Raw genomic sequence first — 72,089 nt, forward strand, 5'->3', positions numbered from 1 at the left:
TAAGAAATAACAAAGATAAAAAAGGAAATGCTTTTTTCACAGAGGATTAAATTAATCCCATGTAACTTGAACTGTTAATTTTTTCAACAGGGGTATTGATGGAATTTCCACTGTTCATTCAACAGATGATTACAAAAAATTGTATTGCTGAGTTCTATTTCCAGGAAAAAAATATAGTAAAGTGAATTAAGATAAAAGCTGATGGATAGACTGGAGAGTTTAGACAAGGAGTCTGAATGATATGAAGCATTCCAACTTGTAAGAAAAGAATAAAAAACTTATGCAGCTAATCTAATAGGAAGTGTTTCAGGAGTAGTTTCTATGTCCATGCAAATAGCTTCAGAACCATATGTATTTCCCAAAGAAAGCAAAGAACTGCAAACAGCCACAAATGGTTGACTATAAATTACTCACCGCTACTAGACTTGTTATGTGGACTGCTTACATATTCAGTGGTTCATGTCCTAACTACGTAATGAGTTAGCTTTCTTTATTGTTTACTACTTGTCACCATTCCAATTTTCCCTTTTCTTGTGACGGTCTGAAGTTTTGGAACAGGCTTTAAATAGGGCTTATTAGGGCTTATTCAGAATTATATTTTAAAACAGTCCAAACATACTAGATCTACCAATAAAATAAGATGCATTTTCTCTTGCATCAGATAAGGTTGCTTCAGTTTATACTTTGTTCCATAGCACTCTTCAGCCACAGCATTTTCATTCATTTTCTGACTTGCAGAATATAAGCTGGAGACACTCAAATGTGGTCTTTTTCAAATTTCCTCATGGTCTCTGTAAGGAAATTAGACATATCTGGGAAATTCTCCTAACATTATTAACAAATCAAATAAATTAAATATAGTTAAACCAAACTGTGAGAAGATATTAATCCATTCGCAACGTGTGTGTCTCAAACTGTGAAACAGAAGGTCCTATTTAGCACCTTGATTAGATAATGATAATTTTTATAATGTCTGTATTGTATAGTTGAAAAGTACTGAATATTTTATATTGAATATTGAAAGAGTAATTTTCTTGAGATTAGTAATAATCATAGTTTACTTGTTCATTCCTTTCGAGAAGCCAAACAGTGTACACTTTCAAAAGCATAAAAAAGTTGCCAAAAGAGATAAACCATCTTTAAATCAGAAAGCAGATTTTTTATTTTCTCTTTATCTTATAAAACAGCATTGCACATTTCTAAAATATTTATGCTTGCTTCTATACTACCCATGGAGCATGAGGAAACAATCGCAAGATGTGTGTTTCTCTTGGGAAAACAGTTAAATAAGAGAAAAAGATCAAGTTCTAGCTTGCAGCTAGATGAATAAAAATGAAAATTTAGATAGAAAAAACAGTGGTGGCATAGTGGCTCTAGGTAAATGTATTCACTGATTATCCATTAGCTACATGAGAAAAGTGTGGTATTCAAATATAATTGGAAAATTGAAAAAGTAGTGTATATAACAGTATAATGACTCCAACCATCAGTAGACTTTTGGGATGAGGGAAGGGAAGGATGCTATTAACTACCAGCTTCCATCAATGGCTTCACTCACTCCTGGATTGTAAACCAGCATTTTTATTCTGGATAGAATTCCGTGTGATAGTAGCTGGACCATTAGCTCCTTTCCCATAAATTGGAGTCAAGCTAGATTCTCAGAAGAATCTAAAAAGGCCTGAGAATGACACCAAGAGAAGAACAAACTGGAAGCTTCCAAAGTAAGAGATGGGGTGTCAAGAAAACTGACAACTACCATGCTTAGATATTTGACTAAATCTGTCCTGAATGTGGCTAAAGAGAAGGTACAAAACTTGCTGGGCAAGTCCTAAGCTAATTGTAAGAAGATTGAAAGATTCCTGCCACCCAAAACCAGCTACTTTCATCTATGCAACCTTTCCAACCTAGTGCTGATGTTAGATTGTACCATTTTTTACATAGTCTGTAAGTCTTAGTTAGATTGCATCTTAGTTTTGGCAACTCCATGGATGTCACTTTCTCCAATTCTCTTGTAATTTCCTCAGCTTCATTCTTGAGACCATTTTCAATTGAGACAATTTTCAATTCAGGGATTTTATAAATTATTGCAGGTAGAACAGTGTAACTGCTGCCAAACATAGTACAGGTTTCCAGGGACTTTTCCCTTATTTTAGTGTTTAAACAGTGGATTGGAATGTGACTGGAATATGTGGGGTGGAAGGCAAGAGAAGTGGGGGTTTGTTGTGGTTTAGAATAAGAACACTGCTTGGAGTGAATAATCTGATTGTCTGCTCGTCTGGGTTTGGTTCTCGTCAAAGCACAGTATTTGATGGCAGGAACAGGATTCCTTCTGTGTGAGGTGCTCTAGCAGCAGAACAAACGTGTTCCACACAGCAGTGGACATTCAGTCTACAGAAGCAGATGAGAGGTTGATGTAAAGATTATAGTGTGGATTTTGCAAATAACAGGGATACAAAAAACCAACATTTCAGCCAACAGAAGCACTCCTGATGCCTTGCACAATGGATTTATATAAACGAGTCATAAGACATAAGCACTCCTTGGCAGAGCATAAGTCCATAATGCACTCAAAACAGTTCTGATCTCCTGTGACATTGAGTACATTTACCTTGCCAAGGGGAATGGTCTCGAACACAGGACTTCTGATTGTTCACAAACTTTAGCTGCTAATTTATGTCCTACTTCTAGATTTGACGAATACAAGTAGCCCCACAGAGACAGCTCTGCTGTGTAGGGAGCCAGCCTTAGACAGTGTCACTGTGAGAAAACTGCTGCCAAATAGCCTCTGGGCAAAGACTCAATCCTGGTCTTCTTTTATTTAGCAGAATAGAAAGAGTTCTAGAGATCTTGGGTAAGAAGTGAGTTTCATGGCTAGTCCACGAAAGACTGCTACTCCCTTGTGCTATCAAGTCTATTTATAGGCCTTTGCACAAAAATTTTTTTTCTCACCTTAAATATTATTTATGAAGATGAGTTTAAAGACCTGAGTGGGGCAAACAGCAAGAAATGCTTCCCATTGCCATTCTTAAAAAGAGCATCCACAAAGATTCTTGCAGTCTTTTTCCTGTCTACAAAACACATTCTATTTTCCCAGAAAGAAAGGTGTGAGTCATATTTAACACTTCCAACTTATAAAAAACAATATATTGGTTTTTAGTAACCTCTTCTGCATGGAACAGCTTAGAAAAATCAGTCCTTTGGAAAACACACACACCCCTAACTCTGTATTACAAATAAACTTATGATGTACCCATCCTCTTTTGATTATTTTTTTATCTAGAAGATCATTTTGCCACTTGTACAGAAATGTTTTCTCTCTGCCCTCTTCTAGCAAACTGGTTGAGACATGGCTGGCCCTTCTTTAAACCCCTTAGAGACTGTCTGTTTCATGTTTGTAGAAAGAAGGGAGATGAGGTGAAGAAAACTTAGTTATAGACAAGTGCTAGCAAATGCACATAGTCCTTATTGGTTAGAAACATGTGCTGTGACTGGATAAATATCAAATGAGGTTTTACCTCGAGAGCAACCTGCTTTTAGAGCATAGCTGGAGACAGTCAGAAAATGCCATATGTTACCAAACAAGAATTATGCGGGAGATAGGGTTGGAAATGTACTGATCCTACGTGTATGTCTTCGGCTGTGGGAATGCTCATGAGAGCATTTTCTGGTACACTGAAATGTTTTAACCATCTAGAGGCAGTATCTGAATATTGTTTTAAGATTATGTAGGGTAAAAAAATCACCTTTAACTATAAAACACAGAGGAAAGGATGGAATAAAAATAGCAGACAACCCAATCTATAGCTAAAGAATATACTGTATTCTGTCAGAGACAACAAAGAAGGTCAGAAAAAAAAAATATAAGGACATCTGCCCACAAAAACAACACAAGCATGGAGAAACAATGAAGCAATATACTTGGGGAGAAAAACTAACAAGACAAGGGAAAACAAATAAAGAAAAGAGCAAAATAAAAATGAAAAAAAAATACGGGGAAAGAGGAAAGGAGAAGAGAAGAGAAAAGAAGAGAAGAGAAGAGAAGAGAAGGAAAAGAAAAGAAAAAAGAAAAGAAAAGAAAATAAAAGAAAAGAAAAGAAAAGAAAAGAAAAGAAAAGGAAAAGAAAAGAAAAGAAAAGCCTAACATTATCTTTGCTGACTTGTTTTTGGCACAAAGACGCCAATGGTAAAATAATTGAATAATGTCCTGGACTCCTAAGGGTGCCAAAAGCTGATGATCGGACACCAGGAAAAGGTGTAAAAAAAGAAAGATAGACACGATAGAGATCATAAGAGAATCAGACATGACTAAAGGAGCTATTAGAACTGCTTTGCTATATGCATTAGACATTTTTCTTTTATCACAGTGAAGAAAATAAGAAATAAGGTCTTAAATCAATAATTCATATGTCATAGCTGGAGCAAGACCATATTTCTCAACTAAGCAGGTAACACCCTCTCATTCAGGGGAAGTCTTTTACAATTCTTAGGTAGAACAATGGTAGTATTACCACCACACACCTATTAAATGCTTTCTACATCACCTTTCCTTGCAGGTGTGTCTTTACTGGCTGCTTTACCATAGCACTATCACTGCTCCTTTTTATGAAGTAGTAACAGTCAAGAATGGGACTCTGGCATGACTAAAATTAATAAGTAAAACATAAAAATAACAGCAGGGAGATTAATTTTGATGCTGTCATTGAATTTTCAGCATAATACAGAAATGTTGTAGAATTACAGGACTGAATTTGTAATGATTCTGAAATAATTCAAAATTTGATGGAGACCCATTACACTATCTTTGTATTGCATTGCATTGCATTCCCTATGGGCATTTGTGCACCACAATTTTGGTTAAAGGAAATAGAGTTTAAGTAGAAATTTTTGCCAATTCTCTCAGAAACATTCTACAGAAAGAAAAGACTACAGTATAGTTTTTAATGTCCCACTTTCAATATAGCCAGGATATGCAATGATTGAGCTCATAGGTAGAACACAGCCTCTTATACTCGCTTTCAAACAGTAAAATGTCTTCCCTGGGGAATAATCCTCCTTTACTTCTCTGCAGTGCTGCTTTTACGTCTTATTATTATTACTCTACCATTTCTTCAGACTTAGTAACTAAATGTTATTTAAATAAATAGCACAAGGAAAAGAAAAATTCTTGCAGATAAATTGGAATACTGGTGCTTTATTTTCTTCCTGTAGCAGACTACCCCTTTTAGCAAGATTTCTACCTCATTTCCCAGAGTCTGGAATGATTGGTCTCTCAAATTCAGTGCATTGAAACAGGTAGAATAATCCTCTGCTTGAGGATTCTGTATATGAATCTGTATGTTCGTATATACTTACAGATTCATGTGTGTCTCTGTCTATGTGTATATGCATATGTTTATGTATTCCTATCTCGTCTGATCCTTTCTCCTCATGACAAGATGACTAGTTCTATATTTCCCAACTGGATAAAAAGGATCAGGAGAGGCAGATATATGGAGACAGGCTTCTGCTCCCCCATCATCCTGCAGACTGGATAATCTAGGCTACATGACATATCATGGAGTCTATGAGATAGCAGATAGTGATATGCCACCACAAATACAAGCCAATCAATGCCAGCTAGGGGATGCGAGCATCTTCAATTTCCATTTACGGCCTAGAAAGATAAACATTTTTGACAGATTGTTCCTGCACACCCTTATTTTCTAGGAAAAAAAGCTCATTGCTTTTTTTTAAAAATGAACACATTACTAAAGAAAAACAGAAGAACATGAAGTATTTCAAAGTTTCATTTATACTGATAGTCATATATAAAAGTCATATAAACCTGCACTGAAGTTCTGTGTATCAAGAAGAGTTGGTTCTATGTACTGTATGGGTTATATTCCAGTTTACGGAGAATAAACTTTTAAGGCATATTTAACTTATGTGAACTTAAAACAAAGAAACAAATAAAACCCAAGCCACTGACTTGTGGCTACGTGACTTATGTCTCTTCCACAACCCTTCTTCTGCTGTTGTCAGCAGTTTCTGTAACATCTTAGGCTGATTTGAATATACAAGCTACCTGTATCCAAGCAGAGATATTACCTGCTCTAACTAGTACAAGACTCTGATTAATCAGTGCATATTTTGTTTCAGTTCACTAGTGAAGCCTTCTTTTTACTAATGAGTCTTAGACATGATGAATACAAATTAGGTAAAAGTTTTCCAATCAAACTTTAAGCAAAAATACATGCTGAATAATTAGGGAAAAAACAGGTTAATCACTGAAACATTCAAGCTTCTTGTATGGAACATAAAACATACATGAAGATTTAGTTATGGTATTTAATACTTCTGACTTGAAGAAAATTTTTCACTGCTTGAAGAATTTTGCTGAGTTGAAAGACTGTCTCTCCATGCTGCACATTGAAATTGTTTTTCAAATAAATTTTAAGTAGAACTGAAACCAAAGGGCTTATAAGTCAGTCAGAACAGACTCTAGTCGATTTTCATCTTGCAGTACAATTTTTTTTTTTTTTTTCCCCCAGGATTTCCTATGGCATTTAGATTCTTGCTGTGCTCTTTTGTCTTTTTCTCATTGTGAAAATGATGAAGCTGTCTTAACTCTTAAAAAAAAACAAATAATGGGCACATATGACATATTTATTCATTTAGCTTAACTTTCAGCTTCTTATCTAACCAAATTAGAAAGACAAACTATTAGCTTCTTTCCTAAAAATCACTTTCTGAAGGAATGTACCCCTCTCCTTTCATCAGACTAAAAAGTTAGGTTGCTAGCTTAACCATGTAACCTGTATGCTAGGACCTAGTGTGAAAATTTGCATAGAGCGAACACTTCTCAGTCATAACTGATCTCTTTGTAATAGGTCTTTCTCCAGGTAGAACACGAATTTAAGAAAAGGAGGGGATACCTAAGAATGAGACAGCACCACTCACAAAGTGTTATGCTCTAGTCTTAAAAACTGAACTGAACTGATTTGACAGTTCATTTTGGACCTCTATTTATTTACATCCTCATAACCTTTGACTCTGCTTCGTTTCCTGAAGGTAAGTCTCTTCGTGGAAGGAATTTCTATGAGAGTAAACACACAGAGGGATGATTTGTATCCTTCATATGAATTAATGAATCTCTGATCTTCATGTGGAATTTCAGATTTGCATTTGTGGGAGCTGAGTAAGATGACTCCCTATGATTGTGATTTCGCTTGTCTTTCTCCTCAAGAGGGGCACTTGCTGAAGTCAACATTCCCATTGAAAGTATGTGAAAAAAATTTTGAACATTTTACTTAGCTAAAATATGTGTAATAGCCAAAAATAGCTTGTAGCATTTATATGGCTGTGTCCAGCTGCTACATATTTAAAGCAACCTTGAAATTATCTGAAATTATTCTTATTCTAGGAAGTGCAAGTGAAATATGAATACAATAGAAATGACAATGTAATTGAATAATATTACTAGTTGTTCTTTTCTTATTATACATCTAGACAGAAAAATGCTGCTTTTAAAAATACACCATGGCTTTTATTCTTTGTGAAGAAAATCATTGCTATCCTGAATTTATAGGATCACCAATCACATTCAGAAGTGATTTTTTTTTTAAAGGCTGAAAAATGACTAAGAATGACTAAATTATAGCAAAGGATTTTTAATTTTAAGAAGATGTTACTGTTGCTTGATGCAAAAAAAAATCTTTTTGAACCAATACTATTAACAATTTCTTTGTTTAATAACACTATTTTGATTCTTAGAATAATTTCTAATCAATTGAAGTTCTCTTGCAGGATTTCAAATTGCAAAAAAAAAAAATTCAAAAAACATTTATTAACATTCATGAAGTTATGACTCAAACAAATTAACTGAAATTAATTGTATATTATTTTATCAAAAGTTGTAGTGAGTTATCACAAGGTTGAAAGAAAAGTGGTGAAATAAAATCTACCTATAAGGTCCTTCCTTTTCTCTGGAATGTTGTTAATGTATAATCCTCTTCTCTGGGTCAACTTTTTAGTCTTCTGATAACCAAAATACCTTGGTTTTCTAGACATTTAAAGATTGATCAGGTATATTTAAAAAAATATAATGAGCAGTTGGTTAGGAAATGTCTTGTAGAAAAGAAGCATATACTTAAAGATTTCTGCATTTCTGTAAAAATAATTACCTTTCTTCATATCAGTTCTTAAATTAAAATACTCATCCCTGTGGAATTCTTGGAATATTTTTTGGATAAGTAAAAAAATATAAACATTATTAATAAAGAAAAAATTCTTTAATGATAGAATTGTTGTTTTTAATAAGATTTTAAAGAAAATAAATAGTACAATTCTGTACAGTTTATTTGACCTCTGTGATACCTTGCCCTGTGTCTCACTGAGTACTTTTCCCCATTACTGTACCAATTTATTACTGCTTTTAGTTGTACTGATAGAAGAAAATTTGAATTAAATCCTATTCTACATTGTTAACCAATAACACTTGTTGAACTCAAATGTTGAAACATTTTTCTTCATTTTATGCTGACACTGGCTGACCAAATAAACGTAACTTGTTTTCTATTACTCAGTTTCTTCTTTTTTTTTTTTTTTAATAATAATTTTGTGATTTTTCCAGGGTCACAAGTAACAACATGCAAAAATCCTCGTAAAATAATGCTGAAGAAAATATTTGAAAGATTAGACAAAGTCAACAGGTAGATTTTGAATTTTTTTTTACTATTTGTGGGTTGCATATAGTATCAAAATTGAAAGAAATAAATTACATGAAAAACATTTTATTTGTTATGCCTTATTAATTTTAAAATTTTTCTTATGTATTGAAAATATTTTTTTCCATATGTATATATACAGACTGAAAATATGTTATCAAATAATTACTGGTTAGTTCCTAGGCTAATTACTGTCATCAGTACTGAATTTTTAAAATTATCTTTGAATACTCATTAAATGACCTTGTAAAATAGTTTTAAAAATTATCTCTTAAATAGTTATCCATGTTCGTTTCTATAGGGGGAAAAAAATAAAATTTTGATCTTTCATTTCAAAGCCAAACATCTCTAGATCATTTATGGGTTTTGAAGTTATGTCCAACTGATTAAAAAAAAAAAGCAACAAAACAACACAACAACAAAAAAGAAGCTCAGTATACTCCTGTAAGAATAGTACTTAATAAGTAAAGTAAGAGTTGCAACAGAATAATTACGCCCAGGTTTCCTAAATTGCATGTTTGATAGTTCCCCCAGCATGGTTTCAAGAACTGTTCTCTCTCTTGAACTCAATCTCTTTGTTTGCAAAGCGACAGGATCAGATTCGTAACCAAGAATCCCATGGGCTTCTTGGCAACCTCTACTGTTTTGAGCAGTTTGTGTCTGTTTTATCTAACAGCAAAAAGGGTATGGGTAAAATAGCAACTTAATTTGAATCATGTCCAATATATGAGAGTTGAAAATTTATCAAGAAATATATTTTATTTGAAGAAATATAGACTAAAAATGTATATATGTGTGTGAATGCATATATATTTAAATACAATGCTTGTCTTAGATGTTCACATAAAGAAAATATTACACATATTTATGTGTTTATAATTTGTGTCACTGTAGCACATTAGCATTTTGAAGTTCCATCATGATTAGATATACTTTGGGTGAAATTAAAAAGAAGGATACTTTAAAATAAATTGCTAATTATGTATCTTGGTTTTTTTGTTTGTCTTTTTTTGGTTTTAAATTTAAACTTATGTTCACATTCTCAAATGCATTGGAAGCTGTAGCAACTACAAATGTAAAAAAAAAAAATCCATAGATTTAATGTACAAGCATTAGTTTTCTTCTTAGGAAATGTGTTTTTTTTCTAGTCTGTGATGAAATTAAGTGCCACAGAATAGCAGAAGAGTTGAGGTTGGAAGGAACTTTGGGATGCCATCTGGTCCAACCACACTGCTCAAGGATTGTCACCTAGAGCCAGTAATCCAGGACAGTGTACACGTGGGTTTTGAAAATCTCCAAGTATGGAGACTTTCTGAAACCTGTGCCAGAGCTTGGTAATCTTCATTGTAAAAAAAAAAAAAAAAAAACAAACAAAAAAACCCCAAAACTTTATGTTTAGATAGAACCCCTTGTATTTAACTTTTTGACTGTTGCCTCTAGCCCTGTCACTGAACAAGACTGAAAAAGGCCTGACTGCCTTCTCTTTTCACCTTCCCTTTAAGTATTTATACACATTAATAAATTCCCCCCTCCAAAGCGCTCTCCTCTGCAGGGCAAACTGTCACACATCTCTTAGCCTCTCCTCATAGGAGCAGTGCTCATTCATCTCACTGTCTTGTCATCCATCCCATACACCACCATTTTTTATATGATGATCTCATGGAAGACAGTGTCAAAGACATCATTGAATTCCAGGCAGACAATATCCTCTGCTCTCCCTCATGTATGAGGACACTCATGCCCCTACCAGTAGAAACATCCATGCCAGGGTTAGACACTAGCTAAAAAATCTGGGCACTGCAAGGGCTCTTGATCTTCATAATCCAGAAGGGAATATGGAAAATGACACTTAGCACAGTTTCTGAAAAATAGGCAGGATACTCACAATCAAAATAGATTTTTTTTCATGCTGCTTCCACTTTTAAAAATGAAAGATGAAATAATACGTCACACTTCTGTAGATATTTGTGTGTTTTGACCATCCTGTTGTGCTTTACTGAAATTGAACTATTTACATATTACTCTCCGACTATGTAGAACAAAATTAACTTTCACAGTTTATGAAGAGCTATTAAATGGTTGCTAGACATCTTTATCTTAACATTATTAATGAGGAAGTAGAGACACCTTTTGCTGAAAATCAAAAATTTCCCATTATGTTTTCCTAATGTTCATTTATCCAGTTAGAGTAAAATGAGTCCCTCAAAAAATTACTCCCTGCAAAAAATGTATCTATAAGAGGAAAAGCATACTCACACTAGGTTTTCTTGTCTGTATGCAATAATCAGATGTTTGCAGAGGCCCAAACCTTGTCTTGTCAATGTGCAGACAAATCAGTTCTTTTTATGTCCAACTACTGGAAAAGCAGTTATGTTTTAAGGACTTATTTTGGGACAACTGGCTAGTTTATTACACATGCAAACATTTATACATATATTTATTATATAAACACATTTTATCTAAAGCAATGATGAGAATTTTACTAAAATCAGATTTTATAATCTAACTGAAACCATGCAGAACACATGAGTATCTAGTGGAATTTAATTTATTAAATTATTATATTTAATTTATTAATCTAGTGGAATGTATTAATTAAATTTATTAATTAAATAAAGTAAAGTATTTAATTCAATATTAAGTGAAATTTAATTAACACTGTAATTTGACTGTAACTTTTTAATTATTTAATTTTTTTGTTAAGAACATTATTTACAAGAGATATTTACATATTATTTACAAGAGAATCATACAAAATTATCTGAGCGGTACTAGTATTAAAATAGAATCAAAGTATTGCTACATAATCCAAGTAAGAACTTTTTAATATTTCATAGAAATGTTAAATTGACCTACTCTAACTTTTAGACAAGCAGCAGTCACAGAATAACAGTTGGTAGAGTACAAAGGAAAAGGTGAACATGCCCTACTTATCTAAATCCTAATCACCCAAATTTAACGAAAAGCAGAAGAAGAAAAAGATAGCAAGAACCTTATTCATACACACACACACACACACATATGTGCATATGTATTTGAAGTTTGGAGTATTTTAATGTTCATTATTATCTTCAAGGGAAGTGTACTTATTTACCTTGTCCTGCTGTGTGCTATGCTATGCTATCCTCTCCTATCCTCTCCTATCCTATCCTATCCTATCCTCATCAATAGGCTGTAGGAATTAAGACAACTTTGTGTTCCTTTCAAGCACTTCCCCATATATTGATTACCATCACGACTGATCTCAATTTTGTTGAGACATTGACCCAACAATGGGTAAAATTCATTAATATTGTTTCCTGCTCATCTATAGGTATGAATGTCTCTTTTCATACTGTACCAAAAGACACATATTTGGGTAGGTGGAAATTATTTTGTATTGAAAGAGTGTAACTGTTAGAAGGAAAAAAATTTCCGTGCAGTCTTGCAACTGTAAGTTTCTTTTGTTTTTGGTAAAAATTTGTGAAAGGAAAAAAAGAGGTTGATAAAAACCTCCAGCTCTGAAATAAAAGACAGTATTAAGCTGAAGGAAGTTTCTGGAGTACAGCATAAGGAAGTAGAGACAGGAGTATATCAGGATCAATGCCACTGAATCATGGACCTTGAAGAAAACACTGGAGAAGATCAAGGAAATAAGCCATAGCTTCTCAATGGCAGTGGAAAGAGAGCTAGACTACTAAAATCCCAAATATAATTTATTCCATAACTGAGAACAAAAGAGCAGACTCCTTATTCAAGGAAAGAATCAGCTTTGTTAAAAATAGCAGGTGCAGTTGTTTATTTTATTCTGTTTCACTGAGTAGATCTGATTATAAAGTTACTTTGTCTTAGTTGGTATTCCAATAACATGGTTTCAGAGATACAAAGTTCCTTGATATTTAAAGCAATTTATGTCTCCGCCAGGACCAGCTGTTCTAATCAATAGGTTAATAGGTGCCATAGAATGAAATCATGTGCAACCATCTGAAAAATCATTCTTTAGTCCCAAGAATGTACAAACAATTTTCATAGTCATATTGTCATTTTCCCAGTGTTACTTACCATGGTTAAAAATAAAATTTACATAATTAGAAAAAAAAAGTAAAGTCAGGGTGAAACCTCATGTATATAAATGTATAAATCTACACATCTTATTCATGTAAGATTGTGTAGATTTTTTTTAAAGTCCTGATATTTATTAGGCTACACTTTTATATTGGGGTGAGGGGGGAAAGTAGGATCTGCAGAAGAATGGACATACAATAATTCTATGTCTTTCTAATGCAAAAGGCAATGTGGTGTTTGGCCATGCAGTTAAATTGTCATAATTAAACACCTGATGCTACAAGTTTCTCTTTGCTTGTTTGAGGTTTTTTTTTTTCATTGCCTTCTATTTTAAAAAAGTTAAATTCTATTTTAGAGATGCGTATTTTAATGTAACAGTTGCTTTTCTTCTTTTTAATGACCTACAGACAACTGAATTTATCTCTACATTTATAAGAAACACTTTGTAGTATTTCTATTACTTTTAAGAAAAAAGAAAAGAAGTTGAGGAGTGATGAAGATTAATATCTTACAGTGGCATGCAGAATTCAGCTAGAAAAACTACTTATCAATGTTAATTGACCTCTGTAAACCTGGCGTGCCCTGAATCCACTGACTTTCAGTGTAATGGCCACATTCTGATACCACTTTCACCACCTAACACAAGTCCTCATTAATACTACTATGCCAGTAAAGCCCATAAATTCCTTATAAATTTATCGGTTTCTTTTTTAAAATAATTTCTCAAATTTTTAGATCTTCACTCTGTCTATAGACTATCCAAAGTCTATCCAGTAAGTTTCCAACTAATTCTGTAGTAAACAGTTTTCCACCAGCTAAGTTCTTTCCTATGTTTTCCCACATCTGCAAGACAAATATTTAATTTTATTATATAGTCTTTTTCTCTTTCTTGGACTCTAAGATACCTGTACCGTAGACAACTAGCTCTGTTTCTGCAAATAAAATGAAGTGACTGAAGCATTGATTCTGTTGTGAAGATGAATACTGCATTTAATAGCATGTATTCTACATCTAATATTATAAAAAGCTGGAAAAACAGTAGTGAATCATAAAGGTTACTGATGGAGAGACATATTAAATTACCTCATTCATACAAAAAATGAGCTGGTTTAATTTCTACCGCACTATACTTAATTTCTTTTCTCTCCATAGATTTTCTCTTGCTTGTGGAGAGTTACATCTTAGCAGAAAGTGATGAATAGTGAAAAGTTTTAATTCTTATTCATATATACATGTCTGAAAGAGAAAGACTATGCAGTTTATCTTTAGTAGAGGTTTCTAACTCTGCTGTGCAATCAGCATATAATGACATGAGGGAATTCACAGATTTTTAAATAAATTTGGAAGCCAATTTAGATAGGCATTAGGAAGTACTCTCGGCTGTAGTTATACCGTTATTCAGAGAAGAATGCAACATTTATTGGGTAGGAAAGAAACTAAGCAAAAGGAAGCTTGATTTTGTAGTCTAGTGCCAGAGAGACTGCCTCAGGATGGAAAAGTACTTTTGTCTGGTATGTTCTTCTACTTTTCCATACGAATTTTATTCAGTAACTTTTAAATGCAAATACAAAAGTGTCCTTGAGGAGTAGGAGGACTCCCTTAACTGAAAATCTAGCACGTACAGTACTAAAGAGTTGTTAAAATACATGTACAACACCAAAAGGTGTCACAAATGTTCCACTGAAGCAAAATCACAGGGTATAGCAGCCTGCTGTCAAGGTAGTGGCTACAACTCTCTCTGCTACTTGACCTCAGGAACCAGAATCATTAACCACGTTTAGATGTGTACATTTAACTATTTCTCATCATCCATCTAGTGCAGAGGAATATATGTATGTGATCTTGTCAGTGCCTGGGGTTGCTTTTATGATTTGGTGCTGAGGCTGGGATGACTGTTACACTTCTGTACATTTAATTCAAGTAATGCATCTCCTGCTGCTAAGACTGCGCTTTTAAAGATCCTTGGCTAACTTGCACAAAGGTGTCGACTCAAATGTTAGTGCTGGGGAAAAAAAAAAAAAATAGGCTGTAGGACAACATAGACACAAAATAAATAGATACAAGATGTCTGTGAATAAATTTAGATTACATAGAGTTAATGTCAATCAGAGAAATGAGATTCTGAAAATCTCTCTGTAAGAAACAGGATAAAAAGTACAAAAATTGAAGAAAGCTCAGTGAATTACTTTAAAGTATTATATGCCCTGATTTTGTGCAGCAACAAAAGTCTGTACCAAATGAGTATAAGGTCCTTTATAACTTACATACAATAGTGCCTTGCATACTTCTTTTTTAAATATTTAACAAGAAAGAAAATGTACAGAGCTGTATGACATACAGAACAATTTCACAACTCATTGATTGGAACAGTCTTGCACTTTGTCCTTCTGAGATTCAAAATGCAGATAGAAGAGCTCAAATTTAAAATAAAATGGCCTTATTAATATGAATAATTCTATATTCAGAAGTCCTCCTGAGGATTATTAAAAGAAAATAGGAACATCATTATAAACCATGTTAAAATGGAGATGGTAGATGATGGATTAAAGAGAGGAGAGAGGTCAGAAGTGAAAAGTGACAACTCTGAGTCATTTACATTAAAATAGTTGGAACCTGTGTATAGAGAAAATTATGCAAAAATATCACATTAGGAGAGAAAAGTAGAGGGTCACAAACTGGAAGGGAATCAAGTGAGAGAAATGTTATGTGACTTAAAGTACAAAAGCTCTACCTCTGTGAAACTATGAGCCCAGACCTGTTACTTATAGAGGCAGGTTTTCTTTTGCATCTTCTTTTATCTGCCTGTGTATCTTAAGTTACAGGTACTTTTTCTTCAAGGAAATATTCTCTACTCTGACATACAATTTTTTTTGGTCTTTGACTGTCATCCATGGTGTGATAGACAAAAAGTGTTGCCAACTGAACCAATGTGATCTTATTTGCAAAAGGAAGTGCTAGAGATTGGAAGAGGGATGGTAGTGAGAGTAATTTTTAGAACAGTAAGACTAGGTCTATTTGTTAATTATGCAAAACTCATACAATTATCAAAAAAAAAAGAGACAAAGATATTAGATAATGAAAAGTTGGAGAAAAGTTTTGAAAGTGAGATTTTTACATGCTTGAAAAGCACTGCACACAAAACAATGTTCAAGTACATTATTCACTGCAAATGGATTCAATAGGAGAGTTTGTAAGATAATGCATCCATAAAACATGTCATCCATTACATAATTACAACTATTAAGGGAAATGCATTTAGGTGGGTAGGAATGCCAGCATTTAAATGACTGTAAAATTAGATTGAGTAAAAAATAAAGGAAACCTTACAAGCAAGCCTAATATCAAATTTCCCTTTGGGTAAAAGTAAATATGAGAGACAGTCAAATTTCAGAAATGCTCCAGTTCAAAAAAGCTTAGGGAAAAATTCATCATAGATAAAGTTTAACACTCAACAAAAGCTGATATTTTCAACATATATAAAATGTATTTGCACCACCTAACAAACCAGTTATTCTAATATAACTAACCTCAATTACAGTAGTGGCACAATGTATATTAAAAAAAAAAAAAAAAAAAAAAAAGTGGAACCTATAGAAAAACAAATATAAGCTGCATTGTCTTTGTGCAAGATGCTTTTGGGGGAAGGGAGACTGTGGTTGTGGTGATGTCTGTGTGTGCTACAGGGGTGGCCTCTGTGAGAAGAAGACAGATACATTACTGACCAAGGACAAGCCCATCAGGTACAGTAGCAACGCCTCTGGGATGATGGATGTCAGAAGTCAGGGTACAACAGCAATAGCAACCAGAGATGAGAGTGAGAATATATGAAAGGAACAGATCTGGAAACTCCAAGATCAGTGAAACATGAGGGAGAGGAAGAGCTCCATGCACCAGAGTAAGGATTCCTTTGCAGCCAATGGTGAAGACCACGGCAAAGCAGCTGTCCCCCTGCAGATCATGAAAGTCCATAGTGGATCAAAGATCCAGCTTCAGTCTGTGGAGGACCCCACCATGAAGCAAATTCATGACCAAAGGTAACTCTGATCACATGGAATGTTTGTGCTGGAGCAGGTTTGTTGGTGGCAGGACCTGTGACCCTGCAGGAGACCCATGATGGAGCAGTCTGTTCCTGAAGAACTGCACCCCATGGAAAGGGACCTGGAGAAGTTCATACAGAATTGCAGCCCAGTGGAAGGACTCACACTGGAGAAGTTCATGGAGGACTGTCTTCCAGCATGGGAGAGATCCCACCTGGAGCAGCCCAGAAGTGTGAGGAGTCCTTCCCCTGAAGAGGAAGGAACAGTAAAGATGTATGATGAACTGACTGCAGTGCCCAATCCTCCTGCACCACTACATGGGAGGACATAGTGAAAATTGGGAGTGATGTTTAGCCTGTGAAGAAGGAAGGAGTGCAGGGAAGTTGTTTTTTATGACTTTTATTTCTCTATCCTACTTTGGTAATAAATTAAACTAATTTCCCAGGTTGAGGTTGGTTTGACCATGACAGTAATCAGTGAGTGATTTCTTCCTGTCCTTATCTCAAGCCATTAATATTTTGTTCTTTTTCTTCTCCCCTGTCCAGCTGAGGATGACAAGTGATAGAACAGGTTTGGTGAGCACCTAGCATCCAGCCAGCGTCACCCCACCACATAAACACAAACCTTAATGTGCAGTTGTGTATCTCTTCTCATCTAGTATATGAATCCCAAAGGAAAAGTTGTTACTGTGGTCTTTATCATTAAACTACCACAATTTCTCATATTATACTTAGGCCTTCACTGTCACCCTCAGATAGAGTGGTTTGTTTTCTCTTGCTCTCCGTCAAATATGTGTATGACTTTTACAGGTCATATAAAAGCTCAGTAACTTGTGCACATCTGAGGAGACAAAGTCAGGTTTTCAAAGCCATCATGGGAAGAAAACAACTGTTGGAATCCTTTCACAGACAAGCCTTCATTACTACTGTTTGACCTTAAAAATCCCAAACCAGTTAGTGTCCAGCTCCTCAGAATAATCACAGATCTCCTGTCTCTCCTCAGATCTCTCTGTATTTCACATACATTCTGTATTTCACACACATTATTTCTTAGTACTTTGGCCCCATATATCAGATCTTGCTCCCTTCAGTTTTATTTCAGACAAGTGTGATTTGCCTTTAGCATTGCTACAGAAAGCATTGAAAGAATAAACATCCCATTACTGGAATGAGGAATCCTACTACCTTTAGTACAACTTCTGATTTTATACACTTGGGTATTATTATTTCTGTGACAACAGGAAGAACATAAAGAGAAGCTTTCCCTTTCCTTCTTTTTCTTCTATCCTTCTTAGGTGTCCAACTGTTCTACTGCATTGAGAGCTAAGCTAAGTGGTTTAGCTCCCACATACATAGGCATTGACACTGTGGACAATAACCCTGGGAAACCAAAAAGCTGCCTCATCATTTCCTTATCAGACAGGACTACCCTCCTTGCTAGTACGTGAAACCTGTGTCAAAACAGAGAAAACACAATCAGATAAAATAATATGGGCATTATTTAAAATTATCACAGAAAAGGACTTTAGGATTTTGGAAACAAATAAGCTAAAATTATTTCCATGACCACATTTTTTCTTATCAATAAAAGAGAAGACAGAAGATATCTGGTAGTAACTTCCAATTGCATTGATGGTCATTTTTCTTGACAACTATGCTGCACAAAATTGCCCAGCAGGCATGTGTTTCACTGTGTGCTAGAACTCTAAATGATCTGTGTCCCATTATATAATGATGAATTTTATTTTGCACCTCATGAAATGCCAGAAAGAGAGCACTGAATAGCAGAAACTCCCTACGTCTTTGAAATTTCCCTGGTCATTTTAGTATGTGCTAAAAATTGTCCGAATTTATAGGCTCAGGTATTAGGTGTCTAGATCCTTTGTTTCAGTTTGCTCAACAGTGTTGCTGCAGTTCTGAACTCTCCCTCACACAGAAGTTTTTGGCAGATTTCTCAATGCTGTCTCTTAACATTCCTGTACAAAGTGAGCCAGAAAGACCTGGCATCCATGAAGAACCTTGGTTCCTTAAAAATATTATAATTGATAAGATAAAAATCAATTTTCCTCTGGGAACATCTTTGGAAAACCTACGATTGAAAACATAAGCTCCAAAAATAACCTTATGTAATGGGTATCATCAGGGAAATTGAAGGAGGTCAGTTTGCCAAAAGAGCTTTCTGCACCAAATTTTCTAATTTCATCATCAAATGGACTGCGGAGTAGAAATTGATTTTGTGCTCACATTTTCCTTTCTGATCTTTTGGCCCTGGCTTTTACATATTTCAAAATAAATGCTAAGCACTATGCATTGGCAGCCTTAGATTACTGCAGTATCTCCAAATTAGTCTGTCTTGTAGAAAGACTAGGCAAGCAATTCCTAAATAAGGTGTTGTGCTTTAATCCCACCTGGCAACTAAGAACCACATAGCAGCTAGATCATGCCCTTCTCACCCTACCTCCTGATCTTTGCTGGGATGTGGGAGAGAGAAAAGTGACAAAACCTGTGGGTTGAGGTAAAGGCAGTTTAATAGGTAAAGAAAAAGCCATGCACAAAACCAAAGCAAAACAAAGAATTAATTAATCACTCCTCTAGGACAGGCAGGTGTTTAACCATCTCCAGGAGAGCAGGAGTCCACCAGGAGTAACCTTTACTTGGGAAGACAAACATCACCACTCCAAACAACCTCCCTCCCTCCTCCTTCCCCCAGCTTTATCTACTGAGTCTGTGGAATAACTACATATCTGTTACTCTAGCCTAGTTCCTGGAAAAATTATGGGTAAGGTTACAAAGGTTGCTATTGAAAAGCATTTAAAGAATAATGCCATCATTAGTAATGGTCAAAATGGGTTCACAAAGGAAAATCCTCTTTAACTATTTTGATATCCCTGTGTCACCCTCTGTCATGGATTGACTATAATTGCCACATAATCTTTATGGATTTTGTGGGGTTCTGATATTATCTCTTGCAGCATCCTTCTGGACACACTTTGGGATAGGTAGCTTCACAGTGCACTGGGAAAAGAACTGGCTGAAATATAAACTGGTAATGCACGAGTATAAATTGACAGAGCAATGGATGTAAAGCAACCCTCCCAAAGGGGATCTGGGAATACTGGTCAGCAGCAGATTCATTAGGAGTCAGTGTTTCCTGGCACTCAGATTGCAAATCACATCCTGGGGTGCATCAAATGCTTCATCACCATCCAGGCAAAAGGGGCGATTATCCTGCTGTATTCAATGCTGTTGCAGCCTCACCTCCTCTGTAGCTCTGGATACCAGAATCACATCCAAGTAGGATGTGAAGGTGTTTGAATGCATTCAGAGAAAGGCAACAAACCTGGTGAAAGGGCTGGAAGGAATGTCCTGTGAGGAGCAGCTGAGGAATTTGGGCTTGTCTAGTTTGGAGCAAAGGAGGCTTACAGCGACCCTCATTGCTGTCTACAGCTTCCTAAGGAGGAAGCTGTAGTGGAGAGGGAGGTGCTGGTCTCTTCTCTCTGGTACCTAGTGATGGGACATGTTGAATGGTTTAAAGCTGCACCAGAAAAGGTTCAAACTGGATATTAGGAATCATTTTTTTACCAAGAAGTGGTCTAACACTGGAATAGGTTTCCTAGCGAGTAGGTTGATATCCCAAGCCTATTTAAGAAGCCTTTGAACAGTGCTCTTAATAACATGCCTTAACTTGGTCAGCCCTCAACTGAGCACACAGCTGGACTAGATAATCCTTTATGTCCCTTTCAACTGAAATAGTTCTCTTCTGTTCTATTCTATTCTATCTAAATCTAAATCTCTACAGTTTTAGGCTAATGCTTTGTGTTGGTGAAGAGTGATCACTGCATAAGCTGTTGCCTGGGCAACAAACATGAGCAAAAATAACAGCTGTACCTGAAGTAAAGACTCACTGCACTTGAATAAAACTCCCCAGTATAGTTTTCTTCTCCTTAATCTCTAAACTCAGAGCATAGAATCCCATGTATGTGACCAGTCTCTGAATTACTTGCTTGTTTTCAAATGGCTGAAACCTTGATGTAAGCAGTTCTGGAATAGGTAGTATATTCTCTTGAACCTTGATTTGGTAAGGGATATTCATGTATAATGAAAAATTTGTTTTGCTGTTACTAACTTGATATATGTCTTTTTTTCTATGGCTTTGCAATGAATAGTACAATGGGTTGCATTACAAATGCCTAGAGTAGAGAAAACATTATACCATTCCCTTTCCACTAATTATGGAATATTTAAAACAGGATCCATATGCATTAACTAATGTATGCAAATGTTAGGGTTTGGACAGAGCTTAAGACTTCAGGCTTCTAAATTTAGTCACGGGACCCAGTTTGCTAATGCTGGCAAGTCACTGATTCAGAGAGCTACACATGTGACAAACTGTAGATATTTACCTGAAACTGAGATATCAGATCCCTACACTGTTAATTAGTGGGTAGTTTCTCAGAAGCATACATAGGTATCAAATGTCATTGGAAACTCCTTAGGGTATTTGAGACATTTTCATTATGCTAGACCTGCAGCTGATCTCTGCTCTCACAGTTTGGCAATTGAAACTCAGGCAAGATAGTATTCCATGTCAAATTGCATTAAAGACTAAGGAAATTTAGGAACAATTCATCTAAGTCCTATATCTGTGACGGAAGCTTAAACATTTATATTCAGAAACTTACAGTTAGATATTTGGAGTCTGGAGTTTGAACCCATCTTAAAAGTTTATGACATTTTTGCCCAAAAACATTCTGTACTTTCTAATTCTTCTGAACTTCATATGGCAACCCATAAATTATTAAAAATATGGGTGGGTGTGCATTTTTTGTTTGTTTCATTCTCAATCGGATTTGAAATGCAAAAAAAAATTTATTTCTTTGCTCTGGTTTCAGCCAAGGACAGAGTTAATTTCTCTCAGTAGTCATGAGAAGGCATAGCCTGGATTTGTGTAGGCATGGCCAAGACCCTAATGCTGTTGCATACCATCTTATGTTATTGCCTGGGGCAGAGGACTCTCTTGCTTCCTAGAAGAAGGAAGATTTCCAGACTGAAAGGAAGCATGGTAGGAATAGGGTACATCCACCACTGTTTCATTGTCCTGAGCTTATGATGTCCTGAACTTATGATGTACCTTAGATCCTCTCTTTGTACAATTTCATTATTAGTATAGATGGTTTTACTGTTAGTTTTCTTATCTTGTTGCTCTGTCCATTAAAATTGTTCTTATTTCAACCTGTGATTTCACCTTTTGTGCCTCCAATTCTCAACTCCAACCCCCAAGCAAGAAGGGAGAGGGGAAGAGGGAGAGCAAGTGTTCCACATCTGGTTTGGAAAACTTTTGGTGAGGGTGCTGAACTGGGGAGTACCATTCCTAAACCACAATATTCTCCCATGTGCTAAGAAAATAATCTCTTAACTTGAACAGTCTAAATTCACATTTTGAATTGAGATAATTATGTCCTTCACAGATAGCTGGGCAGAATAGAATGATCACATAAATATATGTCTGTACCCAAGCTGACATCAGTTTCAATTAAGTTTCAGGTTGATGGATTACACTTTTAGTTTTTGTCATATCCCTATGTGATTTTGTCAGTTGCATCCACAATGCAAGATGCCATGCTTATTTCACAACCCTGGTACAGTTACTAGAGAGGTTTTATATTGCATCCAACTAGAAGGAAAAACTCCCTGTGCTGCAGAGGACTAGTAAGATTGTTCAACCATTTGACCTGTATAGGCTCAACACAATACACCAAACACAGAATGACTTCTGTTCATGCCTTCTCTTGCTCATCTCTACTCAAGCACTATAATGCTACTTAGAGAGAAACACATTAACCTCTCTACAAGTTGTTCAAGGAGTGGAGTATTGCATTACTCTAGACCTGAATATGGGCTGCAAGACAAAGAGATAACCCTTCTCACTCTCCTTTAGCTTTCTTGTAGCTACTTGTTCTTGCTGTCTTCCTTGCATCAGAATATGTCATAAAAATGTCTTCTAGCAGAAGCAGTACTCAAATGTGTGTTTCAGTGAAAGGCTCCAAGGCTCAAACAGCTCTGCATTCTCTGAGACAAAAGCTTTTATTATGAAAAGGACTGATGTTTTCCAAGTCAGCCCAATGGATACTTTTGAAAACCAATTAAAACATAATAATAACATATCCAAAAAGTCTGGGATTTATTAAATAGCTGATGGTAGCAGCAGCGTTTTAGAAATGTATTTGAGAATTTATAATGTAACTTAACACCAGCATTAGCATGAAATTAATGCTCATTTCCCCTAATGAAGACCTCTGCAATTTATATCAGTTTTCATTACTCTCTTAAATTTGTTATGGTAAATCTCTGTGCTACGCATTATTGCACCTTAAATTCTCTATTTGGTTATCTACAATAGATTTGCTAAATAAAGTGTATTATTTTTAAATTTTTTTTTATTGTTGTTTTGGCTGCTGTACAAATGAAAGAAATTTGTTTTCTGTTTAGGATCTTAAAACAACACTACTCAAAATTACTTGAATTGATGATATAGCAACTGTAAAAAAATAAATAAGTGGGGGAAAAAATGTAGGGTCACCTTCTAGTGCTTTTAGTTAGCATACTTTATCAAAGCTGCTTTCCTTTCTTGTCCTTATTGCATTTGATTTCCCCTTTGTTGCATTTTTCTTCATATGTACATTTGAAAATCTTTGTTGTTGTAAGCTCCCTGTTCTTCCAGCAGACAGCTGACATTAATAGCAACATCATATCGTCCTGGGCTTCACAGTTCTCAAAATAAAGGAGTATCAAAAGGAATTGCCAGCAGCCCTTTGCATATCTCAACTTTGTATAGAATATTTTGACAAGAGAAAAACCACTTCTGCCCAGTGCTCATCTGATCAGAAAAAAAAAAAAAATAATTTTCAAGTTGTGTAACGTCTTCATGGATGTCAACATTATTTTATTACCTTGATAGTAAAACTTATAAGCTAATCACTGTACAAATGTTTTGTGATTTATACATTTTGCTTTGGGGCTTCATTTTTGCTTTCATTATTATTGTCAGTGTTCCAAGCCTTGAAAAGTTTTGGGACATATGTTAGATCTAATTCTAGTTTGTTGCTTGTGAAGTGAGGCAAAATAATTAGCACTTGAGAGTTGAGAGCACTGGTTTCTTCAACTAAGAAATTGATGCTAAGTAGAAGAGCATTCCTTTCAGCTACAGTCTAACAATGTGTGGTGATTTCCCACTACCCAATTCTGAGTTAGTATGATCTTTGTGTCTTCTACAGGCTCCATTGAGTCATCCCCTGCATCATTGTATACTTTTGCATCCCTTCTCAATAGTGTGGCGCTCAGGAAGCTGCTTAAGGAATTCATCCCTTCCAGGCACAGATACCTGGTTTTGCTTTTTTGCGTGTTTCTTTGTTTGGGTTGGGTTTGGTAGTTTGGGGGTTTTTTTTGTTGTTTTACTTTGGTTTTTGTTTTTTTTTTTTTTCCCTTAGGCAGTATATACACTGTGTCCCTGCAATCACTTGTCAGAGATCCATGTTCATACAGTATGATCCTACTTAATAAAGCTTATACCAGAGCTATCCTAAGTTTCATTATTTAACACCCAGAGCTGATATTGTCTTCTAAAGAACATATTCATGGATACAGTTTAAATTACTCAGTTTTAATTATTTCAGTGATGTCATTTCCTCTCCTCCTAAATACAGTTTTGAACTCACATGAATTAATTATACCTGTCTGTACTGAAAGGCATAATTGTCACAGAGTTTACCATATTCTTTTTCTTAATTACATTTATTTGAATATAAAAAAGCAATAATTTGTGTGGTTTTATTGTGTTTGCATACGTGTGGTTTTATTTCTTTGACTGAGATTTATTAATTCTTGAAATTCTAACAAGTTTTCTCCCATGAAAGAGACAAACTTCCAGAAACAAAGAAATAAAACATCACTTAAAAGATACCTGTGATATTTTTAGGCAAAGCAAAGCACTTGAAGTTAAATTAGCATAATGATCTTTTGTAGAAACCAGCAATACAGAGTTTGCAAGCTAGAGTGACAGCGTAGAACTGGGGAGAGATTTAGTAAATTAAAGCTTTATGTAGGTAAGTTTATTTATAGCTTTTGACATTTCAAAACAGATTGATAGAGTCACTTGGACTACTACACAATATTTGTATTGAAAGCATGGCTGTTACAGTGCTAAACATTCCATTTATCAGATTCCAGTCAGCTTTTAATAAGAAGCTCCATGAAGACAAGAATGGTTGTATGGAGAAAGCAAGGCTGGGTTTTCTTTAAAAATCAGACAAAAGGTATAGATTGCTGCCTGTCAATTATGCCATCTTGGACCTAATTCATGCTGTTATTTCTTTTAGACACTTCACAGAGACTTTTTTGTTTCCCTCCTGTTTTCTATGTTTAAATTGGCTGATCTTCCTTAGACTAGGTATCCAACTTGTAGATGTTTTTTCAGTGCCTACTGCTGCTGCAGTTGCTGCTGCTGCAATTATTGCTGCAGTTTGGCTTCATAGCCACTAGCACTTCTTGGAAGCTGCATTGAAGTTGCCATGGGCACAGTAAGATGTTCTACCAAGTAGACTAAATGGTCCACTAGACTTGTGGTCATCATCAGACATTCTGTGAAGATAGGGTGAGGCCAGACTTTGTCAATAACTTTGTAAAAAATACTTTAAAAGAAACTGGTAAAACACCAAAACATGTTCTTCCAAACTGTGAGACGCAACATGACCTTATTAACAACAGTTTCCACCTATTATTATCTTATAAAATCATAGCTAGAAAATTCCTAAATAAAGAGCATACATGAGAAAAAATGAGTGTGGAAAAAAAATCAGAAAATAAAGGGCAGGGGAACAAAACCAATAACTCTGTTAATATCATTGCAAACTATCTTGGCATCATAACAGATATAATGATAATTTTGTTTATGTGGTCACAGATTTACTTATCTGGTGCTACACATAACCTCAAATCTGATATTCAGTAAGTCATTTTCCTCTCCTGTTTTTTCAGCTATGTCTGTTTCTGTTTCAAATGTCTCAAAAGGTAAGGCTTCAAGTAACTTATTTTACTGGAAAATGCTTTACAAGGTCAAGTGGAAGGGGTGGAAAGTATATTCTCTTATTAACAAGCTGCCTTCTGCCATAGCTGATATATGAACAATGTTCAGGCATTTAATTGTTAAAGAGATTAAAATTCTTTGAGTTCCACATATAATCAGTCCAAATTGCAGATTTACAACCTTGTTGAATATTCCATCTACAAGGCTAAACTGGTACTTTTTATCTGCCACAGGGAGATGCTGCTTTTGTTAATGATAAGAAAATGCATTTGTAAACAATTTGAGACATTACTATCTCAAAGTCCAATTTTAGCCCCAAGTTGATTCAATATCTCCAGAGCAGCAAGAAGAATCAACATTTTTTTTACAAACAAAACTGGAGAAAAATGCAGTTAAATAAAGATCAACAGAGTAATTTTGTATAATAATAACAGTGCAGTAAAAATGCTTTTGCAAAATAACTTCCTGGATTCCTCCTTCAGAATTTAGATTAATTCCTTGTATCATCATCATTTGCTAAATTTAGACTCAAATCTTTTATTTCTGTATCTAATTGCAACATATTTTCTGTCTTGTTCTGCTGATGTTAATATTCTTAAATATTTTAATTTCCTATTTTACATTTAACTGTTCCAATGACTGTGTTGGATTAGTGTAAGTTCTAAGTGTATATTAAACCTACTTTTTGTTTATTTATAGACTATAATTACCTATTGAAAAACTGTACAAAGAGATATTGGAAAGTAGAGCTATCTCTATTACCTATTAATTGTGAGATATGGGAAACTCAGAGTACTTCCACTCCTTCCTACTTATCACCCCTTTAGGCAGCCAAAATTCCATGTCTCACATGTACAAGTCAGTGATGAACTGAAATGTGATTCAGTTCAGTACTTTAAAATAAATTTCTGCACATTCAATCCTGATTTTTATAGAGCTCTCAAATGTTTCCAAAAACTTAGTAACAATGAGTCAACATATTAAGTAAAAAATTGAGACAAAAAAAGAGATACATAAAATATTATGTAAAACTTAATTGCTTGAATTAATTTTTCCTAAATATATCACCAGTGAAGACATGATGCTATTGAAAAAAATATTCAGCATGTATGAAATCCTAAGTAGGAGTTTCTAGCTTTTACTTCAAAACGTAATTTGAAAAGTGTAAATTGAAAGCAAAAAGTGAAATTTTTTAAAGAAAAGATTAAAATTTTATAATGATATACAAGAAACAGTAACAATCTTAAACAAACACATAAACAGTGCAAAGGACTTCTATTTATTAATGTACTGTCAAAGAATCAAAGAATACAAGGACTTAACATCAATAGCCTTAATCATCCTACTTTAGTGAGTTTGGCAGAATTCTAGGTCTAGTATGTTACTAAAATACCATATTTTCTTGAGAATCTTCATGTCTTAGTTGCTGAAATACAGAAAAAGAACAAGCACAAACTCAAAAAGTTAACGCTGCAAAACAATTTAAAAAAAAGTTGGAGTCAAGGAAGACCCAGAAGGTTGCAAGAATAGGACAAGTTAACAGTATCAGAGATGAAGGTATTGTGCTTAAAAAAAAAATATAAGGAGAAACGATGTATTGATCCTTTATGATCTTACTATTTTATTGTTTTAGAAAGATATATATTTTTGAGGACAGATGGTTTAAGACAGAAACTAAGAAGTAGATTAGTAGAAACCAATCTGCCGTGAATATATGTTAAAAGTTTTAAATAATATACTTCCAGAAAACAGAGACACAATGTGGAGTTACTTCAGAAAATTAGTCAACCCATGATGCATTAAAGGTTCGCCCTTTCTGCTTGTCAAATAGAGGTAGTTAATAAACTTGTCAACATCAACTATGTGAAAACATAATTAATTCCTGTGAACAAAATGTTACCAAATTAAATAGTTATATTTAGCTGGGTGTCTTAAGTTAATGTCTTAATTATCCTGGAATATGACTCTCTCAGAAAATTGTTTTGTTTTGTAAATATAAATAGAAATGCTTTCAACACAGAAGCCACAGATTAGCTTTCTAACACTTGCCATATTATTTCAGTAATATGCTTTGCAAATAGGCATTAGATGTTGTTGTGATTTAAGCCCAGCTGGAAACTAAGCATGACACAGCAGCTCACTCAATCTCCTCCTCTCTCCCCCTACCCTGTTTGAATGGGGAAGAGGATTGAAATAAAGCTTGTATGTTAAGATAAGAACACTTTAATAACTGAAAATAAAGTAAAATACAATAATAATGATCAATAATAATAGTAATGATTAAAGGAAAGAAACAAATAATAAAAAGGAACAAACAAGTGCTGCACTGTCCACCAACTGCTGACTGATGCCAGTTCCCTCTACCTGAACACAGACTGGCCATGTTTCTCAGTAAATCCCCTCTCAGTTTATAGGGCATGACCTTCTGTGGCATGAAATATCTCTTTGGACAGTTCAGGTCACCTGTCCCAGCTGTGCTCCCTCCAGTTTCTTGTGTGCAGCTCCTCACTGGCAGAGCATGCAACAAGGAAGGAGAAATAAAGTCCTTGACTTACGATAAACACAGCTTAGCAAAAACAAAAATATCAGTACCATTCCCATTCCGAATCCAAAACACAGACAGCACTCTAACAACTACTGAGAAGAGAGGTACCTCATGGTGCCAAGAAATTAGAGGATGCCTTCATGCAGAGAATGGAATCCCACTCCATGTATCTCATGTTGGGGTAGGCTCAGCTGTCTAGGTTTTGTGCAGTCTGTTGTCATTCTAATCCTGATGGGTGCTTGGACACACAGTTCACCTACAAAATCTTAAATTTGGCCTATATATCACTAATGAAGGTTACACATGGGTCTATTTAAAATACTTTAGTGTGTTAGAATAGGCAATATTTTAAAGAAGAGTTTCTGTATCTTACTGTCCTTCAACTTCCTTCCCTTGTAAGAGCTCACCAGAATGCTTACCAAGGGTAGGGTTCAGGTGCTAATAGAGAGGTCTTTTCTTTAGTTTTGGTGACCTCCAATGTTTCACCTGACCACACCAGGATTAGATAAAAAGTCACGAGTCTGTCAGAAAACCAGTGTTGTATTTGTCAAACTTATATGAATATCCTTGACAACCCAAGAGACCTCAAATGACATTAAACATCTACATGTGGACTGTTGAATCCTGCCCTAACTTTTAGTCTTAACTCTCTACTTCTTTACTGTGGTATAATAAAATCCTTGTGTAATTTATATTGATTTTATATATGTACATGGCCTAATATATGCAGCATGTTTTCATATTTTGAACTATTCAAAATGGAAACTTAGGACTATATGCTTTTTCTAATTTTGATAATAATAATAATAGTAATAATAGTAATAATAATAATAGCAGTACAGCATTTTTTTAAAATAAATGTCTATTTTAATATTTTGAAATAAAGATATTTTAATATTAGAAGTTGTCTAGTATTATCTTTATTAAAATATTCAATTTTATCTAACTAAAATACAGGTCATTTTACCCTCAAGAGCATATTCCTAGCAATAAAAAGACATAGAAAAATAAAGTGCAAAGAGCTTTTTAACTTCTAGAATACTGTGTGTTCTCTAGATAAATTAGTCTAAGAAACTTTTTTCTTGCATCTTAATAAGCAATAGGACATACAAAGCAAATAACCACAAGTAAGGAAAAAATCTCAACAAAACAAGAAACAGTACTTGTTTAATTTAAAGAAACAACTAATCAAATGACATGTGAAAAACACATACTAAATAATGCTATTGAGCAAGATAGTTAGAAATGTTCAATTTATTTCCATAAATGTAAAAGAAGAAAAAAATCCAGATAAATAAACATGAAATCTGCTAAAGGCAAGTAAGATTAATAATTTTTATGGTAGAATTCATCCTTCCATTAATAACCAGTATCCTTTCAGGATTAAAAATATTTTATAGGGTCTGCAGACATACTACAATTAGATTTCAAAAAAGCGAACAACGGCAATTTAATTTCATAGGCCCCTTTTCAAATAAGATACTAATATATGCCAAACACAGCAAGAATGTCCCCAAGATATATAAGCACCCTCACACAATGATAGAGAATAACTGCTTCCTCACGCTCCTTCCACTTGAGAAGGTGGACTTTTATTCTGCCTTGAATATGCCATGCTAAAATCTGTAAGTAGTGGTAGCTGTCATGAATTGTTATCAGCTTTGTTACGAAACATTTCAACCTTACAGTAAGCAGAATCAGGGATGAACTGATTCTCAGGAGGCTGACTTTTCACAGTTATTTGCACTGTACTCCACCAGAAGAAAAAGAAATCAATCTCTTATTGCTGTTACCCCTAGTAATACTTAGTAGAATGCAGTTTAGTCCATACTGTGATGCACTGTCATAAGTTTTCAGAGAACAGTCACAGCTGATCAGGATATAACAAACCCACTTATACGGCGGTGTAACAGAAAAGCTAAATTTTTGCCTTTTAAAATAGCAGAAGGGAAAAAAAAAGCCTTCAAAATTAAAAAACAAATCTGCAGATTAATCTGAAAAATTATTTTGAATAAGCATGCCAAAAGGAAATTGAATTTTCATTGATTTGCCAGTTTTATCAGCCTGAATTGGTAATTAACTAGTGTCTGTAGCACACCTTCCCTGACAAAATTCAGCTTCTTCGGAATTCTGGTTTAATTATAGAAAGAAATATTTTTAAATTACAATACTTTTTACTTTTGAATTTTGCATTTTATATACTCCAGAAATCCTTTTCTATGCCACTTCTTACATAATCATTCTTAGACATGTTTATCACATTTTAAGTTGATTTCTCATCCCATCAGCAACAATGGTTTTGTCCTAAAGTGGGCAAAGATGAGCAACAATTGTGTATTTCAGAACTTTAGTTATTATTGGTATTACTAATTTTTATGAGTAGAAAAATAATAAGAAATTAAAAGGGAAGTTTAGTCTTTCCATTTAAATCTCTTTTGATCAGGTTTCTCAGAGAAATCCCAAGTGTATTTAAACATTTAATACAAAGACTAAGGGAAGTATCATGTCAGGAGCTGCTCTGAGAAACTGTGATAAGAGAGTGGTACTTTTGCAACTCAGAACCTTACTGTGATTAAAGCTAGTAAAGGTAGACTAAAAATGAAGAGTAAGTGTAGTTAACTTACCAACATGTGCCATGTCTAAGAGTTTTTCCAAACAATATTTTGTGTCATAAAAGTAAGTAGGGAGAGAATAGTAACCGAGAAAAAACCTGACTGCTGCATAAAACGTCAGGAATTTTATTCCTAAGGTGATTTTTTTTTTTTCTGGCATAAACAGGAGCTGCAATACATGCAAATAAGTCTGGACAACCAGGTGATCTGGTAAAACCCACCAAGCTGTATGTTTATCCTACAGTACAGAAACAGCTTAAGATATCATTAAATCCCTGTAGTCAGTGAGGAAGAAATGGTCATTTTTTACACTCAGCTCATTTTATTATTTTATTTTTTTTTACTTTTAGAGTTGCAGTACTTTTTTCTTACTTGATCTTGTCTCTTGATTAATGTTCCTTGCTTAAGTAATTCTCAGGATTTCCTGCTTCCCAATTAAATTTCAGATTACCAAGATCAGTCTGATTTGTCCATAATAAAGTAAAGGGGATTGTACAGAAAATTAATTAGAGACATTCAATTTTAAAACAAACAATATTTTATTCCAATTTATCTTGTGCTCACAACTTGCTGATAAAGTTTCTTGAACCTTCACGAAAAAAACCTGAGAGTAAGTAGTTCAAAAATACTAAGACATAGACAAATTTCAGTGGCCACATCTGTGCATGCACAGATATTTTCAAACAAGATGTTATTGAAGTCAGAGTTAAGTTCTATAAAACTTCTCAGGTAACTATCTGATTCTTTTATCAATCAGGCCAGCATGAGATCTTCAAACTAACTGCTTGGATGCCTTACACAGTCGGTATATTTGCCCCACACATGCCTACAACTTCAGTTGTGGGTGTACACATCTCTAAAGTTACAAGTTTAGCATGATTTTTAACTCTTCTGAATAAACTAAATTAAAACCAAACCAAACCAAACCCTCAGCCATCAGGCTTCTTTACCTGCTATGCCACAGGTCTGGGCTCTGTAAACATGCCCTAGGTGGGAAGCCAGCAGGCTGCAATGAAAATAGAAACATGCAGGAAAACATGTTCTGTTAAAAGAGACGGTAATGTATTGGAGTAGACTGTCCACACCCTAAGTGTTCAAAGAGTCTTAAAGCGCCCTAATGGAGCTCAGTGTGAGGCCTTCACACACTCCAGTATTAGTTGTGAAGTGAAATTCAATGTTTTATAACCTGAGGTGTCCAACTTATTGTAAATATCTACATTTGAGCTGATTCATCTGGCTTTTTTAATAAACAGAGAAAGTCTGAAGTATGATCCTGTTGCTTAAACAAAATGTTTTGTGCCATTTGAGACGTCCTAGAAGATGCCAGAGTTTCTTTCTGGTTCTGAAAGGCATGAGACCTCTGTAAGTGCTGTGATTGCTCCCTTCTATGTGCAGATGTGTGTGGTAACATACAGAATTGGAACTTGTACTGCACATTACTGAAGCCTGCTAACTCCTGTTCTATCTAATTGGGCAAAAGGTATGATTTTTTAATCATGGCTCTAAGTGTTTATTTTCCATAAGAAATTAAAATATTTACCCTCAGGTGGCCAGTCTATGACATGGAGACATGCCTGGAATTTCTTCAATTACTTCACTCACCCTGTCTTTGTAATTGCAGAATTCGAGATGTCAGGTAAAAATTTTAATTCTATTTCCCTGGTGTTCTTGTCTTAAATAATTTTCGTAGCTATTCTCAGCACAAAACTGCCATGCTTTAAATTATCCTGACTTATTATGCATCTTATAGGCAGCCTGCATGCTTAAATGCAAATTCACGTGCAAATTCAAATCTCAGTGTCAAGATATGTACTTGTAGATGTAGTATCTTGTAGATATTGTAGTATCTTCTTCTATTGTACTTGTATATATTGTAGTATCTTCTTGTCCAGACTTGTAGTATCTTTTGGTCCAGACTTAAGTGGTAGAACAAAGCCTTTACCCTGTACAAGCCTCACACTGTTGCCTGACATTGCCACTTCTGAAAGGCAAGACTTGAGCACTGGACTCCCTAAGAGTTCATTTTGTCTCACTGTGTCTGACCGCCTTAAATGCTACTTTCATCACCAATACAAATCATACCTTGAAACAATCAGCTGGATGCTGTACAGTTGTTCCTAGGTGCTGCATTATGTTGGATTTCAGACATCCCATGAACATTGCTGAAATGCATTCCACTTGTCATGAACTCTGGAGATGGGTCAAAGTGGACCAGGAGGCAGGTGTCCACCAATTCTTTTTATTCATACTGTCTCTATGTGTCTGTATTTTCTAAATTGCTGTAGAGATTTTAGCCCCTCTGGGGCTGGAAACCTTGTAAAAACATTTTCTCTTTGAGGTATAGTGTATAACTTGTGACAAGCTGAGACAGAAATACAAGGAGAAAGTTGCTTCTACCAATATGTTGCCACTTCAGAAACCCTGAAGTGTAGCTTGATTTAGGTCCATCTATACTAAAATGCAGTAAACATTAAGAAGGTAGATTTAGCTTTTTTATTATTTTATTTTTTTACTTGAAGCAGGTTGCATTTATTCTAGTGGTTCAGATAAAGGTGAAGATGAAAACAAGAAGTGATTTAAGAAAATAGTTCAAAAAATTACCTGTATAATAAATAGAATTCCAAAAGTATTTGTTTAGGACTGAATTCTTAGAGATCAGAAAAGGCATCTGTAACAATAAATAAAGAGCTAAGAAACATTTAAAAGTTTTATTCCTTTCTCAATCAATACTCTTTTTAAAATAAATCCAAATAACTAAATAAGGGAATATTTTTTTCTGCTTACCTTCACGTACTGAATGTCTTATTCAGACAACACATTGGCAGTTAACAGATTCAGATATCAATATTCATATCTAGAGAGTCAAAGCAAGTTACAGAACATTAACCAGGGAAAGCTTTAGAATTTGACCCAGAGGAAATAATTTCTCAAATAAAAGTCAAAATATTTGTTGCTGAATTGCCAAATACTTTTAGTTATGGGATTTCAAAGTTATCTGGAGCTGCTAGTCCACAACTAATTAGTTCCTGCAGGGAAAAGAGCACAGTTTACTTCTGCCAAATACAGTATTCCTGCAGCATCTGATAGTATTGATATTACCAATTACATCCCATTCTAACACACTTGTAATTCACCCATATGTCCAGTAGGCTGCTGTTATACTTGCCCAAATCAATAATTAATCAGGATTGCATCATTTTCAATAAAGTTCTCTTGCTTTTCCAATCAGAAAGAAGTAAAGTTATGTCAAAGTGTATTCTACAGAGTATTCTTTGAAATGACCCAAAAAATGTTCAGATTCTCTTGACCGAAGTGTTTCTCTCTCTGTTTTTAACACTCTCTATACACTGTTTTTCCTACTATGTCTGAGGTTAGGGATTCCTCTGCAGAACAGACTATGTTTTGACATTTGCAATACTGCAATCAGTCTGCATCTCATCAAATAACAAGTGATTGTGTATTAGTCATGTTCAAAGAAGATCAAAATAATTGGTGAAGGGTCTGGTGTACAGGTTTCAGGTGGAGGAGGGAGGTTGGTTTTTTAATCTGGACAAAAGGATGCTCAGGGGGGATCTTATCACTCCATACCACTATCTGAAAGGAGGCTGTAGCAAGGTGGGGGGAAGTCTGTTCTCCCAGTGACAGAATGAGAGGAAATTATTTCAGGATATCTATTCCGAACCAAATTAACTGTACTATTCTATTCTATTCTAGAGTTCTGTGATTTTATTATTCTAAAATCTCAAAAATCTGAGTAAAATCACATTATTATATCAGAATTTACAAAGTATCTTTAATATTACCCCTTAAAAGTAATAAAGTAACTGTTTTGCTTTATCCAGAGTAAATCCAAGGCCCATATGCTTATGATGGAGTTCAAAGCTCAGACTCAAAAATAAATTCATGGTCAAAAAGAAGGTTTATCTCTATTCTGAGGTTCATCTCTATTCTAAGCATAAAATTCTGATCATCCCACCCACTGTGATGTAAAGAGAGCAACTAGTGCACTTCATTATTTTGCTTAACATCCAAATGTAAATTCTGTATCTGTTACTTATTCCTCTGTAAACAAATATATTTTAAAATATTTTATCTTAAATTGAAAACTTGAATATGTAAGACTAGAGGTAAAGAAAGATTAAATCCTATGAATGTTTTAAAAAAATGAAGTATTTTTACCTCTATTTATTTTTATGATCATAGTAGTGATTTCATTTAAAGTTTCATAAGTTAAACTTGGCTTAATGAATTCATGGAGATAAAGCAGCAGTTCCACACTTCACCTTAAATGTTTTCTACTAAACACTACAGTTCTTTCAGCATCACTTTTTGTAGAATAGCCTGAATTCCAGAACAATTCCCTGAAACATGTCTTTTTTTATCTGGTAATGCTGAAAAATCTCGTGTTTTCATTTGTTCATGAGTATGTGTGTACAGCTGTCTACATTTAAAAAAGATCAGAATTTCAAGCTTTAGCATTTCTTTTTGTTCTATGACAATTGGGAATTTGAATGTAAGAATAACATTTTACGTTGGTAGATACAAAGTTTTTTAACAAAGGTGCCAAGGATGACTAAATCAAGTAAAATCAGAGTGAAATCTTGCAGTTTGAGTGATGCATAGCTATAGATGAGATGTTTATATAAAATTGCATCAGTTATTTTAATAGGGCAAGGCAATATTCAGAGTAGATGTCATTTTCTGAAGTTTTGCACAGCAAAAAAAGTTTGCAGAATTCTAAAACTGGCGTAGAGACATTCAGTCTTATAAAAAGTGACTGGTTGGTTCCTCTTTTTTTTTTTTTTTTTTTGTTTTTTGTTTTGTTTTCAGTTTTAAACTGTTTGTATCTCAACCCACAGGTTTTCTCACTTTTACCCATCTGATTCTCCCTCTATCTCACTGTGGGTGGTACTGAGGGAGCACTTGTGTGGTGCTGAGTTGCTGGCTGAGGTTGCACCACTGCGTGTGCAAAGTGAATATATTGATTACTCCCCAGATCCATAACATTTAGCATTTAGATTTAAGGGTCAGTAACATGAGTTAGAACAAGGGAAGTTAACAACAAGCATGAGTGTGTTGAAATGGTCAGCTCAAATACTTCTTTGCAATGAGTAAGCACAATCTGCTTTCATTGCCAAAGACAGCTACCTGTAACTAACATTGAGAGTCTCATCCTTTTGATGCCAGATGCGTATTATTAGCATTCATCCAGCAGCATAAATAAATTATTTTGTTTCAATTTCTCAAACAGTTCAAAAGCTATGTAGCATGTACATATCTTTTTTAGTCTTTGAACTTTTTTGAAAGCTATTTTACACTGTCATTATCTTTCCCTGTCAAAACTGTCAAGTTGCATTAAAAATGAAAGAGCACACTTCCTTAGAAATGAGGTACTTGTTGTTATGAAAAGGGAACAACTTGACCTTAGTAATGGGTCAGCGAGAGCATTAGCAGAGTGTTTTCAGATATGGAAATGTACAGAATATTTGTTATGACCTTTTCAGACTTCAAGTTCATATTATTGATTGAGATCACAAAACAAGAAATACAGAAATTTAATAAAAGTAAGAAAAAAATCATATCTGCAGCTGAAGTTTTAAAAGAAAGCAAATTGGTTAACCAGCTAAGGTCACCACCTATGTATCTGTATTTGATGAAATGCTAAATTAGCTTTCAGTTGTGAACCACCTGAGTAAATATTTTTTCCATTTCTTCACTATTGAAGTTCCCCTACATTATTAGCAGAAAGAAGAGACGTGATTGAGAGCTTGAAGAAGGAAAGTTTATTTTTCTTTTCCAGTGTATAGCTAGAAAAACCATGGAAGGCACATCGAGTTATTTGGTGTAGCATGTTATAAAATAAGGTATAACAGAAAAAATTGAAGAGCATGTCTCTATATTGCTTTGCCTTTTTAGACAATGGAGTCTAGATTGTCCTTTAGCAGGTGTCAAATATGCAAAATTTTTATCTGAAGCATAGCTTTTATTCCATTTTAGACTCACGGAAAGACAAGTAATCGATCATATAAATAATTAATTTCTGGTCTTCTTTTTGTCTCAACAGTAAACAATTAATGACTCAGGCTGCTCTTTTAAAATAGGTCATGAGCAAACTAAGTGTTTTACATATGGTGTGTATTAAGGAGTATGTTATATTTATATGTTGATATATATATATATAGACACACATATATAATGTATTATACAATGTGTTTTATAAATATTTACATACACACCTATATGCTATTGTGCAAACCATAACTACAATGAGAGTAATATCACAGAATCATTGAAGTTGGGAAGCACCTTTAAGATCATGGAAATAAGAGGAAACCACATCATGTTATTAAAATTTAAAAGGAGATTCTGCTCTGTTTTTCAATCCAGATATGAGAAAAAGAAATGGGAGTTATTCTTTTCAGAGCTGTAGCTGAGCTAATGCAACATATTCACCCATATTAAGCCTTTATTTCCAAGGTGAAAATGTTCCTGTGGCAGGCAGTATAAAATACATTGGGCATCTGCAGGGGTGGAGTGGAGCTGTTGTCATTCACTGTGTGATTATACTGAGTAAAGAACGACTCTTTCAAATCTGCCATGTATTCCTCCTTGAAGTTCTGACATGCATAACCCTAGGATGATGGATAATACATTGGCTATGGTTGACTACATTAACGGGGCAAGAAACTCCAAGACAAATTTCAAAAGTGCTTCTCCAATCAGTCTCCTGAGACAAGATACTCTTCTGAAATTCCATCTTTATTTCCCATTTTTTAACAAAATTATTTCATGTTTGCATATTAAACTGCCAGTATCCCAAAACCATAATTCCAGATAGAACAATTAACAGATTACAGGCATGTAAAATATGTTTCTTTTGCATTTTTCTGCCACAAATAATAAAAAGTAAGTATTTTATAAACTTGCAAGTCACTGCTGGTGTCACTTCCCTGAAGGAGCGTTTGCAGACTTGTATATATGCAATAAGCTCAGAGCTGTTGGAAAATTGATAGGAAATTCTCTGAAGACTTCAGTCCCCAAAGGAATTTGATTTCAAGAGCAAGTATTGTGTGTCTTCCTGTGACAGTGGTGGTCATAATGGAGCCTCAAAGCAGATTTTGGGGGAGACAGATAACACAATACCCAAGGTACAACAGGAGCAGTGAGCTTACCTAACCATAATGCTGGTCAAGGTCTGACTCAAGTCACACATGGAAGAAACTATCATCATTATTGCTATGCAAATATGACTATAAATTAATTGTCTTATTCCATAAAGAGTAGACAGCTGAGAGCCCACTGAGCTTTCCTGCACAGCTCCAGGCTGCATGCCAGCATCTCTCTCTGAGCAGGGACACCTCTCAAGATTACCCTCTGAGGAGACACATTTTAGGAACAAGCTATAGGCAAAACTTTACTTAATTTACAACAAATTTGCACCATGATTTTAGTGTAGCTTTCTTTCCGGTTTTCTTCTTTCCTCCTTTTTTCCTGACACTATATTATATATCAGAGAAATAATTTTATTTTTAAAATGAAATCTTCATAAAAAAAAAAAAACCCGAAGTGGTTGAGAGAGGCAATATCACAACAAATGCTTCAAAGAACCTTTAGCTACAGAAAAGAATTTCCTTCTCTGAATTCCAAATTTGTTTGTTTTTCTTCCTTGATTCTGACTTTTTGTTGAATTTTCTGCCATTGTTGAGGCATCAGCTGTTTTCTTGCTTATTTGTGCTACAAGTATATAACTATAGCTTTTCAGGTAGTGATTACAGTAGTCCACTGCAGAACTGTGATGAATAATCAGTGCACTCACTGTAGAGCTGACTGAGAACCAGAAAAAGGTACTGTGAAAATACTGTTCTTTTTTTATATATCTATATTTTAAAATTTATTTATGCTTGAAGAAAACTAACCTTCACAGACTGGAAATGGCAACGACTTGAAACCTGCAAATAGAGCAGCTATTTTAGTTTACATCACTAAGACCTGATTCTAAGACTCAAGTTAGTTCTCTGAAAAATCCTTAACATAAATAACTATGACTGTTTTGAAAAATAATTTTGTCCTGTAAAATTAGAACAATTTCTGTACTTTGTATAATTACTGTGGAAAAGATATGCTGGACCAGATTATTTATAGTACTGTGGGTAGGTCCTGTACTTAAAAGCAAGCCTCTTTCTCATAGGCGGCCTCATCATGTCATGTGTACCAAAAAACTAAATAAAAGAAAATAAAAGAAAACAAACAAATAAACCCCAAGAAGCAAACAAAACAAACTAACAAAAAAACCTAACAAAAGCAAAACAAAAATACTACCAAAAAAAACCCACAAGTTATAAGACTGTATAAAAAATATATTTTGAATTTAAAATGAGTGTGAAATTTTGACTTAGCCTTATGACTTAAGTAAACAAGGTTTATAGAATCAAGATGGAAGGAAGTGTATATCTACCTTTACAATTTTTTCCTTCTCATTACCCTGGAAAAGAGAAAAAACAACTTCTGGATTTAAAATAAATTTAAGAGATTAAAAGGAGAAAAATAATTTTCTACAGTTTTATAATGAACAGCTGGCCAAGAAGGAGATAGGCAAGTTTACCTCCAATATTTTTCAATTTATTTTATTTATTTTAAAAGTTTATTATGTTGATGTATTCTGCAAAAGTATGTTGGAAGTTTACAAAGACATAACTCAAAATTAGATTATTGTCACAGACAAGTTTGATGCCATTAATTTTATTGTAGTTAATTTTTCTTATGTAAATAATATTCTTAAGCCAGACTGACTATTTATTGAAAGTAACATGTACAAGAAATAGCTTTTAATCTTTTGTTGAAAAGCTGAAAAGATCAGTTCAATTTTCTAAAAATAAAGTCATTATTGCAAAAAAACCCACTAATTTATGCTATATGAAGGTGCCCCTTTTTTAGGATTATGTCAATGACTTAGCTAGGTTGTGATACAGAAACATCTCTGATGAAATAAATAAGGTACAGTTGGAAATAGTGTAAGAAAAGAACATGGGATGGTTTCTACTGCCAAATAGAAGTCCTTCTACAAATGTTTTCTTTTCAGACACTTTAAATCAGTAGACATTGATAATGATAGAATATTAGGCAACAAAAAAAAAAAAAAAAAAAAGAGTTCTAGAGTCTGGTTTCTGGTTCTGCCTGAAGTACAGAGTCATTGATTCTTTAGCCCAAAGCAGTTGCTGGAACATAAGCACTAACCCAGAAAGGGGAACTAAGAGAGTTCCCAGCCTAATACACAATCAATTATGACTCCATATTATTAGCCGACAGTTCTCAAAAGGAAGGAATTCTAGTATCCAGCCTCACTGGTAAAAGGACAAGGAACAGTGTGATATGCTAAATCCTGACACCAGATCAGAAAAATTGTGAGATTCAGACTCTAAACATATGCAGGCAAAGAGCTGAAACACCGGAGACAAGTTCGGTCAAAAGCAAAGACAGATATGTCAAACACTTTAACTGTTGACAGCTGTCCTTGAGTTGTTTATAATGGCTCTTTACTATTGACTCTAAGTGATTGATCACCTAAGTCACAATAGTTTCTGCAACCCTCTTTTGGAATAATGAAACAGTTCAAACAGAAGAAACAAAGAATAATGAATAGTAAATAAACTCCAAACTTCGGTTTAAAGCTCATGATGTGATTAAATTTCTTCCTCCAACTGGCATAAGGAATTTAATGAAGCTCACACAGAGGGCCTGTGACAAACTGGGATTGCTGCTTAATCTTCAACTAAAAGCCATTTTATGTTTTATAAAATTGCATATCACAAACTGGAAAATGTGGCATGAAAACTGTGTATATCTTTTGATATAGGAGTGTAAAATAAAATTGTTTTTGTTAAGCTTGTTAAACCTTCTAGTGTGGAAAACAGGTGAAGCAAAACACGAAAACCTGCAGATTACTGCAAAATTCGACATGTACTTCACTTACGATGTCTTATTTTTTGGAAGACATGTTACTTATTGCAGCTTTCAAAATTATTTATACCAATAAAAAAATAATACGCCAAATTTAATGTCATGTAACTCTAATTTGGTTATTATTTAAATTATTTGCTTGCTAAAGGGAATTTAACTGTAAAATTCAGCTGAGTAAAGTGATACGTACACAACTAAGTTGCTCTCCTTTTTACTGTGCAATGGCTCAAACACATTAGGCACAAATTTCATTTTCAATACAATGAAAGATTTGTCATTTCCTGTCAAAAAGATAACAAATTATCACTTCACACTATATTTATTTGTATTATCCTTTATTATTATGTAGAAAATTCCTCCTCGCTATCAAAAAGGAAAGTTGCTTGGAAACACTGAAATAATAGATCAACTAATTAGTATCGTTTATACAAACTCAAATATGCTGTTTAAAGATGTACATAGGCTTAAACAAATTATATTTGTGTTACATAGAAATCATTACTAATAGAGAAAATACAGTGACACTATACATCTTTTATATGATCATTTTCTTGTCCTTTTGCTTTCTCCTATGCTTCTTAAATGTATGCACAAAACTCAGTACACAGAATCAAAAAAAGTTAAGCTCATTAGGGGGAAAGTTAATGGATATAATTAAGCATTTCTACAGATTTTTACTGTCTGTCATAGCTGTCCTGCTTTTACACTCCTAATTAGTTAAATTTAATGTATTTTGAAAGCAACTCAGATGTTTTTTTATTTGCCTGTATAAATGTAGTGTATGGTGTATTTGCACCACCAAACTAGACAGCTAATCAGTCAGCTGAATAAACAAGAATGGTAGCTTGTATAATTTTGGATGTGTAACTTGTTTGAGGATCAGATGGGAGAATTACATTTTCTGCTCGTATTGTTATAGATGGTTATTTACATATTTTTCTTATTTTGAAGGCTATATACGCTTCTGAAATATAGCTGCATGAATTAATTCTATTTCTTTTTTAATAAAAATACCAGATTAAAAAAAAAAAAATCAAGCTTTTGAGAAGTGTGCTCATCTGCCCTTGTAGAGGTGGACCTTTGTGAACTTCTCTTTGAACCTCAGTCTTTGTATTTTACTCTTCACTTACTGACCTTTACATTATGAAATACCATGTTCATCAGTTGCAAGAGCTATAAATTAAATGACTCAAACAAAATTAGCTGCCATTCAATCATACACTCCCACATCCCTTCAGGAATCACCACAGCTAGCACAGTCATAACAGTTGATGTAGTTTATGAAGGAGTGTGGCAAAAGTGGAAGTCAGGAGAGCATTTCACAGCAATTTCGTTCAACAGGTTATTATTCCCAGGGAGTCACAGTTAATGCAGAGAAAGGGTATTCAGGGAGGCACAAAATGCAGCCTTCAGTTAGATGTCTTGCTCTTGCACTGTTTGTTTTTTTCAGTATTTACTGAAGAGTAACAAAGAGGTAAAAATTTGCATGCATTAACAAGAAAGGAAGGGAAGTCTCACCTTTTAAAATGAGTAACTAAATGACTATTCCCTGTGGTCAGAACATTTTTCCTGTGATTTCTGTTTTGCAGGATACAGAATACAACTTTACTAATACCATTACTATATATCATCAGCAAAAGTTACACAATCAACTTATAAACTTCTTGGAATTAAAAATTAAGAAACTTAATTTTATGCAACAATGTAGAAGACCTAATAGTCTGAAGGCTCTGGGATAAAATGTTTGTTTGAGATGACTGTTGTGGCCTTTTTTCTTTTCCTGATAGAATAGAAAGCAGAGTTTAGACAGGCTTGAGATGACAGATTTGAAACTTTTTTTCCAATTATTATACAACATATTTTCTGAGAAAGGAAAAGAATTATGCTGTAGTTCAAAATACCAAGAAATGTGGATGACAAGAATGATCTTTTTTACTTTAAGAAATAAACTGTTAAAATATATTCACTGTATTTTCCAGCTGCTGAAAACTCTTTCACCTCAACTTCAAGTACTCAATAATATTAGCTATTCTAAACATGAGAAATGTTTTAGACACATAAATTTCATTGTTAGTAATTTTTTATCCTGTGTAAGTTTTTTAAAATATGTTAGATTTTCTCATAATGTGTAAGAACCTACACTATTTTATTCACAATTTTCAGTTCTTAAGTCTGTCTTGGAACTTAAACCCTGGCTGTTACAGCCCAGAACCTTAATTCTGCAATGAATTTTGCTTTTAGCAAATAGAGCAGTGAGTGCTCCATATGGAAATAGTGAATTTCACAGCTGAAGCTCATCTACCGTTCTGCCTTTTAGCAACTAAATATAAAAGCTGTGAGAGTGTCTAACAGAAACATTCCTGTCAATGCATGGAAGGGAGAGTCAATATTAAGTAAAAAGGAACTGAATTTCACTTGTTGGGAGAGAAAAGCAGGGTATGTAAGTGGGAGTAGGTGCAATCAGTGATGTTTACATCTACATAATTAAAAACTGTTAGTTCCAAAGAGGCACAATCCAAAAAAAGTTGTTCTAAATAGTTGGTAAAAAAAAAAAAAAAAAAAGATGTTTTGTTGCAACTGAAATAGTTATAGCTACCTTATAGAGGAGTTGTTTAAAATTCATAGGAAAATATGGAGTATATCTGTCTCACAAAAGATATGGTATGCCCATTCTGAATGTTGCTTTCCACTGAGAATCATTATTTCTGCTTAATTTAGACTGAAAAATAATGAACACATGCCATTTGGATAACAGTTACACAGCCATATTTAAATCAGAAGAAAAAAGGAGATCTAGAATTTTGTGGGGACATCAATTTAAAAATCACATTTCTGCCATCTTCCCTTTACTAATACATGAGTTGAGGTATAAATAATGGAAAGGCGGAGAGATAAAAGAATAATCTCTTTCATTATCTTAGTCTATTTATAGAAGTACATAGGCAATAAAAATATCTAAACTATCCCTTGCCCCCTCCAAAAAATGGAGATTGTAAGTGAAGTGCCTCAAAACTTCATTAGGGTAGTATTATTTTTCTATTATGGAGATAACTGTAAGGCCCCAAAAAACCTTACTAGACAAGCCTCATAAAAGGGTTTATGGTTTTTCATGCACTCAGAGTTGCACACATGGGAGAAATAATGACACAATACTCCTAAGAGCTCAAAACACCAAAAAGTACTTCATCAGAAAATCAGAGAACTTTAGCAAAAGTTTAGAGTAGCACTAAATCAGCATAAAATATTTCACAAAGCATTACCTCAGTTCACTCAACTTAGTAAACTCTAAGCCCATCTGATTTTAAGTTACTCAAATCTTCAAGAGGGAATTAGAAAATGAAACAGAAAAAAACCAGAAAAGATATAGAAAAGAACAAGTATAGCTACCACTCCTGTTTCCAGAGGTGTTCAGCTGGTAGAAATTCCAAGAGGCAGTAGGGTGAAGATGTGCTTGCTGCATCTCCTGGGTTAAATACCCTTTGGCTTTCCTGGGCCCTGCCCCCAGGAGGGACTTTGATCATTTGGCCACTCAGGAGCTGGGATAGGAGCTCCAGGGACAGGTGTGGAGCATTGCCTCTGCTGTGCCAGGGATTGGTGGCCACTGCAGGGATGGGGTACAGGCCTGGAGAGGGTGGGGTGTGTCGGGCACTGCCTCACCAAAGGCAAGGCCTGACCTTGACCCGTCTCCCACACACAGCACAGAATTTTTCAAGCCAGCAATCCTTCCGTTCTATCACAGATTACATTCAATTGTTGGTCAGTGGTTCAGAAATAGAACTTTAAAAAATTGGTTTAACAATGTCCAATCATATTTGAATTAAATAGCTTTCAAAAAGAGTTCTTGCAGAGATATTTTCAGATCCTATTATTTAAATTTATTCCATAATATAATATTTGATGTGTATCTGTAGGTCGAAAAGATATTTGAGAATTTCCAATTAAAATCTGTTTAATGTATACACTAATTTTGCAAATTACACAACTGTCTAAATAAAACTTATTCCAATACTGTCAACTTTATAGGAATAATGCTCACTGTCACCCATGATATTTACCTACTATAACTAATACTTGCATACATGTTGAGACAGAAGCATTGAGTGAGGGGAATTATTTCACAAATTTCAAGCCTCAGGCCTTGTATCAAGCTCTAAAACAAACTCAGTTAAAGTTCTTTCCTGGAACTGCAAAGTTTCCCAATCTTATTAATGCTATTGTGACTGTGATATGTCACACTTGAGAAATATGGTGCATATTGATACAAGGATTTAGGTCCAATGCTCATTAAAAGCAGGATGGTAATATTAAGTAGTTGGCAACAAAACCAGGAAATTCACAAACTGTGATATTTATAAAGTTAGCAACAGATTTGGAGTATTTTCTGATTCTGCTAGGTCATTAGTTCATTAAATATCATCATCACAAAAAAAACCACTTGAACACAGACCTAAACAAACACTGACCTTGTTATTATGAATATACTGGATTTAAAGGGAAAGAAGCTATGTATGTCAGAAATTTTAGAAACTTTAGATGAAGCTGAGATATTTGGTTATAGGGAAGGGGGGCTGTTCCTTTCTTTTGATCAAAATAATAATAAAAGTATGTGACTTACAGTAAGCTCAGTGTTAACACTGCTTCCATAATGCTAGTAAATGTTAATAAAATAGGAGCTAGTGGGAGAGCTGGAATGATTCTGTGTGCTTTGGGAGATGTTTATGTTGAATGTACATCAAACAATTTGCAAATCAGTGCATTAAGTAGGGATAATGAAATCATCATTAATTCATACATGTAAAAAAGTTGGTGTCAAGTTAAAACTTTCTGCATAAATTTGGTGGTATCAGAATTATTCTCAACCTTTGCCTTGCAATGAAAAGTGATATTAACCCAGGAATATGAAAATCAAAGGTTTTTTTTACTCAATTATCTTTTCCACACAGTTGATTGATTGTATTCAAGATATTTCAGCCTCCAGGCAGTGACATAGGGTAAATCATATTTCCTTCCATTTGCTTCTAGGGTTAATAATATTTTGAAACAAGTATGATGAAATAAATTCTTATTCTGGATGTAAATATTGCTCAGAAAGAAAAATTACAAATTTATCCTTTTTTTATTACTTGTTTCAATGTTCAGAGGTAATAATGTTACAAAACATCTCCCAAAGGCAGTGCCAGCATGGTTTCCCAGACAAAGGCAAAATGGCAACTGGCCCTGGGCTGGGGCTACATCATATTCCGAAAAAACAAGGCTCTATTTTTTCTATGCTTTACTTGTTCTTCAAGGAGAAGATTATAACCATGGTGCTTTGTTAATTTGATACTTCTTTTTTGAATTTTAAATGTGAAAATAATGTAAAAAGAAAAATTGCAGACTGTTATTATTTCACATGTATTTCAAAAAACAAAATATTTGAGGTTATGATGGTGCCCTTTGTAATCACTGAATCACTAGTCACTAGTGTTTTTTGTTATGCTTTCTTGGTTTCTTTTGCTTTGAATCATTTAATCTATTTACAGTCTCTTATTTCTTTTTTTTTTTTTTCAAATAGTCTGTGAATTCACACATTTATTTCTGGATCAATTAATATATAATATATCTTAAAATATGGAATGAAAATGTTTTCCCTACAGTAATTGGAGGATATCCTTACATATTTCACTGGTAATCTCTTCATTTATGATGGGCAAATCTGGTAACTACTTTCTTTGTTAGTTATGCATCTATAAATGCTTGACACCATGGGGTGCATAAGAAATTCTGAATGTCAAAAAATTTTTTTTTTTAATATCAGGATACAGCTATTACGATGTAAGTAACAAGAAATAATTAATCTTTGGCATTAGTGACACGAGTGATATCTGCCTTTATTTCACAGTATCAATACTTTTCATTGTAAAGTGACATCCACTGTTGTACTAATTGTTCAATTCATTGCTGTAAATATGAAAGTCTAAAATCCATTTATAGAAGTGCCATGAATTACTTATTCATATCAGCATTTAATTTTAAGCAAAAGAGCAGCCCTTCAACAACAAACATGAATATTTATACAACTAAATTAAGTATCTGTTTTGAGTGTTTCCTTGCACAAAACAAGTTCTCAGCAGTACAAAAGATCCCACCCAAATATACTACATGTATATACTTACAAAGTGCATGGGACATACCTCAACCAAGCTAGCAGTACCCAGCACAAACATTACATTTACACTGCTCTGCCTTGACTTCATTAGTGACTGTCAGTCTGTCTGCTGAGAGAAATGCTCTCTTTCAGAGTGCCTTTCATCTGACCTAATTTAGGCATCTATTTTAGGGCAGGATTGATTGTCTTACACAAGTAGCTGTTTTTTCTCCATTTACAGGAATGACTGTGGTGATTAATAGACAGAGCAGCTGTCTACATTTGATCAGAATACCACCCAACATATCTCTGTTACAAAGTGAAGTGTCATGCAAGGGGCTGACAGTAGCTCCAGCTGAGCTCATTCATGGTATGAATAATACAAGCAGCACAGGCAAAGAGGTAGCGTCTATTAGCTGGACCATGCAATAATACTCTAACATGGCTACATGATCTCAAAAATTCTGAAGCTTTTTTGTTTAGAACAAATATAATTTACAAAACAATTATGCAATGTAAAAGTACTCACATAGTATCATACCTCATGCATGAAAATAAACATGAAAAGAGGTAGATCATAAATAAATTGTTCATTTTCCTATAATATTAGGAGGAAAACTTGAAAGAAACATGCATAAAAAAGCATTTTAAAGCATATTCATCCTGATATAGGTTGTAATCCTGTATTTCCATGAAAATTCTCCTACTTAAATCTAATTTCTGTAAGAACAGTTTAGGTTTTTGTTTTAAACCTTAATTTATTAAGGTGTGCGATTTTGTTCTGCTTGTATATTAGTACAAGCAAAGACGTATGTTCAAAGCAGTGGCATATCAACCCTACTTGCTTTAAAAAAAAAAAATGCAACTATATTATTTTACTGTTATTTCACAGATATTTTCTTGTTTTTCCTATTTCAGATGTAGTTCCATGAAGTATTTACTGAAAAAGAGATAGACAAGAAAGTATGAAGAATAAAATTAATGTTGTAATACTTCTTCTGTCTTTATTGTTAATAATATTTGAAAGACCTTGCAAAATCTGAATTTTTGACAAATGCTGGTTAAAGGACTAAACCTCTATTTCTGCACTTATTTAAATTACAGACCATTTCACTGAAGGCACAGGAACTATTTTATATAAACATTGGAGTAACTAATAGTGTGGTCAGGTTTCATAGCTATGGATTTTTTCCACAATTATGAAAACATTATTTCAAAGTTGTGAAAATAGTGTTGATGCCTTTGGGATCTATTTTGATGAAAAGTTCTTGATGTGAATTGCGGAGGGCAAGCATGACAGGCTCCTTTACAAAAATTCTGTGTCACCCTCCTGAGCTGCACTGAGAAAATTCAGCTTGCACTTACTTTCCATGGAATGACTTGACATTAGATTTGATCAGATAAAATTGTAAAAGAGGCAGATTCTTCTTCTATTTGTAATTTTCTGAAAATGGCCAACTTCCTTTTAAAAGATAATGCAATAAATTGGCTATCTTCTGCCAAAATTAATTCAATTAATAAACATAGCCACCTGTTGATTACATTAAGATTGTAAATGTCTAAAGGCTAATGAGTCCTCGGTTTAGTACCAGGTAGTTACTGATACTTCATCCATTTCACCTGAACCTGCTCAATGGGGTTTATAAAACATCACGACAAAGACGTCAAAGGCATTAAAGTTTACCCATAGTTCTTCAAAGAACTACTTGAGAAACTGATATCCCTGCCTCTCAAGAGGAATCTTGAAGCTTTTTCCTTCCTCCTGTACTCCAAAAGCTATTAAGGTTGTCAGAAGGAAAGTCACAATGGGTGATCCTATTACAGGAGTTTCTTAAATCAAGAACACACTGCACTGAAGATGACCCTTCAAATCCAAACATAAATCAGAATTTTAAGACAGTTTATAAATGGAGTTTTAAAGTGGCTTTTTACAATTATTTATAGGTTTAAAAAAATGCAAAGCTAGTAATAACCTCTTCTGGGTCAATGTTCCTTCTAGTCCATTAAACCTTGGTCAAGGCTCAGAGTTCCAATCTTTTTGAAGCAATACTTAAAGCCACTTTAAATAGCACTGCTTTCTCTAAATCATTGTAGTACGTGCTTTTACACAGAAAAGGTTTCTGGCATTTAGTGTTTCTTTCCCTCATATTTCTTTGGTCAATATTGTTGCTTTGTCAAAGTAATTTTTATCTCATCAGTCTGCTTTTATCACTACTTTAACAGTAATTTTGTGTGCCTTATAAAACTTATGTTTCCCTTTATCGCATGTATAAAGCATAAAATTCCACAATTGCAATAAATTCTAATAATTTGTGGAGGAATTTTGTAACTGAATGATGTCAGTAAGCAAAAGATTGACTTTTCTACAGGCTTTATAAATTATGTAGAAGAACTTTACTATTCCTGTAGAACCTGTTATAATCCTTCAAGATGTTTTAAGAGTTTGGTGAGATAAAAATAAAACATGAAGGTGGGAGTTCCTTTGTTCCCAGCATGCACAGTGATCATATTTAGTAAATACATATTTCTGAGACAGATTTGGAGAAAAAAGTCAAACACAGCTAAATGGATACCAACACCTGTTGTCTTATTCATAAATATTATTTATGAATATATTATTCATAGATAATAAAAACATCTTTCCAAGCATTTGTATTTTTGACTAAATTTAAGGTGTCTAAACATAGATTTTGTGATATGCTAAGGTTTCATAGATATCTGCATTTTGTTGACAGATGCAAAAATTTAATAGACTGCACAATTGTGCTGAAGAACAATAGCCCATATTGCCTAAAATCACTGATGCTTAGGCAACTGAAACTTGCACATTTCTTCAATGAATTCAAAATTATTTTAATGATTTTTTTCACAGCATAGTTTGAGTTTCTGAGATTTATAGCACAATGCTTTGTCACTCTTTTTACTTTTTTCTTTTTGCCTCTTTTTCTTTTGTTTTTTTTAATGTAAGTTATCTATACTTGTGGAATAATCACAAATCACAGAATCACAGAATGGATAATGCTGGAACAAACTTTTGGAGATCATCTAAAGCAAACACTCTTCTCACTCAAGGTCACCTACAGCAGGCTACCCAGGGCCATGCCCAGGCAGGGTTTGAAGGCCTCCAAGTATTATGATCCCAAAACTTTCTGGGCCAGTTCTTCCAGAAGCAGTTAATTTCAAGACACTCTTTGAAGTAAAAAAGTATTTTTCTTAAGAGGTCCTGTCACTAGATATCATTTTGTTGACAGATGCAAAAATTTAATAGACTGCACAATTGTGCTGAAGAACAATAGCCCATATTGCCTAAAATCACTGATGCTTAGGCAACTGAAACTTGCACATTTCTTCAATGAATTCAAAATTATTTTAATGATTTTTTTCACAGCATAGTTTGAGTTTCTGAGATTTATAGCACAATGCTTTGTCACATATTAATGGAATGATGAATTGTAAAGTAGTGTCTTGCTATCAACAAAGCTGATCTCAGACTACTATCACAGAACTTTCTTTAGTGCAGAATGTCTTGATCCATGTCATGTCTCCCATACTGATTATTCCAGAAGCAGTTAATTTCAAGACACTCTTTGAAGTAAAAAAGTATTTTTCTTAAGAGGTCCTGTCACTAGATATTTTGAAGAGGATTCTAGTCACATCTTCTTACACTCTCCTTCTCAGTACTTATGCCTCTTTTTACTTTTTTCTTTTTGCCTCTTTTTCTTTTGTTTTTTTTAATGTAAGTTATCTATACTTGTGGAATAATCACAAGTATTATGATCCCAAAACTTTCTGAGCCAGTTCTTCCAGAAGCAGTTAATTTCAAGACACTATTTGAAGTAAAAAAGAATTTTTCTTAAGAGGTCTTGTCACTAGATATTTTGAAGGGGATTCTAGTCACATCTTCTTACACTCTCCCTCCCAGTACTTATGCTAACTAATAAGGCCTTCTTTTCTCCAGAGTGTACAATCCTAGTTGTCTGTCCTTAATGAAAGATGCTCAAACAGAGAGACAGCTGTGACATTTCTTTCTAAGACAACTAAGTGCTCTCCACTTATGAGTTTGGGAGTACTTTCTGGATCACAGATTTGTGAGGGAGTTACATCTTTTACCTGTAATTGCTTTGATCTTACTTTGGTACTCTTAAGTCTCAGCTCTCTATAGATAAAATAGAAGGTGAGAAAGGATATTTGCAAGCAGAGGTTCCCATCTAGCTTGCCACATTCATCTAGCATGTGTCTAGGGATTTTCAAAGGGATTTTCCATTATTTCTTTCTATTTCCATCTGTTAGTTCTTAACATCAGTACTAACATCTCTAGGACTGCAAAATTAACCAGATAACAGAACTCAGTGGAATATATATATATATATATATTTTTTTTTTTTTTCTCCCAGTGGAATAGGAGCAACTAGAAACAAAGAAAAATTACAGAGGGGTGTGTGGGCCTGAGTATTTTAACAATGGTCTTGGTTTATGTTACAGAAATAATGTAACTATAACCCAAGTGAACAGATTTTTTCCCTTTTTCTTCAAAGTCATATTTTTCAACTCACACTGCCTGAACAGTAGTATAAGGATCAGAGTACCAACCTATTGAGAAGTCATAGACAATTTATGCAAGAGATTCACTGGCCATTTTAAATCTCTCTGTCATTAAAAGTTCCTAACTGTGACCTAAGAGGGACAATTGAATTTCGGGGCAAATATTAATGGAATGATGAATTGTAAAGTAGTGTCTTGCTATCAACAAAGCTGATCTCAGACTACTATCACAGAACTTTCTTTAGTGCAGAATGTCTTGATCCATGTCATGTCTCCCATACTGATTATTCCTCACTTTTATTTTTATTCCAGTCTTTCTTCCTCCAACATCATGGAGGATTAGAGCACTGAGCAGTAGGAGGAATTGAGATAGACTTCACAGATAGCACAGTGAATTATTTGTTCTCCATCTTCCATCTTCTCAGTTCTCTATAAATGTTGCACTGCATGTATTTATTTGTTCATTTTCTTCTCTTGAAGTTTGGAATCATATCCATACAGGAATCAAGTAAAGTCTATTGCATTTCAGGGACATAAGAGAAGAAGACATGTTACAACATTGTTTGGCTGATGTGAAGAAAATAGAGAGAATTTAAATGCTAAACAGATATAGCAATAAATACCTAAGGAAATAGTATACCACAAATAGAGATCATTTAAGAAAGGAGTGAATAATTTTGCAATACAAAGAGATAGAGAGAAATCCTGGGTTGTTTGGAGGACCATTTGAGTTCAATTCCATATGCTACTTTCCTAAAAAGAGGGGAAGCAGTAGTCCATGCAAAAAAAGCCACCAAAATTATTTAGATCACAAAGTATGAAAATGAGAATATGCACCGCATGCAGGTGTTTTGCATAGGACATTCCAGTCTTTCTTCCTCCAACATCATGGAGGATTAGAGCACTGAGCAGTAGGAGGAATTGAGATAGACTTCACAGATAGCACAGTGAATTATTTGTTCTCCATCTTCCATCTTCTCAGTTCTCTATAAATGTTGCACTGCATGTATTTATTTGTTCATTTTCTTCTCTTGAAGTTTGGAATCATATCCATACAGGAATCAAGTAAAGTCTATTGCATTTCAGGGACATAAGAGAAGAAGACATGTTACAACATTGTTTGGCTGATGTGAAGAAAATAGAGAGAATTTAAATGCTAAACAGATATAGCAATAAATACCTAAGGAAATAGTATACCACAAATAGAGATCATTTAAGAAAGGAGTGAATAATTTTGCAATACAAAGAGATAGAGAGAAATCCTGGGTTGTTTGGAGGACCATTTGAGTTCAATTCCATATGCTACTTTCCTAAAAAGAGGGGAAGCAGTAGTCCATGCAAAAAAAGCCACCAAAATTATTTAGATCACAAAGTATGAAAATGAGAATATGCACCGCATGCAGGTGTTTTGCATAGGACACCTATTTGATGGTGCCAGAATGTCCAGAGTAGCATGTGGAATTTCCACATTTCTAAAACCATCTGTAAAAATGTTTTTTTTAGATTTGTGCTTAATTCTTACCTAGCTAAAAAAGCTGCTCAAATTGTCCCTTACGGAAAAATATGTTTTTAGAAATAGAAACCCTGTCTGCCACCTTTATATTAGTTTATTTATATAAATTCAACAATCTATTAACTTGCAAAGTATACATATTGGTTCACTTGCTGTCTTTGAACTAAAATTTTGGATTCTCATTATTTCAGTTAGAATAAATGCAGACCCATGATGAACACTTCTGAAATTCTCATTCTTGCAAGTGAAGGTACATTTTTTTTATGTGCCTATCATAATGGGATCATATTGTATCTGAAACTCACTGACCAGCATTACTAAATAAAATGCATGCTGATTATTTCTGCTAATTAAAGCAATCCCTTTAACACCTGTTGAGAACATGCAGTGAGATGTTCCAAGCTAACAAAACTCTCAAGCTGCATTTTCCATCTGCTTATCACTGTCTTCCAAAGGACAGCTATTTTTCCTTCTGCTAGAGTGTCTGAGAATCCAATTCTTCTTTCCGCTTGTTAGAGATTGCACTTTAGAGGAGGATTTTAAGAAGTGAAGACTACACTCATGGGACTGTGTTACTGTCAGGTCAAGTAATCTAAGGATCGGTATTGAATGGCATTGGCAGGACAGAGGGATCAAGGATAAGTCACAAAAATGCTGAGCTGTTGATAATGGGAAGCGCTTGGAGAAATCCTGGTGTGGTTTTTTCAACCCTAATTTCTCCATACTTCACATTAAATCGCTAAGGTTTTACCTGTCTGTGGAGACAAATGATCATTCATCAGGGAAGAAAGATTCATGGCATGAAGTCACATGAAACACTGGATTTTTTTCTTCTGTTGATCTCCGATACCTAAAACAAAAGCCACTTCTAATTTGTCCATTTGTAGTCAGTGTACAGAAAAATGTAATGGATATAAAGGAAACATATGTGCTGATATTGATTTGTATTTGACTATACTTCATGCCTAGTTCTTGTTAACACAATTTACAGGCACATTTAAATGAGATTCCTCTGTTGAGTTTGCACTGTTCAGCAAAAATGGCTCTTACATGCATTATTTTGAATTTTCTGCATTGTGGTTGGATGGTACAAGGGCTGAGAAAATTATGATGATTCTATGTATTGATTCCCCTAGAGTTTTTTTGGGGTGGTTTTAATAAATTTGTCATCAACAAAGCTAAGCTGCAAATACAGTAATTTAGTTTTGAACATTCCCCACACCAGGCCCTAATTATACAAGTGCTTAAAAACTGTTATTCTAGAATCATGTTGATGTATTAGAACCAAAATTATTGTATCTGTTCCATGTTATGGAAAAGTTCTAGCTTTGATATTAAAGACAACTTATTTCTTCAGAAGAAGCCTAAAACTGTTCATATTAAATTAATTTGGAGGATGCATGTGTGGGTTTCAGTAAAAAAAAAAGGAAAAAAAGAAAGAAAAGATGCAAAATAGCCATCAGCAGTACCTTCAGCAATATGATTAAAATCATAAATAATAACAAATGGAGCAGTAACTCTCTGAAATTTAACTGATTTTGTTGCAAATATCAAACAAATTAAATCAGACTGATATCCACAAATATTCCTTTACATTTACTTACGATATATCCCCTTGCACCTTGCACTATTTCCCTACATTTTTCACTGAATATCTCAGCTTATATTTCTGAGAAGATATACAACATATGTTCATGTAGATGTGAACTTAAGTATGTAAATCTAAGAGAAAATTTTTCATGCAGGAGAGAACAAAGTTTTTCAAATATGAATGAGACTCGCACCACTGGACAGTAACTTTCTTTTTCATTTGCTGCAGAAGCTTCTGGAACTGCATAAGTCTTACTCATCTCTGTGAAAAATTATATTTAGACATTAGTTTAAAGGAATGTAGTGGGTTGGCCTCAGCTGGCTGCCAGATGCCCACCAAAGCAATTCTATCATTTTCCCTCCACCATCAGGACAGATGGGGCGAAAATAGGACAAAAAGCCCACAGGCTGAGGTAAGGATAGGGAGATGGCTTACCATTTGCCATCATGGCAAAATAGACTCAACTAGGGAAATTCAATTCCATCAATTGCCATTTAATTGCGTAGAATTGGATAGTGAGAAATAAGAAAAAAAGTAAAACCACTTTTCCCTCACCCCTTCCTTCTTAGGCTTAACTTCATTCCCAAATCTTCTCTTTCACCCACTCCAGGCAGAGCATAGGAATGGGAAATAAGAGTTGTGTTCATTTCATAATTCTTCATTTCTGCTGATTCTTCCTCCTCATGTTCTTCTCCTGCTCTACTCTGGCTCCTACAGAGCCTTTTTTCCTTCTTCTACCCTGACCTTGATATATGCAGAGCTGTTTCTCTAACATTTTCTGAAATCTCTCTCACAGCTGCTGTGAAGCATCTTTTACTTTTTCAAAAATGTGTTACCTCAGAGGCATTACTGATGTTGGTAGTTGGCTCAGCTTTGTCTAGCAGTGGGTCTGCCTTGTAGCTGGCTGGAACTGGCTGACACGGGAACAGCTTCTGGCAGTTTCTCACAGGAGTCACCTCTACATTACAAACACCTCCTGCTAGCAAAACCTTGCCATGTAAACCAAGTACAAGGTATTCATCCTGACAACAATTTGCCTTCCCTCAGGATGAAAAACTCACAGCTGTATTAAAAGATTAAATTCCAGATATTGTTGATTAATACATTAAAATGGCTGAAACATATATGTCAAGTAATAACATGGCTAGAGTAGAGTTATATAAAGAAATAGCTCCAGGGATTTGCATCTGTCCTGAGCTGCAGGAATGATCTGTACAAGTGTCAATTTCAGTATGTCAGTGTTTCTTCTTTTTTGATTTATTGAAACATTGTGTCTAGTGTAGACAGCTAACAATGGAAGTATTACTCTTGAGATAGAGAAAAAAAAAATCTCAATACTTATCAAAATATGCTACTACCTGGGGTCTTGGAGAATACCAGTTACATAGCATGTAATGTTACCGAGTTCAACAAAGAAGGTCTCCTTCCTTCTGATGTCACTAAATAGGTATTACCAGCCTGAACACAATCCATAAATTAGCAACACCTCCTAAATGCCCTTATAGAATAGTAGGGTAATTCAATAACTCTCATAACTCAGAAGGAATTTGAGAAGGCCACTAGGCCAGTCTGCTGCTCAGTACAAAGTCACCTATGAGGTCAGACTATGTTGTGCAAGGTTTTTATCCTTTCAGGTCTATGTAAAAATATGCAGAAGGAAAGCATGTCTGCTCCCTGAAGATTATCTGATTAAAGACCTTGTTAAATATGATCATAAATAAAAGGAGAAGGCCACACATAAAAAAAAAACCTACAGAGACACAGGCCTTACAGGCAAAAAATAATGGAGACAATGCCAAGAAACAAACCTTGTCAGTCATAGTACTTGACAGGCTATTAAAAAGTCCAGGCACAGGTCTGGAGAGGATCATCTGCATTTTGTAGCTAAAAAGTGGGAACTAAAGATACAAGGAGTTGGGATAATGCAGTGAAATTACTAAGTCTGTGCAAACTAGTAAAGGAATGCACAGCAGAAAGAAACTGGTAAGAAGCAAAGAGGGAACAGACAGAAAAATGTATTCATGTGTAAAATGGGGACAATATGTACACTTCTCTGGCTGAGCCTTGTGCCTGATCAGCACAGTCTGTCCTGTTCTATCTAACCCTATTTCTGCATAATCTCACACTCTATTCTGCCTATGTGTGAGTGCTGCAAGAAGTAAGTGCCAGCTACTGGGATCTGGTTGGAATCAAGAGGAGTGGTCAGTCCTGGCTTGCAGCACCTGCCTTGAGGCACATGGGGGTTGTTAGCCTTCAGACACCGGGCTGCCTCTGATACTTACATAGTTCAGTTATGATTAATGGACAAAGGAGGAAACTAAACAGACCTTAAACTTTTTATTAGGTGTTATTTTCTTCATGGCAGAACTCATTTAATGTTTAGCCTTCACGCTTTTTTTTGGAAGAAAAATAGAAGGAAGATCTTAACAGTCAAATTCAATATTTTGACACATTCTTTATTTCCATGGGGTTCACGTTTTATAAAGGTCACCACTTAAGAAATGCAAGTCCAGTTTAGGTTGCTCCTATTTTTCCTCCCTCTTTTATTCTCTTTTTGAAAACCTGATTTTTGGGTAGCATTGCCTGTGATTAATAATTCTCTCTGGCCATACATGTAATCTCTGTGTAGTGACACACTATGATGTAAAAATAAATAAACTAATTAAAAAAACCCCTCTTATTGTGCAAAGTGAATTGAAAATAAAATAGTAAAACATTTCTTAAATGTATCTTAATTAAAAAATAAAAGCATAAAAATGAACAAATAGTTTACAGAGCAGAAGTAGTCATTATGGTATTTGCTTTTAGATGCTCCTACACAAAATCTTCCTCAGGCTTATGTTCACATAACATACATCTGTTGGGAAAATTATATTACATTTGTCAACTTTGTCAAACTTATTTTTATATACAGAATGTGTCTGTTAAACCAAACAACATTTTTATTCACATTTAAACCATTAACATTTTAACTTAAATTTTAATCCAGCCAACATCAGCTATCAAAGAGAGACAGATAATTATTGGGTAGCACTAAAATCAGTGTTTTCTTGCCTTTTCTTTCTGTTCTTGTCAGAACAACCTTTTTGTATTTTAAGGTTGTCAGTATGCTTTGGTTTTTGATTGATAAACAGTACTTGAAACCTGTGAAGAAAATTAAGACTATCAAGCAGCTTTTTGGTTTTTTTTTGGCAATATTTTACTTTTATTTCAGTGTTTTTCTCTTTCTTCTCATGTCCTTGTCCTTCCTCTCTTTCCATTATTGCATGCATGCTTGAATAGTATATAGAAATTGTATAGAGTTTAATAAATTAAATATGTTATATATAAGTACCTCACTACTATCATATTTTATTTGTGCACTGGTATTGATTTTTTTTTATTTTTCTCTCACTATGTATACTGGTATCTCACACTATATTGATCCAAACAATAGTCCCTTTTTGAGGAGTCTAACTCATAACCAATGTACTGTTAAATGAATTATTTAGTACCAATAAAGTAATTTGTTCAAAGGGTGTACTACAAGTAGTTGACAATCAAAAAAGACTCTTCTTACAAGCACATATTAAATGTTTTTTTCTGTATGTGTTTACCAGTATGTCATGTACTTCAGTCTGCAAATGACTACTAATGATTCACTTCAAAGTTAAATATTTAGCTGCTAATTTCCGGCAGTACAAACAAAAATGAGAAAATCCAGCAGCATGAATAAACTAACATTGCAAAACAGTTTGAAGCTTTGGGTTTTTTCCCTATGCTGGAAATGGAATTTGACATTTCTTATAGTATCTGCATCCAAAATACCATATAAGTATAGTAAGTACATTATTCATTTTGTTATTTTTCCTTTGGGAACATCTAACTATAAAGAGTACAAAAATTTTGCTAAATAATCTAGAAGTGATTGGAAAAAATTCTGTTTAATGGTTCTCTGGATTTCTTTACACAAATGAGTTATGTACTCAATATTCTTTATCCTAACTGCAGTTTTAAATAAAATTTTAAAATAAAATCTTTGAAAGTCTAAGTTGTTAGAAGAAGCATCACAACATCTTCCTGTTACTAAAGTACCCTGAAAAAAAAAATTAATCACAAATAGGCCAAAGATTTCACAAAACACTGCTGCATAAAGATGCATTTTCTAAAAATATAAATAAAAATATTGATGCTTATGAAGGCAGGGACATTATTATCACACAAGAACATTGCCCACTTGCGTGACAAAAAATAAAATTTATTTTTGGATAGTATCTTCTTTTGTTATTAGTCAAATTCTAGGCATCTTCAACATCTTCAAAATATAATTTTAGAGCAATTATCTAAAACTTCACTACTTGAGCACATGTTCATTTATTTAAACAAACCTTTACTGAATGCATGCTGCTCAAATATTACCTGTATCTTTTCAGGCACTGCCTAATAACTTAAGTTTAGATTCTCCATCAATTTTCCTCAGTTACTCCAAGTCAATTTCTAAAAGGACTAAAATGATTTTCACTTAGTCTACTGATGTAATTTATAGAACAATAAAAAAAGTTAGAATTGGAAATTTTTTCCCTTCAAGTTTGATTGGGTTGTAGTCAACTGAGGCATTTCTGTTAAGATACAGTCACCCTCTTTAACCAGTAAAGAGAAATAATTTTACTCACAGTTCTACTGTCCCTGAGTGAATTGAGTTGAAAAGTTGAAAAGTTGAAAAGTGACTTGAAAAGTCAGTCTGCTGAAAATTATATTGTGAACACCAGGGTCATGTTAAAATACTGTGTTCTACCAGGGGGAAAAAAGAATCAATTTTGTTTGTTTTCATACAGTTTGCATCAAAAAGTTTGTACAGCTATTCTGAATAATGCAAATTTACTTAAGATTAAAAGTTCAAGATATTTCAGAAACCAATTGCTGCTGACAGACTTTGGTAATTAGCATGACTTTAGTTTTCGAAGGCCATAAAATTTAGTACAGATGTGCCTTGCAAATTCATATGATCCAACAGAAACCTAATGTTTCAAGCTTGGGAGAGAAATGGAGGAAGATTTTCTCTTTTAAGTGACTGAATTAACCAGAATTGTATGGTGATTAGACTTATAAACAGATCCAGCCTTTTCCCAGATTAGGAAGCACTTCACACGGGCACCTGGCAGGTCCCAGAAGAACCTGTCCCAAGCAAAGACAACAGGAGGGTTAGTTCAGCTTGAGGGGAAAGGTTGTCAGGCACGTAAGGAATACCAAATGCTGCTGTCAATGCTAAAATATTTCTTCTCCTGAGACATAAACTATATGTGAGAAGAGTGTGTGCATATGCCTTTCTTCAGGCACAGTCAGTGGCTTCAGGACCAGTTGTTTGCTTTGAGAACTGTAGGATAACACTTCAAATTAAAGCTGAAAGAGATGCTGGCTAGATCCAGCTCAAATTGTGAACCTACCTCTGTCCTCGCCCACAGGCAGGAGCAGGAGCGGGAGCGAGTGTTACTGGTGAATGCAGTGGGAACACAGGCTACAAAGAAGGCTATTTAAGGAGAGTACTCAGCTTTTTTGCAGCAGACCAAGGATTTCCAAATATAAGAAAGGCTCACAGAATAGTTAGCCAGCAGTGAACTCTAGGCCTGTGGTAAGTGGAGGCTTGGATGATAGGCACTACAGGCATTCTTCTTTTTGCTGGTTTTGTTCATTGGTCAATTGGTCTGCCCCAAAGAGGAATGAAGGGCATTGGAGCATCTGTCATGTGAGGGGAGGCTGACTGTTCATTTTGGATCTCTGACTGTTCATTTTGGAGAACAGATGGCTTAGAGAGATCTTATCAAAGGGGAGGGAGACACAAGCAAGGCAGTGACAAATTCTTCACAGTGGTCCAGTGAGGACAAGAGGAAATGTTCATACTCTGATATACATAAAATTCAATTTAACACACATAAAAAGATTGCTTGGTTATTTTGAGAATGTCAGATACAGAAACAGTTTGTGCAGGAGCTCTTTGAGGTGTTTATCCCTAGAGTAAATTTCAAAATCAAACTGAGCAATCTGGTCTAAACATTATGTATGAAACATGGCTGGGAAGTCATCCAAAACTGTGACTAGTAATCAATCATAACATTACCAAATAGACTTTTTAGAAGATGAAATATTGGGATCATGAACTAAAACTTGGGAAAACTTAGCTTGTAAAAGACCTTGTTCATTAAAGCTGTAGCCAGTACACATTGGCTACAGCTTTATGGTCTCTTCTATGCCATCGAATAGAGCAATAATTGCCTTTAGTAACAGCAACTGCACAGCACAGTTCTCTTGGTAAAATAGCAACACGATTTCAAGATGATGTTGAAAACAAACAGTGGATTCTGTAAAATTAGTGCTAATACGAAGTTGCAACACGGCATCTAGCATAGTAACATTCCCACATCTCTGAACTGGAAAATAATTATGTATGTATAATCTTTTGCTTAGTCCTAATGCTTCTTTAGAGTACTTCAAGGAACACTACAATTAAACAAATTCTATGTTTTATTTCACAGCCCTTCTGGGGAACATAGAACTGTCTTTGTGTCCTTTGAAGTGTTCAATGTATTTAAAAACTACATTCCGTATAATAATTTTAAATTATTTTATTTTTAAAAAGTCACCCTGATATATATATATGATCCATTAAATATTTTACTATTATTTTATCAAACTAATTTTACTTATTTTTAATATATATTTAAAAAGTCTAAGCTCTTGTATAATTTAGTCTTCAGAGGCCAAAGTAATAGAGTAATATAAGAAAAAAACAAAAAAGGATGTAGCTAACACGTGATATATGATGACGGTATGTGCTCTACATGTTAAACAAGAGCGTTGGAAATGTGTGTTGCTGCTATGTGATAGCTGCATATTTCACTGTAAATTTATTTTGCTGCTATCTGCATTGAGTCAGTTATGATTTTGTCACTTGAGCTGTTTCTCATTAATAGCCTGAAAGATCAGATAAACTTGTTAATGGAATTTGCATATGAAACATAATTGAGAGCTTGAGAAAAAAAATGAAAAAGAATGATGAAAAATGAGAATAATTGGCAGAATATAAATAAACAATATTAAACTATAAACCCAAATTATAATTCCAAATAAAACCTGGAACCATGGAAGAAAAAATTCAGGAAAGCATCACAAATCAGTGAGTCTTGACCCTTTCAAAATGTAGATAAGTACTTAAACATGCACGTGGAATAGCATTACTCTCATTCTTAATTGAAAGCACATTAAGAGATACTTTGCTTGATTTTGGAGATTCTAGAGAAAGCAGAGTTGTAGGAATACAAATTGAGGCAGCAGTTTAAAAGTTAAGTAGCCAGATAAGTAACACAAAAATAGCCTGATTGATTTAGATGTAGAGACAAAAGAGAAGCTGCCAGTAATTTACCAGTGTTTCCCTCCCACCTCATCTCAAGGTAGAGCCTGTTCACCAAGATAGCTTACTTATGGATGTCCCATTAACAAAACATTGATAATGGGAAGGAATTCAAAACAGAAACCATAAGAACTAGAAATATGGCAAACTTCTCTATACCTGTATAATGGAAAAAACTTATCTTAGGCTTTAATAATTTTAATGAATTGTACTGAGATTTTTTCATTTATTCCAACATTTCATGCATCAAAACTTATGTACATATCTTTTTTTATATCACAGGCTCTAAGTACTGGAAAAAAATGCAGATTCTAAGTGAGGAGAAAGAATTTTAAGAGAGCAAGATCTTCACACAATATTCACAGTAAGGCTAAAGACAGTTTTGCTTTCTGAAAAAAGAAAACTTACACAGCATTCAAATCTTGGTTTCTATTAGTTTTAAATTCAATCATAAAATCATAGAACAGTTTCAGCAGGAAGGGACCTTTGAGGGTCATCCAGTACAACCTCTTCTCATTGAGAAAGGACATGTTCTGCTAGATCAGGTTGCTCAGATACCAAGCTGGTCTTGAATGTTTCCAGGAATGGGGTTTTCTCTCCCACATTTCAAGACAATTATTTTGTCATCAATTGTTACATACTAAACCAGTATTTCCACTACCTGTTAAAGTCTAGAATCTCTACAGTAAAAGATGTCCCTTTGAACTCCATAAAATTACACTTATCTACAGCAGCTAAAATACTATTTTTTTTCCTTCATTTTTTGTTGTTTCTCTAATTTTCTTGAGAAAGATAGTACCTCATTCTTTCAACATTTTCTGACTTTGAAAAATATTTAGAACTCAGCAACATAAAAGGCACAGGTGACTTTTTTTTAAATACTTCAAGATATGGAAGCATATGGAACAATTTCAACTGAAATTATTTAGTTGAATTTTATTGAGCAATAAACTACAAATTGTATGATCTGGAGACAATATGAACATTTCAGTATGCACAGTCATTTGTTGAAAAAAGCTGGGTTTTTTTGGTTTTGTTGTTTGGATTTTTTTTCCAGTTTTAGAACCCTATAGACATGGACTAAAATTTTCATAATTTTATTATGTCAGTGTCATTAAGCTTTGAATATATGTTTGTTTTAAAAGCACTCAGAATGACAGCTAAAGAGCATGGAACAAAATGTTGGGTTTAGGGCTTTGTCTTGGGTTTTTTTCCTTTTCCTTTTTTTTTTTCCTTTTCTATGTGTTGGAGTGAGACATTTTAAAATCTGTATATAAGGTGTAAAATCATACTGTCATATTTTTAAGGGAATATTAAAGTGAGACAAATATCAGGAAGATTTCAAATTAAGTTAGAGAAAGAATATATATTGAGTATGCTTGGGCTGAGGTTATTCTATGTGATAAAAAAGCACACAATAAAAATGTAAAGAAATTCTAGCAGTGTGCAATCACTGACCGAGAGATGAATGAACTCCAAAACTGAACAGGCCTACTGAGACATCTTTGAAAAAGAGCTGTTTGAAAGTAATTTTGTTTGTCTCCATTTCTGACAAAGCAAAAACTCCACATTCACATGAAAGTGAAGGATCTGTTTTGGAACAGTAGTCTTCACTATTCAGCTTATTTACATCCATTGCAGTAAAGTGCTTAGTAAAGGAGAATGTTCAGGAGGAAAAGAGGAAAGCATAAGCAAATAAATGCTTGACACAAGGGTAGAAACCTGGTAAATTGGGACATGAGAGGAACATGAAATAAAAGTCACAGAGGTTGACAGAAATAAGAAATAATAAGAAAGACAGAGAAGGAAGCATGGAACAGGGAAAAAACAAGAGCAGTTATTCCTGAGTCATAGAATGTTTTGGGATGGAAGGTGCTTTTAAAGATCAGGCATTTTAAACCCTCTGACAGAATTTTGCATTTGATTTTCACATTTATGAGCCTCATACAGACTGGACTTGCTCCTCAAGCCTGTCATGGAATCATTCAATCACTTACATTTGAAAAAACTTTAAGAAAATTAAGTCCAACCATTAACCCAGCACTCCAGTTTCACCATTAAAACATGTCCTTAAACATAACATCTACACATTTTTAAGTGCCTCCAGGCATGGTTACTCAACCTGGGCAGCCTGTTCCAACGCTTTATAGACTTCCTGGGATGAAAATTTTTCTAATATACAAATTAAACTTTCCCTGGCAAAGCTTTAGGTCATTTCCTTTTGTCTTGTTACTTGGCAACTTCAAGTAGTGTAAACAGTGATAAAGTTTCCTCTCAGTCTCCTCCAGGCTGAACAATCAGAGCTCCCCCCTGCCACTCTTCATAGGATTTACTCTCTACATCCTTCACCACCTTCGTTGTCCTTCTCTGGACACTCCAGCAGCTCAATGTCTTCCTTGAAGTGATGGGCCCAGAACCGGACACAAGACTTGAGGTGTGGCCTCACCAGTGCAGTGGGACAGTCACTGCTCCGGTCTAGCTAGCCACACTATTTCTGATCCAGGCCAGGATGCCATTGACCTTCTTGGGCACCTAGGCACAGTCATGTCCAAGCAGCTGCTGACCAACACTCCCAGCTCCTTTTCCACTGAGAAGCTTCCCAGCAACAGACTCTGTCCCAGTCTGTAGCACTGCATGGGGTTTTTGTGACCCAGGCATAGGACCTGGCCCTTGGCCTTTTTGAACCTCTTGCCATTGGCCTTTTCCCATTGATCCAGCCTGTTCAGATCCCTCTGCAGAGACTTCCTACTCTCCAGCAGATCAGCATTCCCACTCAACTTGGAGTCATCTGCATGCTGACTGAGGGTGCACTTGGTCCCCCTTGATAAAGTTATTAAACATGGTTAGGCCCCACAAGTGAGCCCTGAAGGTTGCCCCTGGAACAGACTGTGTGGAAATAACTCTATTAATCACCACACTTTAAGTTCAGCCATCTGCCCAATTTTTCACTCAGTGAAGAATACACTTGCCAAGCCACGAGCAGCCAGTTTCTCCAGGAGAATGCTGTGAGAAAAAATGACAAAAGCTTTATTAAAATTGAGATATCTAGGGAGGAAAATGTCCTTCTGGATGTCATTCCTTCCATCTAGCATATTAACTTCACCATTCAGCTTGGTATCATCTACAGACTTGCCGAGGGGTCACTGAATACCACTATGTCATTAATAAAGCTTTGGGGAGCAGTACCAGTCACTCCTGAGTGGCACCACTTGCTACGGCTCTCGATTTCACAGAATCATTACTGTCTTTCCAAGGGAGGATGCAGAAATGCCCTGAAAATCACTTCCTTGAAGCCTTGGCAGGCTTGAATTTGGCAAAGAACTATACAGCAATGATTAATTTTCTGCTATCGCATTATCTTGCATTCTTCTGATGAGTGTTGCGAATCAATTCCCTTGTTTTGTTTGACAAAGTAAGAAACAGGGTCTTCTATGTTAGTCAGAAAACAGAAAAGCCTTTACTGAGGTTCCAGTCCTGTTTTCTTGAGAAGGGCCAAGAGATTTTCTTCTTTACTTCCTTTGCAAGACTGCCTTGTCAAATATTTAAAATGGTTTTGTGGTTACTAGGTAGCGTGTCTGTCACTGACACCTACAAGACATAACTATGTCTCAGTATGGTTAACAGCTGGGTAACAGAGAATACTAATTACAAAACTATAAGAATTTATCATCATACAAGCTGCAGTTATATCTCTGGCTGTGTAAACCTGCAAAAAGGAAAAAAAAAAAATCGATGTTTTTTGTCTAAGACTAGTAAAAGTGATTGTATCAGATCTATGTCTCTAAAGACTAGTCCCATCCATACAAATGTATTTTGAAATTCTATTGTTCAGCAGACCAAAAAGGAGGTGAGCTAATTTGCAAGTGATCTAAGAATAAGGTATTTAAAATAATCCAAATTGTTGAATGTTCTTAGTTGTGCAAGCCCCCATTCTTCCTTATATAGAAGTGCAGATGCATTTTTAGAGCCAAATGTCTGTTTTGATAGGTAACACTAAATCTGTACAGATCATCAACTGCAGGGGAGAGGTGATGAAGAAAGAAGAAACATGATTAAGGAATAATTGAAGGAAAAAAACAAGAAGAAGAAATCCAGAAGAAATATGTAGATTATTTGATTTTTTGGGTTTTTTTTTTTTTTTTTTACAGTTCTGGACATTAAGCGGCATCTCTAATGTAAACACTTGACACTATGTAATTAATTAGAACACATGGTTTTATCAGTGTTTTTAGTATTTTTATGTCAATCTAAATGGAAGAGCACTATGAATACTGAAAGCACTATACAGACACATTAACTTGCATGCTATATAAAAAGCACAGCTGGGGAAGGAAAGCTCATAATGGCTGTAAGTATTGATAATGACATCTGATGTTTATAATTACAAAGACTAATGCTAGCCTTCCAACAATAATAAAAAGTCACTGCCCTACCAGACAATTTACGAAACTCATCATTCCTTTACAACTTACCTGCAAGCAACAGTTTTCTTTATTATGGTGGTTAAGATATAAGTGAGATTAGAGAAAGGTCAAAACCACTCAAAATTTAATTATGTGTCTCAAATGTCACTGGTTTTAAAAGGATCAATGACTTTATCCCTCGTTGTATGTCACATATCATGCCACTTGGATAATCCCATCTAATTTTATGCAATCGGTTTATATCCTCCTTTTATTGAAAGAAGTTGCTTGAGGGAATTATTCTATCCCCTTATAATTTGAATTTCTCTCTGGCAGATGGCATGGGATGACAAGACAAGAGCCACTGTCCAAAAATGGGAGAAAAAGTGGGGACAAGCCATGTGTTCACAAGCATTAAAATGTCTTACCAATAAACACAGGCCTACAACAGTGAAGTAGAATCAGGTAGGCTGAGTGCTTTGCTTAGTTCCCCTTTCTTTACTTCCCCTATGGGTAAAATTAATACTGAATTTCCTGTATTTGAAGAAATATATTGTTTCAAGAGAATTTTTTTTATGACTACAATTTTTTTTTTACATGAGAGTTGATAGATGTTTTGTGTTAATTTCATTACAATAATATTTTATGTTTGTATTATATTTAAATGTGTACCAATGCATGCACATTTTTAGTCTATTACCCCTTATATTACATTTTTTTCAAGAAATACTGACTTTCAGTTAGGTAAATGAATAGAAATGAAATTGTTTTATAAATGTAGATGATATAAAGGCTCTATAATAGAAATATTTTGTATAAGTGTGTACAATAAAGTCAGAGTGAAAGTAGAAAACTTTCAGGTACAGTGTTAAGAGACGGGTGAATAATGCAGAATCATGTAGCCAAAATATAGCGATGTAATTAATTCTGTATTGAATGCTTGATACAAAACACGTCTGTAGATACACTGCCATTATTAAAAGAGATTGTCAGAGAAATGATATGCACAACAGCTTTGTGAGTCCACTGCAAAAAAAAAAAACAACAAACAAACAAAAAAACCCAACTTATTTGCTGAATATGAATCTTTCTTTTTGAATAATTTTAATTACAAGCTGAACTGCATCCTGTATTTTTACATTATTTTACCATACCCTCTATGATGGAGTTGTTTTCAGAGATATATGTATTTCTTTTTTCTATACTCAACATTTAGTTTGTATTGTTACTTTAATAAAAGCTGGGAGAAGAATCAGAAAATAATTTCTCCCCAGAATACCAGAGACAACAAAAAATAAAAATATCAAAATTTATAGGCTACAGGATGAAGATTCTATTCCCAGTAACTTCCAGTTCAGAGCTTTTAGTGAATTTCACAACAGTATATAAATAAATAAGAAGATAACTGTTTTCCTATTTTGTTTGAAACTCCTATCAAGCCCACCATGATCTGGCATCTCCTACTTTGATTCTCTACTGCAGTGACAGTCTTCATTCATTTGAATTAATTAATGGTAACTTTAAGATAAAGCCTGGCATTTAATTTACATAGAAAGCATTTTCACTGTTTTACTGTTAGCATGGCTCCTAACATCACTTTGTCCTGAGAAAATTGGTGTGCATCCAATCGGTTTTCAGGTATGGCTCTGAAGATACTGTGAGATAAAGACAATTCCACTGGGTGAATTCTACTGGGCACTCCTTTTGAGATGCTTGGAATCCCATGCCAGCGGGTACCAGTGCCAGAGAACAGTCCCAGTAGTCATTTGGCTACTATAAATTCAGTCCCTAGTGTTATCACATTCCTCCATGCTGTCTCCTTCAGGCCAGTGCAGCTCCTGTCTCTGGTCCCAAACACACAGGATGCAGCATTCTCAGATAGTTTTCTCCTGAAGTTGCAAACAGTGGGAAAGACACAGTGCTGTATACAGATCTTGAGTCTTATCAGTACCTGGGATAGTGGCACTGAAATTTCACAATAGCTGTTTGGAGAGCAGGGCATCTTAGCAGCCACAGCAGTGGCAAATGACACTGCAAGCTTTTTCTGATGTCTTCTTCATATCCTTGCTGATGTCTTAAAAAACTATTGGACATTTTATTACTAGATTTCAAACTACTCTTAATAATCTAGATTCAGTAGCTAGATTCATATAAAAATGAGTATCAGATAGAAGCAGAAGGAAGAAGGGAAAAGTAACTAGAGACAAAATAAGTGAGGACAAAATTAAAGAAATTTTATAGGAGGGTACATCAAGAGGAATGGCACAATAAAGAATACATACAATGAAATTAATCTTTTGCCAAAATGAAGTGGAGATTTTACAGTAGACTTCAGTAATTGATTTTTTTGACTTGGACCACATCATTCCAGATTATAGGAAAGGAGACTGCTGTGTATTCTTATTCTAATAGGAGGAACAAATTTTCATTCTTGCATTTGTGCTAATCTGTATGAGTCACACAAATGAATTTACTATGTAAAATAATATTTCAGATAAAAAGAACAGTGTGCAGACCACAATATGTTGTTATTAAATACAAACTGGTTCTTCTCATTTTGCAAATCAGAATAAATGGTTTGCATCCCTTGTGACAGTTTCAGGATGACCCTTCCTCACTTTTCTGTGAATATGTTTCATTGCTTTAATCAAGGTACATTAACCTACAACCACCTCTAGCATCAAATTACCATATATGGCATATTTTTCTCCCACTCTGTAATTATATTGGGGTTATAAAATTACGGCAGAACATTTTGTGCCTTACATGTGCAGAAAAAGGTACTTGCACAAAAAATAAACAGTTTCTAGTGTATTAGAACAGAGCAATTAATCATAATTCACTGTACTTCATAATACATAGTTTCACACTTCCAGACTCAATTAAATATCATGTCCACCCACACTGGGAAATAACTACAATTTAAAAATATAAATAAGAATACTAGGAGTGATTTTGTAAAATAAATCATTACAAAACACAAATGTAATTTAATAGAAGAGAATATTTCAGTTGGGAGCGACCAGTTGGGTCCAACTACCTGTCCAATTCAGGGCTGATAAAAAGTAAAAGCATATTATTAAAATCATTACCCAAATGGCTCTAAATCATAGACAGGCTTGGGTCATTGACTGTGCTTGTAAGAAACCAGTGTTTGGCCCCCTTGGTAAAAAAATATTTCTTAATGCCAAGCCTAAAATTCTCTTGGTGCATCTTTGGACCACCCCAAGGGATTGCATCTCTGTGTACCCGGCCATAATGTTGTCCTGCTTTAGGGCAAATTTAGGGAGGGAACTTCCAAAAGAGTCCCCCTAGAAAGTAAATTCAAGTGGTCCCTCCCTCCACCAGTTCGGGAGACATAAATCTCCTTTGAGAAAAGTGGAAAAAAATGTTTATTTAACAAACATAGTATTCCCAAGCATAAAAAAAAATTAATAATATTAAACAATAAAACTTATTCTGAAGAGATGGCAAATTCAGAAAGTCTTTTTTTGTGGGTTGTAACTCGTCTCGCTCAGTCTCTCCAGCACTGGAAAATGACATGTCCCAGGCCCTGATGGGACACAGGTATGAGCTCCTGGTGCTCTGCTGGATTTTCAGTCCAGAGCTGGGCAGATCAGTTCCAAGAAAAAAAAAAACAAAACACTGTCTGGGGAATTTCTCTGCCTCAGCTAACTAAAAAAACCAAACTCAAAAGCAAAGGAGAGCTCTGTGCCACTGTCCGTGCCGCAGACAGCACAAGCAGAACAAATGACTGGAGATACAAGCATCATAAAGTCACCCTAGGACAACTGCAAACAAACCAACAAACAAGATCTAAATGAATAAATAAATATTTTATTCTCCCAAAGGAGAATTCTGAATTCTCAGAAAAAAAAAAAAAGATTAAGAAAATCTTCCAAAACAAGTACTGGGAAAATAAACTTCAGCAGTAGAGAAAAAATGGGACCAAGTGAAATCTTTTCTAGCCTCCATATCATGCTTCTTTTTGTTCTGAAATCTTACTGCTTCCTCAGCAGTAAGCTTTCAGAACAATATAACTTAGAGGCATATGGCTTCTTTTTATATTCATATCTTTCTGCCATGTCACAAAGAGAGGAGAATTTCAGCAAAGGAAATAAATGTTACAGCTGGCAAATTACTCAAATATCTCTAGGGGATTAAGAATGAAGCTACTGTATACCTACAGAACTTGTTATTTTAACATTCCATGCACTTCATTTACCTGACTTCAACATTTTCAGTATTTAGCTCTGCTGCAAATTAATTTTCCAAATATGACCTCCTTATCTACTACTGTGAGACCTGAAAATTTTAAACTGTTTTAAAGACTTTTTTTATAGAATTGTTAAGACCTCTAAGATCAGTTCCAGCCATTAACCTGGCACTGCCACACGTTCACCACTAAACCATGCCCTCAGGTACCACTTCCACACATTTTTAAACACTTCCAAGGACGATGATTCCACTACTTTCCTAGGCAGCTTGTTCCAATGTTTGATGCTACATAATCAGCAGCTATCATTATTCTTACCATTATTAGTCTCCTCACTATGGAGGAGACGTTAGATGCTAATGGCAGTTAAAGCAGTAAAATAGAAAATGACTATCACTCTGACAAAATCAATATGTTTGATATTCTAATCATTATTTATGCAACTTCATAGGTGTATGCAATATGCAATGCGCAGATAAAAATGATAGCAGAATTAGCAACACAAAAAATATGGACATAGAGAGCAGAATATTATCATGTGTTTTTTCTAGGCACAGACAAAGGTCCTTAATCATCCAATTCTCTACCTCCATGCCTTGCTATCATTTTAAATCACAGACAACTTGGTAGACAAAACATCTAAAATCCAATCATTATAACTAAGAATGGGGTTTGGGGGTGTTTTTTTGATTTAACTTTTTTCTTACATGTCCTGAAGAATGCTTTGTATGGTTATGTTTCTCTTTGCAGAAATCCTCTTTATCTCCCTCGCTGTTTGGAGACAATGGCTTCAGATGAGGAAGACCCTATCTAGAACAATATTTTCAACAACTGAACTAAGAACTGAATTAGTCACTAAATGTGGATATAAGCATCTGGTAAATTTTGAAAACATTTTTGATGAAATTTAGTGATTCCCTTAGTATACTTCACTGGTTCTTCTTTCTGCCTTTTTTACTGGAAAGTTTGAAGAGGGAATTTGACAACCTTTATTGAAGCTGCTCTCATTAAAATTGATCACATTATTGGGGAGACATTTATATAAATGTTTATATTTTTCTGTATGCTTATGTGTATGTATGTACATATATAATGCAACTAATTTCACAGATACTTTTATTCATTAAAAAAAAAGCCAAAAATTAGTTTTAAATTCACAACTTTAAGATGGTTTTCGTTTCCACAGGATGTAGAAGTAACAACAGAAAATTTTGGACTTCTACTCTGCAAACTGGAAAAAGCTGGTAGCTACAAGTATGATTATCTTTCAGAAAAGATTTTGTATATTAAAGTCTTTGCCTTATTATAATTAGTGCAAAAATATCACTTTTC

The sequence above is a fragment of the Pyrgilauda ruficollis genome, unplaced genomic scaffold (assembly GCF_017590135.1).
Source record: "Pyrgilauda ruficollis isolate IOZ18807 unplaced genomic scaffold, ASM1759013v1 scaffold26, whole genome shotgun sequence".
NCBI classification, from domain to species: domain Eukaryota; kingdom Metazoa; phylum Chordata; class Aves; order Passeriformes; family Passeridae; genus Pyrgilauda; species Pyrgilauda ruficollis.